Genomic DNA, 62,843 nt, shown 5'->3' on the forward strand with positions numbered 1-62,843 from the left:
GGTACTGTATTTGGTTGCTAGGGAAAAAAATGGCATACACTAGTTATTACCCTCCGAGTCACGAGTCAAACGGTCCAACCCCCGTGTCTCTACGATGTTCTGATGCGGAGATATAAGGCTTTGTTTACTCTGTTGCTAGGGTACTGTATTTGGTTGCTAGGGAAAAAAATGGCAACCCATAATGATTACACTCCGAGTCATGAGTCAAACGGTCCAACCCCCGTGTCTCTACGATGTTCTGATGCGGAGATATAATGCTTTGTTTACTCTGTTGCTAGGGTACTGTATTTGGTTGCTAGGGAAAAAATTGGCATCCCATAATGATTACACTCTGAGTCACGAGTCAAACGGTCCAACCCCCGTGTCTCTACGATGTTCGGATGTCGAGATATAACTGTTTGAATTTTATGTTGCTAGGTAGCTCAAAAGTGGTTGCTAGGGGCGTGGCCTGGGAGTGGCCAATGATGTGCCCAATTGTTACATACCTAGTCACAAGTAAAACGGTCCAACCCCTGTGTCTTTACGATGTTCTGATGCCGAGATATAACTGTTTGAATTTTATGTTGCTAGGGTGCTCAAAAGTGGTTGCTAGGGGCGTGGCTTAATAGCTCTGATACTATCCTGATAGACTGATTGGATGTCTGAATAAAATGAGCCCACCCCCTTGTCTCTACGACATTGTAAAGCGAAGATATCCCATCTGAAACATTTTTACTTCCTTATATGGGCATGTTTCCTGCCCCATTATAAGTCAATGGGGCACTTTTGGGTGCCTCTTACACCCCAGGGGTACAACTTACACCCCAATGTAATGTATGTTCTTACAGAGCCTACCACCCTCTTCAAATAATGTAACCCACATGTTTCTACAAAATCCCAGAGCGGAGCTATGACCCGTCAAAGTTTGGCGCAATGTTAAGTCAATGGGATTTTTCGGGTGGTTTTTCGCCCCCCTTTCGGAAATCCTGCACCCGATCCCTTATAAAAGTCATAGCCACCATCTCCTCAATAATGCGGTCAATTTGAGCCCTCTTTCATGGGACTACGGCAAACCGTGCGGGACGAGTTACGCGCCGAAAAAGTGTGCAGACATAAGAATAATAATAACTAGATAGGTACATTTCCTGAAGAAAATGTGAGTGGTGCTTGCCGTGGCAAATTTCTGGGGACAGTATATGATCATACTTCCAGTCACGAGGAAAACGGTCCAAACCCCGTCTCTCTACGATGTTCTGATGCGGAGATATAAGGCTTTGTTTACTCTGTTGCTAGGGTACTGTATTTGGTTGCTAGGGAAAAAATTGGCATCCCATAATGATTACACGCCGAGTCACGAGTCAAACGGTCCAACCCCCGTGTCTCTACGATGTTCTGATGCGGAGATATAAGGCTTTGTTTACTCTGTTGCTAGGGTACTGTATTTGGTTGCTAGGGAAGAAATTGGCATCCCATAATGATTACACTCTGAGTTACGAGTCAAACGGTCCAACCCCCGTGTCTCTACGATGTTCTGATGCGGAGATATAAGTCTCTGTTTACTCTGTTGCTAAGATACTGTATTTGGTTGCTATGGATAAAAATTGGCATCCCATAGTGATTACACACTGACTCACGAGTCAAACGGTCCAACCCCTGTGTCTCTACGATGTTCTGATGCTGAGATATAAGGCTTTGTGTACTCTGTTGCTAGGGTACTGTATTTGGTTGCTAGGGAAAAAATTGGCATCCCATAGTGATTACATTCTGAGTCACGAGTCAAACGGTCCAACCCCCGTGTCTCTACGATGTTCTGATGCGGAGATATAAGGCTTTGTTTACTCTGTTGCTAGGGTACTGTATTTGGTTGCTAGGGAAAAAATTGGCATCCCATAATGATTTCACTCCGAGTCACGAGTCAAACGGTCCAACCCCCGTGTCTGTACGATGTTCTGATGCGGAGATATAAGGCTTTGTTTACTCTGTTGCTAGGGTACTGTATTTGGTTGCTAGGGAAAAAATTGGCATCCCATAATGATAACACGCCGAGTCACGAGTCAAACGGTCCAACCCCCGTGTCTCTACGATGTTCTGATGCGGAGATATAAGGCTTTGTTTACTCTGTTGCTAGGGAGCTGTATTTGGTTGCTAGGGGAAAAATGGCATCCCATAGTGATTACCCTCCGAGTCACGAGTCAAACGGTCCAACCCCCGTGTCTCTACGATGTTCTGATGCGGAGATATAAGGCTTTGTTTACTCTGTTGCTAGGGTACTGTATTTGGTTGCTAGGGAAAAAATTGGCATCCCATAATGATTACCCTTCGAGTCACGAGTCAAACGGTCCAACCCCCGTGTCTCTACGATGTTCTGATGCGGAGATATAAGGCTTTGTTTACTCTGTTGCTAGGGTGCTCAAATTTGGTTGCTAGGGGCGTGGCTTGGGAGTGGCCAATTATGTGCCCAATTGTTACACCCCTAGTCACAAGTAAAACGGTCCAACCCCTGTGTCTCTACGATGTTCTGATGCCGAGATATAACTGTTTGAATTTTATGTTGCTAGGGTGCTCAAAAGTGGTTGCTAGGGGCGTGGCTTAGTACGTATTTAAGGATCCTGAGAGACTGATTGGATGCCTGAGTAAAATGAGCCCACCCCCATGTCTCTGTGACACTGTGATGCAAAGATATCCATCTAGGCATTTTATAATGGCAGTCTATGGGATAGGTTGCTAGGGTGCCCAAAATGGTTGCTAGGGTAACCTTACACCCCTTTGTGGGGGACGTCCTGACAGAGTCTAGCACCCTCTTCAAATTTAGTAACCCACATGTATCTATGAAATCCTCACTCGGACCTATGACCTGTCAAAATGTTTGCAATGGTAAGTCTATGGGATTTTGCCCCATTGACTTTTCATTGGGCATTTTTGGGCACCTCTTACACCCCAGGGGTACAACTTACACCCCATTGTGATCCATGTTCTTACAGAGCCTACCACCCTCTTCAAATGTTGTAACCCACATGTTTCTACAAAATCCTCGAGCGGAGCTATGACTCGTCAAAGTTGGGCGCAATGTTAAGTCAATGGGATTTTTCGGGTGGTTTTTCGCCCCCCTTTCGGAAATTCTTCACCCGACCGCTTATAAAAGTCATAGCCACCATCTCTTCAATAAACCGGTCGATTTGAGCCCTCTTTCATGGGACTACGGCAAACCGTGCGGGACGAGTTACGCGCCGAAAAAACGTGCAGACATAAGAATAATAATAATAATAATATCCCTGAGCAATAGTAATAGTGATGCTTTGCATAAATGCAAGCACCACTAATAATATCCCTGAGCAATAATAATAGTGATGCCTTGCATAAATGCAAGCACCACTAATAAGTTTAAATAGCATTTCAGTAAGTTGGCTTTCACAAGCCAACTTAACTAGATAATAAAGTTTGAAGACAAACTTTAAGTTGGCTTGAGAAAGCCTAGTCTGAAGGTTTTTGAAGCAAACATAAGCTAGCATGATTTAGCATGAAGTTAGCATGATTTTACATGAAGCATAATTTTAACATGAAGCTAGCATGATAATTTAATATCAAGCTAGCATGATTTAGCATAAAGCTAGCAAAATTTAGCTAGCATGATTTAACATGAAGCTAACAAGATGTAACATGAAGTTAGCATGATGCTAACATGAATAACCATGAAGCTAGAATGATGTTAACATGATGCTTACATGAATTAGCATGAAGCTAGCATGAGGCTAACATGAATTAGCATGATGCTACCATGATGCTAACATGAATTAGCATGAAGCTAGCATGATGCTAATACGAATTAGCATGAAGCTAGCATGGTGCTAACACGAATTAGCATGAAGCTAACATGATGTTAACATGATGCTAACATGAATTAGCATGAAGCTAGCATGAGGCTAACATGAATTAGCATGATGCTACCATGATGATAACATGAATTAGCATGAAGCTAGCATGATGCTAACATGAATTAGCATGAAGCTAGCATGATGCTAACATGAATTAGCATGATGTTAACATGAATTAGCATGAAGCTAGCATGATGCTAATACAAATTAGCATGAAGCTAGCATGACGCTAATACGAATTAGCATGAAGCTAGCATGGTGCTAATACGAATTAGCATGAAGCTAGCATGATATTAACATGATGCTAACATGAATTAGCATGAAGCTAGCATGAGGTTAACATGAATTAGCATGATGCTACCATGATGCTAACATGAATTAGCATAAAGCTAGCATGATGCTAACATGAATTAGCATGAAGCTAGCATGATGCTAATACAAATTAGCATGAAGCTAGCATGACGCAAATACGAATTAGCATGGAGCTAGCATGGTGCTAATACGAATTAGCATGAAGCTAACATGATGTTAACATGATGCTAACATGAATTAGCATGAAGCTAGCATGATGCTAACATGAATTAACATGAAGCTAGCATGATGTTAATACGAATTAGCATGAAGCTAGAATGATGTTAACATGATGCTAACATGAATTAGCATGAAGCTAGCATGATGCTAACATGAATTAGCATGAAGCTAGCATGATGCTAACATGAATTAGCATGAAGCTAGCATAATGCTAACATGAATTAGCATGAAGCTAGCATGATGCTAATACAAATTAGCATGAAGCTAGCATGACGCTAATTCGAATTAGCATGAAGCTAGCATGGTGCTAATACGAATTAACATGAAGCTAGCATGATGTTAACATGATGATAACATGAATTAGCATGAAGCTAGCATGATGCTAACATGACTTAGCATGAGGCTAACATGAATTAGCATGATGCTACCATGATGCTAAAATGAATTAGCATGAAGCTAGCATGATGCTAACATGAATTAGCATGAAGCTAGCATGATGCTAATACAAATTAGCATGAAGCTAGCATGACGCTAATACGAATTAGCATGAAGCTAACATGGTGCTAATACGACTTAGCATGAAGCTAGCATGATGTTAACATGATGCTAACATGAATTAGCATGAAGCTAGCATGATGCTAACATGAATTACCATGAAGCTAGCATGATGCTAACATGAATTAGCATGAAGCTAGCATGATGCTAATACAAATTAGCATGAAGCTAGCATGGTGCTAATACAAATTAGCATGAAGCTAGCATGACGCTAATACGAATTAGCATGAAGCTAGCATGGTGCTAATACGAATTAGCATGAAGCTAGCATGATGCTAACATGAATTAGCATGAAGCTAGCATGATGCTAATACAAATTAGCATGAAGCTAGCATGACGCTAATACGAATTAGCATGAAGCTAGCATGGTGCTAATATGAATTAGCATGAAGCTAGCATGATGTTAACATAATGCTAACATGAATTAGCATGAAGCTAGCATGATGCTAACATTAATTAGCATGAGGCTAACATGAATTAGCATGATGCTACCATGATGCTAACATGAATTAGCATGAAGCTAGCATGATGCTAACATGAATTAGCATGAAGCTAGCATGATGCTAACATGAATTAGCATGATGCTAATACAAATTAGCATGAAGCTAGCATGACGCTAATACGAATTAGCATGAAGCTACCATGGTGCTAATACGAATTAGCATGAAGCTACCATGGTGCTAACATGATGCTAACATGAATTAGCATGAAGCTAGCATGATGCTAACAAGAATTAGCATGAGGCTAACATGAATTAGCATGATGCTACCATGATGCTAACAGGAATTAGCATGAAGCTAGCATGATGCTAACATGAATTAGCATGAAGTTAGCATGAAGCTAGCATGAATTAGCATGAAGTTAGCATGAAGCTAGCATGATGCTAACATGAATTAGCATGAAGCTAGCATGATGCTAACATGAATTAGCATGAAGCTAGCATGATGCTAACATGAATTAGCATGAAGCTAGCATGATGCTAACATGAATTAGCATGAAGTTAGCATGAAGCTAGCATGATGCTAACATGAATTAGCATGAAGCTAACATGATGCTAACATGAATTAGCATGAAGCTAGCATGATGCTAACATGAATTAGCATGAAGCTAGCATGATGCTAACATGAATTAGCATGAAGCTAGCATGATGCTAACATGAATTAGCATGAAGCTAGCATGATGCTAACATGAATTAGCATGAAGCTAGCATGATGCTAACATGAATTAGCATGAAGCTAACATGAATTAGCATGAAGCTAGCATGATGCTAACATGAATTAGCATGAAGCTAGCATGATGCTAACATGAATTAGCATGAAGCTAGCATGATGCTAACATGAATTAGCATGAAGCTAGCATGATGCTAACATGAATTAGCATTAAGCTAACATGAAGCTAGCATGATGCTAACATGAATTAGCATGAAGCTAGCATTATGCTAACATGAATAAGCATGAAGTTAGCAAGATTTATTATGAAATTAGCATAAAGCTAGCATAAAACTAGCATGAAGCTAGTATGACTTAGCTTGAAGCTAGCATGAAGCTAACATGACCAAAAGACCCAACCCCCATGTCTCTATGATGTTCGGATCCAGAGATATAAGGCTTTGTTTATTATGTTGCTAGGGTGCTCATATTTGGTTGCTAGGGGCGTGGCTTAATACCTCAATAAGTATCCTTAGAGACTGATTGGATGCCTGAGTAAAATGAGCCCACCCCCATGTCTCTGTGACACTGTGCTGCAAAGATATCCATATGGGCATTTTATAATGGCAGTCTATGGGAGATGTTGCTAGGGTGCCCAAAAATGGTTGCTAGGGGCGTGGCTTAATTGCTATGGGATGATCCAGAGAGACTGATTGGATGTCTGAGTAAAATGAGCCCACCCCTATGTCTCTATGACACTGTAAAGCAAAGATATTCCATCTGGAACGTTTTTATTCCCTTATATGGGCGTGTTTCCTGCCCCGTTATAAGTCAATGGGGAATTTTGGGGGCCTCCTACACCCCAGGGGTGAAACTTACACCCCAATGTGAGGTATGTTCTCACAGTGCCTGTCAGCCTCCTTAAATATGGTAAGCCACAAGTTTCTACAAATTTCTCACTCGGAGCTATGACCTGTCAAAGTTTGTCGCAATGTTAAGTAAATGGGACTTTTCGGAAGTTTTATGTCCCGTTTTAGGAATTCTGTAAGTCGGATCCCGTCAAAAAGATATAGCACACTTCTTTAGACCAGTCAGAATGTCCGTGGAAAATTTCGTGGATGTAGCTTGAAAGCTGTCAGACGAGTTAGCCGCAGAAATTTTAGTCTCAGAAGAAGAAGAAGAAGAAGAAGAAGAAGAAGAAGAAGAAGAAGAATAATAAGTTTAAATACAATATCAGTATGTTGGCTTTGTCAAGCCAACATAACTAGATAGTAAAGTTTGAAGACAAACTTTAAGTTGGCTTGAGAAAGCCTGGCCTGAAAGTTTAAAACAGCTAACATGATTAAGCATGAAGCAAACATAAGCAAGCATGAGTTAGCATGAAGCTAGCATGATTTTACATGAAGTTAGCATGATTTAACATGACGTTAGCATGATAATTTAACATCAAGCTAGCATGATTTAGCATGAAGCTAGCACAATTTAGCTAGCATGATTTAACATGAAACTAACAAGATGTAACATGAAGTTAGAATGATGTTAACATGATTAGCATGAAGCTAGCATAATGCTAACATGAATTAACATGAAGCTAGCATGATGCTAACATGAATTAGCATGAGGCTAACATGAATTACCATGAGGCTAACATGAATTAGCATGATGCTAGCATGATTTAGCATAAAGCTAGCATGATGCTAACATGAATTAGCATGAAGCTAGCATAATGCTAACATGAATTAGCATGATGCTAACATGAATTAGCATGAAGCTAGCATGATGCTAACATGAATTAGCATGAAGCTAGCATAATGCTAACACGAATTAGCATGAAGCTAGCATGATGCTAACAAGAATTAGCATGAGGCTAACATGAATTATCATGATGCTACCATGATGCTAACATGAATTACCATGAAGCTAGCATGATGCTAACATGAATTAGCATGAAGCTAGCATGATGCTAACATGAATTAGCATGAAGCTAGCATGATGCTAATACAAATTAGCATGAAGCTAGCATGGTGCTAATACAAATTAGCATGAAGCTAGCATGACGCTAATACGAATTAGCATGAAGCTAGCATGGTGCTAATACGAATTAGCATGAAGCTAGCATGATGCTAACATGAATTAGCATGAAGCTAGCATGATGCTAATACAAATTAGCATGAAGCTAGCATGACGCTAATACGAATTAGCATGAAGCTAGCATGGTGCTAATATGAATTAGCATGAAGCTAGCATGATGTTAACATAATGCTAACATGAATTAGCATGAAGCTAGCATGATGCTAACATTAATTAGCATGAGGCTAACATGAATTAGCATGATGCTACCATGATGCTAACATGAATTAGCATGAAGCTAGCATGATGCTAACATGAATTAGCATGAAGCTAGCATGATGCTAACATGAATTAGCATGATGCTAATACAAATTAGCATGAAGCTAGCATGACGCTAATACGAATTAGCATGAAGCTACCATGGTGCTAATACGAATTAGCATGAAGCTACCATGGTGCTAACATGATGCTAACATGAATTAGCATGAAGCTAGCATGATGCTAACAAGAATTAGCATGAGGCTAACATGAATTAGCATGATGCTACCATGATGCTAACAGGAATTAGCATGAAGCTAGCATGATGCTAACATGAATTAGCATGAAGCTAGCATGATGCTAACATGAATTAGCATGATGCTACCATGATGCTAACATGAATTAGCATGAAGCTAGCATGATGCTAACATGAATTAGCATGAAGCTAGCATGATGCTAACATGAATTAGCATGAAGCTAGCATGATGCTAATACAAATTAGCATGAAGCTAACATGACGCTAATACGAATTAGCATGAAGCTAGCATGGTGCTAATACGAATTAGCATGAAGCTAGCATGATGTTAACATGATGCTAACATGAATTAACATGAAGCTAGCATGATGCTAACATGAATTAGCATGAAGCTAGCATGATGCTAATACGAATTAGCATGAAGCTAGAATGATGTTAACATGATGCTAACATGAATTAGCATGAAGCTAGCATGATTCTAACATGAATTAGCATGAAGCTAGCATGATGCTAACATGAATTAACATGAAGCTACCATGATGCTAATACGGATTAGCATGAAGCTAGCATAACGTTAATACGAATTAGCATGAAGCTAGCATGATGCTAATACGAATTAGCATGAAGCTAGCATGATGTTAACATGATGCTAACATGAATTAACATAAAGATAGCATGATGCTAACATGAATTAGCATGAAGCTAGCATGATGCTAACATGAATTAGCATGAAGCTAGCATGATGCTAACACGAATTAGCATGAAGCTAGCATGATGCTAACATGAATTAGCATGAAGCTAGCATGATGATAACATGAATTAGCATGAAGCTAGCATGATGTTAACATGAAATAGCATGAAGCTAGCATGATGCTAACATGAATTAGCATGAAGCTAGCCTGATGCTAACAGGAATTAACATGAAGCTAGCATGATGCTAACATGAATTAACATGAAGCTAGCATGATGCTAACATGAATTAGCATGAAGCTAGCATGATTTAACATGAAGTTAGCAAGATTTATTATGAAATTAGCATAAAGCTAGCATGAAACTAGCATGAAGCAAATATGACTTAGCATGAAGCTAGCATTAAGCTAACATGACCCAAAGACCCAACCCCCATGTCTCTATGATGTTCAGATCCAGAGATATAAGGCTTTGTTTATTATGTTGCTAGGGTGCTCATATTTGGTTGCTAGGGGTGTGGCTTAATACCTCAATAAGAATCCTAAGAGACTGATTGGATGCCTGAGTAAAATGAGCCCACACCCATGTCTCTATGACACTCTGGTGCAAAGATATCCATCTTGGCTTTTTTATAATGGTAGTCTATGGGTGATGTTGCTAGGGTACCCAAAATTGTTGCTAGGGGCGTGGCTTAATAGCTCTGGGACAACCCTGAGAGACTGATTGGATGACTGAGTAAAATGAGCCCACCCCCATGTCTCTACGACACTCTAAAGTGAAGATATTCCATCTGGGACGCTTTTATTCCCTTATATGGGCATGTTTCCTGCCCCATTATAAGTCAATGGGAGATTTTGGGGGCCCCTTACACCCCAGGGGTACAGCTTACACCCCATTGTGATGTATGTTCTTACACAGCCTGTCAGACTCCTTAGATGTGGTAAGTCACAAGTTTCTACAAGTTTCTCACTCGCAGCTATGACCCGTCAAAGTTTGTCTCAATGTTAAGTCAATGGGAATTTTGGGGTCTTTGAGCGCCCCGTTTAGGAATTCGGAAGGTCCCATCAGTTAGAAAAGATATAGCAACTCGAGTCAGATCAGACTGAAGGTCTGACCTGAGTTTGGAGTATGTAGAGTTAAAGCTCTAGGAGGAGTTAGATTTAGAAAATTGTGGATCAGAAGAATAATAATAACTAGATAGAAAAAGTTTGAAGACAAACTTTAAGTTGGCTTGAGAAAGCCTGGCCTGAAAGTTTAAAACAGCTAGCATGATTTAACATGAAGCAAACATAAGCTAGCATGAGTTAGCATGAAGCTAGCATGATAATTTAACATCAAGCTAGCATGATTTAGCATAAAGCTAGCACAATTTAGCTAGCATGATTTAACATGAAGCTAACAAGATGTAACATGAAGTTAGAATGATGCTAACATGATTAGCATGAAGCTAGCATTATGTTAACATGAAGCTAACATGAATTAGCATGAAGCTAACATGATGTTAACATGAATTATCATGAAGCTAGCATGATGCTAACATGAATTAGCATGATGCTAACATGAATTAGCATGAAGCTAACATGAATTAGCATGATGCTAGCATGATGCTAACATGAATTAGCATGAAGCTAGCATGATGCTAACATGAATTAGCATGAAGCTAGCATGATGCTAATACAAATTAGCATGAAGCTAGCATGACGCTAATACGAATTAGCATGAATTAGCATGATGCTAGCATGATGCTAACATGAATTAGCATGAAGCTAGCATGATGCTAACATGAATTAGCATGAAGCTAGCATGATGCTAATACAAATTAGCATGAAGCTAGCATGACGCTAATACGAATTAGCATGAAGCTAGCATAGTGCTAATACGAATTAGCATGAAGCTAGCATGATGCTAATACAAATTAGTATGAAGCTAGCATGACGCTAATACGAATTAGCATGAAGCTAGCATGGTGCTAATACAAATTAGCATGAAGCTAGCATGACGTTAATACGAATTAGCATGAAGCTAGCATGGTGCTAATACGAATTAGCATGAAGCTAGCATGATGCTAACATGAATTAGCATGAAGATAGCATGATGCTAATACAAATTAGCATGAAGCTAGCATGACGCTAATACGAATTAGCATGAAAATAGCATGGTGCTAATACGAATTAGCATGAAGCTAGCATGATGTTAACATGATGCTAGCATGAATTAGCATGAAGCTAACATGATGCTAACATGAATTAGCATGAGGCTAACATGAATTAGCATGATGCTACCATGATGCTAACATAAATTAGCATGAAGCTAGCATGATGCTAACATGAATTAGCATAAAGCTAGCATGATGCTAACATGAATTATCATGAAGCAAGCATGATGCTAATACAAATTAGCATGAAGCTAGCATGACGCTAATACGAATTAGCATGAAGCTAGCATGGTGCTAATACGAATTAGCATGAAGCTAGCATGATGTTAACATGATGCTAACATGAATTAGCATGAAGCTAGCATGATGCTAACATGAATTAGCATGAAGCTAGCATGATGTTAATACGAATTAACATGAAGCTAGCATGGTGCTAATACGAATTAGCATGAAGCTAGCATGATGTTAACATGATGCTAACATGAATTAGCATGAAGCTAGCATGATGCTAACAAGAATTAGCATGAGGCTAACATGAATTAGCATGATGCTACCATGATGCTAACATGAATTAGCATGAAGCTAGCATGATGCTAACATGAATTAGCATGAAGCTAGCATGATGCTAACCTGAATTAGCATGAGGCTAACATGAATTAGCATGATGCTACCATGATGCTAACATGAATTAGCATGAAGCTAGCATGATGCTAACATGAATTAGCATGAAGCTAGCATGATGCTAACATGAATTAGCATGAAGCTAGCATGATGCTAATACAAATTAGCATGAAGCTAGCATGACGCTAATACGAATTAGCATGAAGCTAGCATGGTGCTAATACGAATTAGCATGAAGCTAGCATGATGTTAACATGATGCTAACATGAATTAGCATGAAGCTAGCATGATGCTAACATGAATTAGCATGAAGCTAGCATGATGCTAATACGAATTAACATGAAGCTACCATGATGCTAATACGAATTAGCATGAAGCTAGCATAACGCTAATACGAATTAGCATGAAGCTAGCATGATGCTAATACGAATTAGCATGAAGCTAGCATGATGTTAACATGATGCTAACATGAATTAACATAAAGATAGCATGATGCTAACATGAATTAACATGAAGCTAGCATGATGCTAACATGAATTAGCATGAAGCTAGCATGATGTTAACATGAATTAGCATAAAGCTAGCATGATGATAACATGAATTAGCATGAAGCTAGCATGATGTTAACATGAATTAGCATGAAGCTAGCATGATGCTAACATGAATTAGCATGAAGCTAGCATGATGCTAACATGAATTAACATGAAGCTAGCATGATGCTAACATGAATTAACATGAAGCTAGCATGATGTTAATACGAATTAGCATGAAATTAGCATAAAGCTAACATGAATTAGCATGAAGCTACCATGTTGCTAACATGAACTAGCATGAAGCTAGCATGATTTAACATGAAGTTAGCAAGATTTATTATGAAATTAGCATAAAGCTAGCATGAAACTAGCATGAAGCAAGTATGACTTAGCATGAAGCTAGCATTAAGCTAACATGACCCAAAGACCCAACCCCCATGTCTCTATGATGTTCAGATCCAGAGATATAAGGCTTTGTTTATTATGTTGCTAGGGTGCTCATATTTGGTTGCTAGGGGTGTGGCTTAATACCTCAATAAGAATCCTAAGAGACTGATTGGATGCCTGAGTAAAATGAGCCCACACCCATGTCTCTATGACACTCTGGTGCAAAGATATCCATCTTGGCTTTATATAATGGTAGTCTATGGGAGATGTTGCTAGGGTACCCAAAATTGTTGCTAGGGGCGTGGCTTAATAGCTCTGGGACAACCCTGAGAGACTGATTGGATGACTGAGTAAAATGAGCCCACGCCCATGTCTCTACGACACTCTAAAGTGAAGATATTCCATCTGGGACGCTTTTATTCCCTTATATGGGCATGTTTCCTGCCCCATTATAAGTCAATGGGAGATTTGGGGGGCCCCTTACACCCCAGGGGTACAGCTTACACCCCATTGTGATGTATGTTCTTACACAGCCTGTCAGACTCCTTAGATGTGGTAAGTCACAAGTTTCTACAAGTTTCTCACTCGCAGCTATGACCCGTCAAAGTTTGTCTCAATGTTAAGTCAATGGGAATTTTGGGGTCTTTGAGCGCCCCGTTTAGGAATTCGGAAGGTCCCATCAGTTAGAAAAGATATAGCAACTCGAGTCAGATCAGACTGAAGGTCTGACCTGAGTTTGGAGTATGTAGAGTTAAAGCTCTAGGAGGAGTTAGATTTAGAAAATTGTGGATCAGAAGAATAATAATAACTAGATAGAAAAAGTTTGAAGACAAACTTTAAGTTGGCTTGAGAAAGCCTGGCCTGAAAGTTTAAAACAGCTAGCATGATTTAACATGAAGCAAACATAAGCTAGCATGAGTTAGCATGAAGCTAGCATGATAATTTAACATCAAGCTAGCATGATTTAGCATAAAGCTAGCACAATTTAGCTAGCATGATTTAACATGAAGCTAACAAGATGTAACATGAAGTTAGAATGATGCTAACATGATTAGCATGAAGCTAGCATTATGTTAACATGAAGCTAACATGAATTAGCATGAAGCTAACATGATGTTAACATGAATTATCATGAAGCTAGCATGATGCTAACATGAATTAGCATGATGCTAACATGAATTAGCATGAAGCTAACATGAATTAGCATGATGCTAGCATGATGCTAACATGAATTAGCATGAAGCTAGCATGATGCTAACATGAATTAGCATGAAGCTAGCATGATGCTAATACAAATTAGCATGAAGCTAGCATGACGCTAATACGAATTAGCATGAATTAGCATGATGCTAGCATGATGCTAACATGAATTAGCATGAAGCTAGCATGATGCTAACATGAATTAGCATGAAGCTAGCATGATGCTAATACAAATTAGCATGAAGCTAGCATGACGCTAATACGAATTAGCATGAAGCTAGCATAGTGCTAATACGAATTAGCATGAAGCTAGCATGATGCTAATACAAATTAGTATGAAGCTAGCATGACGCTAATACGAATTAGCATGAAGCTAGCATGGTGCTAATACAAATTAGCATGAAGCTAGCATGACGTTAATACGAATTAGCATGAAGCTAGCATGGTGCTAATACGAATTAGCATGAAGCTAGCATGATGCTAACATGAATTAGCATGAAGATAGCATGATGCTAATACAAATTAGCATGAAGCTAGCATGACGCTAATACGAATTAGCATGAAAATAGCATGGTGCTAATACGAATTAGCATGAAGCTAGCATGATGTTAACATGATGCTAGCATGAATTAGCATGAAGCTAACATGATGCTAACATGAATTAGCATGAGGCTAACATGAATTAGCATGATGCTACCATGATGCTAACATAAATTAGCATGAAGCTAGCATGATGCTAACATGAATTAGCATAAAGCTAGCATGATGCTAACATGAATTATCATGAAGCAAGCATGATGCTAATACAAATTAGCATGAAGCTAGCATGACGCTAATACGAATTAGCATGAAGCTAGCATGGTGCTAATACGAATTAGCATGAAGCTAGCATGATGTTAACATGATGCTAACATGAATTAGCATGAAGCTAGCATGATGCTAACATGAATTAGCATGAAGCTAGCATGATGTTAATACGAATTAACATGAAGCTAGCATGGTGCTAATACGAATTAGCATGAAGCTAGCATGATGTTAACATGATGCTAACATGAATTAGCATGAAGCTAGCATGATGCTAACAAGAATTAGCATGAGGCTAACATGAATTAGCATGATGCTACCATGATGCTAACATGAATTAGCATGAAGCTAGCATGATGCTAACATGAATTAGCATGAAGCTAGCATGATGCTAACCTGAATTAGCATGAGGCTAACATGAATTAGCATGATGCTACCATGATGCTAACATGAATTAGCATGAAGCTAGCATGATGCTAACATGAATTAGCATGAAGCTAGCATGATGCTAACATGAATTAGCATGAAGCTAGCATGATGCTAATACAAATTAGCATGAAGCTAGCATGACGCTAATACGAATTAGCATGAAGCTAGCATGGTGCTAATACGAATTAGCATGAAGCTAGCATGATGTTAACATGATGCTAACATGAATTAGCATGAAGCTAGCATGATGCTAACATGAATTAGCATGAAGCTAGCATGATGCTAATACGAATTAACATGAAGCTACCATGATGCTAATACGAATTAGCATGAAGCTAGCATAACGCTAATACGAATTAGCATGAAGCTAGCATGATGCTAATACGAATTAGCATGAAGCTAGCATGATGTTAACATGATGCTAACATGAATTAACATAAAGATAGCATGATGCTAACATGAATTAACATGAAGCTAGCATGATGCTAACATGAATTAGCATGAAGCTAGCATGATGTTAACATGAATTAGCATAAAGCTAGCATGATGATAACATGAATTAGCATGAAGCTAGCATGATGTTAACATGAATTAGCATGAAGCTAGCATGATGCTAACATGAATTAGCATGAAGCTAGCATGATGCTAACATGAATTAACATGAAGCTAGCATGATGCTAACATGAATTAACATGAAGCTAGCATGATGTTAATACGAATTAGCATGAAATTAGCATAAAGCTAACATGAATTAGCATGAAGCTACCATGTTGCTAACATGAACTAGCATGAAGCTAGCATGATTTAACATGAAGTTAGCAAGATTTATTATGAAATTAGCATAAAGCTAGCATGAAACTAGCATGAAGCAAGTATGACTTAGCATGAAGCTAGCATTAAGCTAACATGACCCAAAGACCCAACCCCCATGTCTCTATGATGTTCAGATCCAGAGATATAAGGCTTTGTTTATTATGTTGCTAGGGTGCTCATATTTGGTTGCTAGGGGTGTGGCTTAATACCTCAATAAGAATCCTAAGAGACTGATTGGATGCCTGAGTAAAATGAGCCCACACCCATGTCTCTATGACACTCTGGTGCAAAGATATCCATCTTGGCTTTATATAATGGTAGTCTATGGGAGATGTTGCTAGGGTACCCAAAATTGTTGCTAGGGGCGTGGCTTAATAGCTCTGGGACAACCCTGAGAGACTGATTGGATGACTGAGTAAAATGAGCCCACGCCCATGTCTCTACGACACTCTAAAGTGAAGATATTCCATCTGGGACGCTTTTATTCCCTTATATGGGCATGTTTCCTGCCCCATTATAAGTCAATGGGAGATTTTGGTGGCCCCTTACACCCCAGGGGTACAGCTTACACCCCATTGTGATGTATGTTCTTACACAGCCTGTCAGACTCCTTTAGATGTGGTAAGTCACAAGTTTCTACAAGTTTCTCACTCGCAGCTATGACCCGTCAAAGTTTGTCTCAATGTTAAGTCAATGGGAATTTTGGGGTCTTTGAGCGCCCCGTTTAGGAATTCGGAAGGTCCCATCAGTTAGAAAAGATATAGCAACTCGAGTCAGATCAGACTGAAGGTCTGACCTGAGTTTGGAGTATGTAGAGTTAAAGCTCTAGGAGGAGTTAGAATTGGAAAATTTTGGATCAGAAGAATAATAATAATAATAATAATAATAATAAGTTTAAATAGCATTTCAATAAGTTGGCTTTCACAAGCCAACTTAACTAGATAGGTACATTTCCTGAAGAAAATGTGAGTGGTGCTTGCCGTGGCAAAATTCTGGGGAACATATATGATTATACTCCAAGCCAAAAGTAAAACGATCAAACTCCCGTGTCTCTACGATGTTCTGATGCGGAGATATAAGGCTTTGTTTACTCTGTTGCTAGGGTACTGTATTTGGTTGCTAGGGAAAAAAATGGCATACACTAGTTATTACCCTCCGAGTCACGAGTCAAACGGTCCAACCCCCGTGTCTCTACGATGTTCTGATGCGGAGATATAAGGCTTTGTTTACTCTGTTGCTAGGGTACTGTATTTGGTTGCTAGGGAAAAAAATGGCAACCCATAATGATTACACTCCGAGTCATGAGTCAAACGGTCCAACCCCCGTGTCTCTACGATGTTCTGATGCGGAGATATAATGCTTTGTTTACTCTGTTGCTAGGGTACTGTATTTGGTTGCTAGGGAAAAAATTGGCATCCCATAATGATTACACTCTGAGTCACGAGTCAATCGGTCCAACCCCCGTGTCTCTACGATGTTCGGATGTCGAGATATAACTGTTTGAATTTTATGTTGCTAGGTAGCTCAAAAGTGGTTGCTAGGGGCGTGGCCTGGGAGTGGCCAGTGATGTGCCCAATTGTTACATACCTAGTCACAAGTAAAACGGTCCAACCCCTGTGTCTCTACGATGTTCTGATGCCGAGATATAACTGTTTGAATTTTATGTTGCTAGGGTGCTCAAAAGTGGTTGCTAGGGGCGTGGCTTAATAGCTCTGATACTATCCTGATAGACTGATTGGATGTCTGAATAAAATGAGCCCACCCCCTTGTCTCTACGACATTGTAAAGCGAAGATATCCCATCTGAAACATTTTTACTTCCTTATATGGGCATGTTTCCTGCCCCATTATAAGTCAATGGGGCACTTTTGGGTGCCTCTTACACCCCAGGGGTACAACTTACACCCCAATGTAATGTATGTTCTTACAGAGCCTACCACCCTCTTCAAATAATGTAACCCACATGTTTCTACAAAATCCCAGAGCGGAGCTATGACCCGTCAAAGTTTGGCGCAATGTTAAGTCAATGGGATTTTTCGGGTGGTTTTTCGCCCCCCTTTCGGAAATCCTGCACCCGATCCCTTATAAAAGTCATAGCCACCATCTCCTCAATAATGCGGTCAATTTGAGCCCTCTTTCATGGGACTACGGCAAACCGTGCGGGACGAGTTACGCGCCGAAAAAGTGTGCAGACATAAGAATAATAATAATAATATCCCTGAGCAATAATAATAGTGATGCCTTGCATAAATGCAAGCACCACTAATAAGTTTAAATAGCATTTCAGTAAGTTGGCTTTCACAAGCCAACTTAACTAGATAATAAAGTTTGAAGACAAACTTTAAGTTGGCTTGAGAAAGCCTAGTCTGAAGGTTTTTGAAGCAAACATAAGCTAGCATGATTTAGCATGAAGTTAGCATGATTTTACATGAAGCATAATTTTAACATGAAGCTAGCATGATAATTTAATATCAAGCTAGCATGATTTAGCATAAAGCTAGCAAAATTTAGCTAGCATGATTTAACATGAAGCTAACAAGATGTAACATGAAGTTAGCATGATGCTAACATGAATTACCATGAAGCTAGAATGATGTTAACATGATGCTTACATGAATTAGCATGAAGCTAGCATGAGGCTAACATGAATTAGCATGATGCTACCATGATGCTAACATGAATTAGCATGAAGCTAGCATGATGCTAATACGAATTAGCATGAAGCTAGCATGGTGCTAACACGAATTAGCATGAAGCTAACATGATGTTAACATGATGCTAACATGAATTAGCATGAAGCTAGCATGAGGCTAACATGAATTAGCATGATGCTACCATGATGATAACATGAATTAGCATGAAGCTAGCATGATGCTAACATGAATTAGCATGAAGCTAGCATGATGCTAACATGAATTAGCATGATGTTAACATGAATTAGCATGAAGCTAGCATGATGCTAATACAAATTAGCATGAAGCTAGCATGACGCTAATACGAATTAGCATGAAGCTAGCATGGTGCTAATACGAATTAGCATGAAGCTAGCATGATATTAACATGATGCTAACATGAATTAGCATGAAGCTAGCATGAGGTTAACATGAATTAGCATGATGCTACCATGATGCTAACATGAATTAGCATAAAGCTAGCATGATGCTAACATGAATTAGCATGAAGCTAGCATGATGCTAATACAAATTAGCATGAAGCTAGCATGACGCAAATACGAATTAGCATGGAGCTAGCATGGTGCTAATACGAATTAGCATGAAGCTAACATGATGTTAACATGATGCTAACATGAATTAGCATGAAGCTAGCATGATGCTAACATGAATTAACATGAAGCTAGCATGATGTTAATACGAATTAGCATGAAGCTAGAATGATGTTAACATGATGCTAACATGAATTAGCATGAAGCTAGCATGATGCTAACATGAATTAGCATGAAGCTAGCATGATGCTAACATGAATTAGCATGAAGCTAGCATAATGCTAACATGAATTAGCATGAAGCTAGCATGATGCTAATACAAATTAGCATGAAGCTAGCATGACGCTAATTCGAATTAGCATGAAGCTAGCATGGTGCTAATACGAATTAACATGAAGCTAGCATGATGTTAACATGATGATAACATGAATTAGCATGAAGCTAGCATGATGCTAACATGACTTAGCATGAGGCTAACATGAATTAGCATGATGCTACCATGATGCTAAAATGAATTAGCATGAAGCTAGCATGATGCTAACATGAATTAGCATGAAGCTAGCATGATGCTAATACAAATTAGCATGAAGCTAGCATGACGCTAATACGAATTAGCATGAAGCTAACATGGTGCTAATACGACTTAGCATGAAGCTAGCATGATGTTAACATGATGCTAACATGAATTAGCATGAAGCTAGCATGATGCTAACATGAATTACCATGAAGCTAGCATGATGCTAATACGAATTAGCATGAAGCTAGAATGATGTTAACATGATGCTAACATGAATTAGCATGAAGCTAGCATGTTGCTAACATGAACTAGCATGAAGCTAGCATGATTTAACATGAAGTTAGCAAGATTTATTATGAAATTAGCATAAAGCTAGCATGAAACTAGCATGAAGCAGGTATGACTTAGCATGAAGCTAACATTAAGCTAACAGGACCCAAAGACCCAACCCCCATGTCTCTATGATGTTCAGATCCAGAGATATAAGGCTTTGTTTATTATGTTGCTAGGGTGCTCATATTTGGTTGCTAGGGGTGTGGCTTAATACTTCAATAAGAATCCTAAGAGACTGATTGGATGCCTGAGTAAAATGAGCCCACACCCATGTCTCTATGACACTCTGGTGCAAAGATATCCATCTGGGCTTTTTATAATGGTAGTCTATGGGAGATGTTGCTAGGGTACCCAAAATTGTTGCTAGGGGCGTGGCTTAATAGCTCTGGGACAACCCTGAGAGACTGATTGGATGACTGAGTAAAATGAGCCCACCCCCATGTCTCTACGACACTCTAAAGTGAAGATATTCCATCTGGGACGCTTTTATTCCCTTATATGGGCATGTTTCCTGCCCCATTATAAGTCAATGGGAGATTTTGGGGGCCCCTTACACCCCAGGGGTACAGCTTACACCCCATTGTGATGTATGTTCTTACACAGCCTGTCAGACTCCTTAGATGTGGTAAGTCACAAGTTTCTAGAAGTTTCTCACTCGCAGCTATGACCCGTCAAAGTTTGTCTCAATGTTAAGTCAATGGGAATTTTGGGGTCTTTGAGCGCCCCGTTTAGGAATTCGGAAGGTCCCATCAGTTAGAAAAGATATAGCAACTCGAGTCAGATCAGACTGAAGGTCTGACCTGAGTTTGGAGTATGTAGAGTTAAAGCTCTAGGAGGAGTTAGAATTGGAAAATTTTGGATCAGAAGAATAATAATAACTAGATAGAAAAGTTCGTCGGAACAAACTTTATGTTGGCTTGAGAAAGCCTAGTCTGAGAGTAGAGTTTGACAACTTAGCATGAAGCTATCATTATTTAAGATAAAGCTAGCATGATTTAACATGAAGCTAGCATGATTTTAACATTAAGCTAGCATGATGCTTACACGATTTAGCATGAAGTTAGCATGAAGCTAGCATAATTTAACATGAGGCTAGCATGATGATAGCATGATTAGCATAAAGCTAGCATGATGCTAGCATGATTAGCATGAAGCAAGCATGATGCTAGCATGGTTAGCATGATGCTAACATCATTAGCATGAAGCTAGCATGATTAGCATGAAGCTAGCATGATTAGCATGAAGCTAGCATGATGTTAGCATGAAGTTAGCATGATGTTAGCATGAAGCTAGCATGAAGTTAGCATGATTAGCATGAAGCTAGCATGATCTTAGCATGATTAGCATGATGCTAGCATGATTAGCATGATGCTAGCATGATTAGCATGATGCTAGCATGATTAGCATGAAGCTAGCATGATGTTAGCATGAAGCTAGCATGATGTTAGCATGAAGCTAGCATGATGTTAGCATGATTAGCATGAAGCTAGTATGATTAGCATGAAGCTAGCATGATATTAGCATGATTAGCATGAAGGGAGCATGAAGTTAGCATGATTAGCTTGAAGCTAGCATGATGTTAACATGATTAGCATGATGCTAGCATGATTAGCATAAAGCTAGCATGATGACAGCATGATTAGCATGAAGCTAGCATGATGCTAGCATGATTAGCATAATGCTAACATGATTAGCATGAAGCAAGCATGATGGTAGCATGGTTAGCATGATGCTAACATGATTAGCATGAAGCTAGCATGATTAGCATGAAGCTAGCATGATTAGCATGAAGCTAGCATGATTAGCATGAAGTTGGCATGATTAGCATGAAGTTAGCATGATGTTAGCATGAAGCTAGCATGATGTTAGCATGATTAGCATGAAGCTAGTAAGATTAGCATGAAGCTAGCATGATACTAGCATGATTAGCATGAAGCTGGCATGAAGTTAGCATGATTAGCATGAAGCTAGCATAATGTTAGCATGAAGCTAGTATGATTAGCATGAAGCTAACATGATGTTAGCATGATTAGCATGAAGCTAGCATGAAGTTTGCATGATTAGCATGAAGTTAACATGATGCTAGCATGATTAACATGAAGCTAGCATGAAGCTAGCATGATTAGCATGAAGCTAGCATGAAGTTTGCATGATTAGCATGAAGTTAGCATGATGCTAGCATGATTAACATGAAGCTAGCATGAAGCTAGCATGATTAGCATGAAGCTAGCATGAAGCTAGCATGATTAGCATGAAGCTAGCATGATTAGCATGAAGCTAGCATGAAGCTAGCATGAAGCTAGCATGATTAGCAGGAAGCTAGCATGAAGCTAACATTTATTGCATTGCTAGGGTACTAAGTTTGGTTGCTAGGGAGAAAATTGGCATCCCATAATGATCACACTTCAAGCCAGAAGTAAAACGGTCCAACCCCCGTGTCTCTATGATGTTCTGAAGCGGAGATATAAGGCTTTGTTTATTCCGTTGCTAGGGTACTAAGTTTGGTTGCTAGGGAGAAAATTGGCATCCCATAATGATTACACTTCAAGCCACAAGTAAAACGGTCCAACCCCTGTGTCTCTACGATGTTCAGATCCAGAGATATAAGGCTTTGTTTATTATGTTGCTAGGGTCTTCATATTTTGTTGCTAGGGGCGTGGCTTAATACCTCAATAAGAATCCCAAGAGACTGATTGGATGCCTGAGTAAAATGAGCCCACCCCTATGTCTCTATGACACTCTAGTGCAAAGATATCCATCTGGGCTTTTTATAATGGTAGTCTATGGGAGATGTTGCTAGGGTACCCAAAATTGTTGCTAGGGGCGTGGCTTAATAGCTCTGGGGTGATCCTAAGAGACTGATTGGATGCTTGAGTAAAATTAGCCCACCCCCATGTCTCTAAGACACTCTAAAGTGAAGATATTCCATCTGGGACGCTTTTATTCCCTTTTATGGGCATGTTTCCTGCCCCATTATAAGTCAATGGGAAATTTTGGGGGCCCCTTACACCCCAGGGGTACAGCTTACACCCCATTGTGAGGTATGTTCTTACACAGCCTGTCAGCCTCCTTAAATGTGGTAAGCCACAAGTTTCTACAAGTTTCTCACTCGCAGCTATGACCCGTCAAAGTTTGTCTCAATGTTAAGTCAATGGAAATTTTGGGGTGTTTCAGCGCCCCGTTTAGGAATTCGGAAGGTCCCATCAGTTAGAAAAGATATAGCAACTCGAGTCAGATCAGACCGAAGGTATGTCCAAAGTTTGATGGCTGTAGCTTGAAAGCTCTAGGACGAGTTAGAGTTAGAAATTTTGTCTCAGAAAACACGGAAGAATAATAATAATAATAACTAGATAGGTACATTTCCTGAAGAAAATGTGAGTGGTGCTTGCCGTGGCAAATTTCTGGGGACAGTATATGATCATACTTCCAGTCACAAGTAAAATGATCCAAACCCTGTTTCTCAATGATCTTCTGATGCGGAGATATAAGGCTTTGTTTATTTGGTTGCTAGGGTAGTGCATTTGGTTGATAGGGAAAAATTTGACTTCCAATAGTGATTACACTCCGGGTCACGAGTCAAACGGTCCAAACCCCATGTCTCTACAATGTTCTGATACGGAGATATAAGGCTTTGTTTACTCTGTTGCTAGGGTACTGTATTTGGTTGCTAGGGAAAAAATTGGCATCCCATAGTGATAACACTCTGAGTCACGAATCAAACGGTCCAACCCCCGTGTCTCTACGATGTTCTGATGCGGAGATATAAGGCTTTGTTTACTCTGTTGCTAGGGTACTGTATTTGGTTGCTAGGGAAAAATTGGCATCCCATAATGATTACACGCCGAGTCACGAGTCAAACGGTCCAACCCCCGTGTCTCTACGATGTTCTGATGCTGAGATATAAGGCTTTGTTTACTCTGTTGCTAGGGTACTGTATTTGGTTGCTAGGGAAAAAATGGCATCCCATAGTGATTACACGCCGAGTCACAAGTCAAACGGTCCAACCCCCGTGTCTCTACGATGTTCTGATGCGGAGATATAAGGCTTTGTTTACTCTGTTGCTAGGGTACTGTATTTGGTTGCTATGGAAAAAAATGGCATCCCATAGTGATTACACGCCGAGTCACGAGTCAAACGGTCCAACCCCCGTGTCTCTACAAAGTTTTGATGCAGAGATATAAGGCTTTGTTTACTCTGTTGCTAGGTTACTGTATTTGGTTGCTAGGGGAAAAAATGGCATCCCATAGTGATTAGACTCTGAGTCATGAGTCAAACGGTCCAACCCCCGTGTCTCTAGGATGTTCTGATGCGGAGATATAAGGTTTTGTTTACTCTGTTGCTAGGGTACTGTATTTGGTTGCTAGGGGAAAAAATGGCATCCCATAGTGATTACACGCCGAGTCACGAGTCAAACGGTCCAACCCCCGTGTCTCTACGATGTTCTGATGCGGAGATATAAGGTTTTGTTTACTCTGTTGCTAGGGTACTGTATTTGGTTGCTAGGGAAAAAAACGGCATCCCATAGTGATTACACGTCGAGTCACGAGTCAAACGGTCCAACCCCCGTGTCTCTACGATGTTCTGATGCGGAGATATAAGGCTTTGTTTACTCTGTTGCTAGGGTACTGTATTTGGTTGCTAGGGAAATAAACGGCATCCACTAGTGATTACACTCCGAGTCACGAGTCAAATGGTCCAACCCCCGTGACTCTACGATGTTCTGATGCGGAGATATAAGGCTTTGTTTACTCTGTTGCTAGGGTGCTGTATTTGGTTGCTAGGGACAAAATTGGCATCCACTAGTGATTACACTCCGAGTCACAAGTCAAACGGTCCAACCCCCGTGTTTCTACGATGTTCTGATGCGGAGATATAAGGCTTTGTTTATTCGGTTGCTAGGGTACTGTATTTGGTTGCTAGGGAAAAAATTGGCATCCACTAGTGATTACACTCCGAGTCACGAGTCAAACGGTCCAACCCCCGTGTTTCTACGATGTTCTGATGCGGAGATATAAGGCTTTGTTTACTCTGTTGCTAGGGTATTGTATTTGGTTGCTAGGGAAATAAACGGCATCCACTAGTGATTACACTCCGAGTCACGAGTCAAATGGTCCAACCCCCGTGTCTCTACGATGTTCTGATGCGGAGATATAAGGCTTTGTTTACTCTGTTGCTAGGGTGCTGTATTTGGTTGCTAGGGAAAAAATTGGCATCCCATAATGATTACAGTCCAAGTGACGAGTCAAACGGTCCAACCCCTGTGTCTCTACGATGTTCTGATGCGGAGATATAACTGTTTAAATTTTATGTTGCTAGGGTGCTCAAAAGTGGTTGCTAGGGGCGTGGCTTAATGCCTATGTAAGAATTCTGAGACTGATTGGATGCCTGAGTAAAATGAGCCCACCCCCATGTCTCTATGACACTGTGGTGCAAAGATATCCATCTAGGCATTTTATAATGGCAGTCTATGGGAGATGTTGCTAGGGTGCCCAAAATGGTTGCTAGGGGCGTGGCTTAATAGCTCTGGGACTATCCTGATAGACTGATTGAATGCCTGAGTAAAATGAGCCCACCCCCTTGTCTCTACGACAATGTAAAGCAAAGATATCCCATCTGGAACTTTTTTATTCCCTTATATGGGCATGTTTCCTGCCACATTATAAGTCAATGGGAAATTTCGGGTGCCTCTTACACCCCAGGGGTACAACTTACACCCCATTGTGATGTATGTTCTTACAGAGTCTACCACCCTCTTCAAGTGTTGTAACCCACATGTTTCTACAAAATCCTCGAGTGGAGCTATGACTGGTCAAAGTTGGGCGCAATGTTAAGTCAATGGGATTTTTCGGGTGGTTTTTCGCCCCCCTTTCGAAAATCCTGCACCCGATCCCTTAAAAAAGATATAGCACACCATTCCTCAATAAACCGGTCAATTTGGGCCCTCTTTTATGGGTCTACGACAAACCGTGTGGGACGAGTTACGCGCCGAAATTTTTGCGACATAAGAATAAAGATATAATAATAATATCCCTGAGGAATAGTAATAGTGATGCCTTGCATAAATGCAAGCACCACTAATAATAAAAAGTTTATGTACAATAACAGTATGTTGGCTTTCTCAAGCCAACATAATAATAAGTTTAAATAGGATTTCAATAAGTTGGCTTTCACAAGCCAACTTAATAAGTATGAGCAATAGTAATAGTGATGCTTTGCATAAATGCAAGCACCACTAACTAGATAGGTACATTTCCTGAAGAAAATGTGAAGTGGTGCTTGCCGTGGCAAAATTCTGGGTAACATATATGATTATACTCCAAGCCAAAAGTAAAACGATCCAACTCCCGTGTCTCTACAATGTTCTGATGCGGAGATATAAGGCTTTGTTTACTCTGTTGCTAGGGTACTATATTTGGTTGCTAGGGAAAAAATTGGCATCCCATAATGATTACACTCCGAGTCACGAGTCAAACGGTCCAACCCCCGTGTCTCTACGATGTTCTGATGCAGAGATATAAGGCTTTGTTTACTCTGTTGCTAGGGTACTGTATTTGGTTGCTAGGGAAAAAATTGGCATCCCATAATGATTACACTCTGAGTCACGAGTCAAACGGTCCAACCCCCGTGTCTCTACGATGTTCTGTTGGAGAGATATAAGGCTTTGTTTATTTGGTTGCTAGGGTACTGTATTTGGTTGCTAGGGAAAAAATTGGCATCCCATAATGATTACACTCCGAGTCACTAGTCAAACGGTCCAACCCCCGTGTCTCTACTATGTTCTGATGCTGAGATATAACTGTTTGAATTTTATGTTGCTAGGGTGCTTAAAAGTGGTTGCTAGGGGCGTGGCTTAATAGCTCTGGGACTATCCTGATAAAGTGATTGGATGTCTGAGTAAAATGAGCCCACCCCCATGTCTCTATGACATTGTAAAGCGAAGATATCCCATCTGGGCATTTTATAATGGCAGTCTATGGGAGATGTTGCTAGGGTGCTCAAAAGTGGTTGCTAGGGGCGTGGCTTAATAGCTCTGAAATGATCCTGAGAGACTGATTGGATGCCCGAGGAAAATGAGCCCACCCACTTATCTCTACGACACTGTAAAGCAAAGATATCCCATCTGGAACTGTTTTATTCCCTTATATGGGCGTGTTCCCTGCCCCATTATAAGTCAATGGGAAATTTCGGGGGCCTCTTACACCCCAGGGATACAACTTACACCCCATTGTGATATATGTTCTTACAGAGCCTACCACCCTCTTCAAATGTTGTAACCCACATGTTTCTACAAAATCCTTGAGCGGAGCTATGACCCGTCAAAGTTGGGCCCAATGTTAAGTCAATGGGATTTTTCGGGTGGTTTTTCGCCCCCCTTTCGGAAATCCTGCACCCGATCCCTTATAAAAGTCATAGCAGACGTGTCCTCAATAAGCCGGTCATTTTGAGCCCTGTTTCATTGGTCTACGACAAACCGTGTGGGACGAGTTACGCGCCGAAAAAGTGTCCAGATATAAGAATAATAAATAAAGATATAAATAATAAGTATGAGCAATTCACCTTATTCCGCCACGCCCCTTTTTAATTCTTCGCTCTTCCGCATTTTGTCAACCGACTTCCGCTGCTAATATGGCACAGTGTATTCGGTGGTTAGTTTGGTGGTTAGAAGATTGTTTGAAGTTCACTATAACTTTAGCGAAATGACAAATATCGCTACTGCTGTAAATGTTTTAAAATAGGAGCACGGTTAAAACTTCATACGACGCTCGGATAGTGTTATATTGTCCCAGCAATCGTCTCGTGGTTAGACGATATGAAGCGGCCGCGGCAAGTAACCTGGCATATTTAATTACATCGTCCTGTCAGGAGTTGATGGTGCAGCATTGAAAATTATTAAAAGTATGTCTACCAATATTTACACAGTGATTTCGTCTTTTTTTAAAGCAAATGTGCACCTTAGCCAGTCCAATAACTATTTCGTTTTTATGTGGTACCATGATAGAATTCATTTGCAAACTTGCCAACACTTATTCCTTCAAATCAGGACACTTAAATTCTTTTAAGTGGAATCTACAAAGCTCACATATGGTTTAAGAAATTCCTTACAGATAATATCTGATCACACTGTAAAGGTTTATATAACTGCATGGCAGGTTACATCTGATCACATAGTAAATGTTTAATATAACTGCATGACATGTAACAGCTGATCACATTGTAAAGGTTTAATATAAATGCACAACATCTGATCACATTGTAAAGGTTTAATATAATTGCACAACATCTGATCACATTGTAAAGGTTTAATATAAATGCACAACATCTGATCACACTGTAAATGTTTAATATCACTGCATGACATCTGATCACATATGAAGGTTTAATGTAACTTTACAACAGGTAAAGCAAGACCACCCTGCAATAAATTAAGACACAGCTTTATTAGAGTCATCAGGAGCTGATCCCAAGTGTTTATCTGGAAGCTGTTGGTGTATGTACTGATAAAGTGCTTGGCGACTGTGTAATGGATGCAATATCAACCCTCTGTAAAGCTAACCCAAAGATGGTTGTTTCTCAGCAGAGATTTATACATTTGTGCCAGCTCAACACATTGAAGCAGTTTCTCGGACAGGGTTTACAGGATTAGGATTTAATTATATTAGGACATTTTAGTTTTTACAAACAAACCCTACAAAAAAACAAGACTGGTGCGCATCTTGTGACAAAACAATGGCACTTATATATGTTGAGGTATGTCAGTAAAAGGTGTTTTTAAATTATTGTAGCTCAAATATGCATTTTAGCCTGGGACCAGGATAAGCCCTGTCTGGGAAACGGAAACTGCACCATTGTTCTCCCATATCAGATGTAGGTTGCTCAGGTTGAGTTGTGATTTTAAAGTGTAGTTGTGGTCAGAGACGGATGGATCCTCCCATTTTGTTTCTGCATCACAGTTTAGGAACATGTTGATTGTATCATCCTCACAGTTGTCCACTGCATCACTACACATCAATGCATCTGTGAAAACAATATAACCATAAACATTTTTATGTTAGTATTTAAAATAAACTTGCATCATGAGAATTAATATATAAATGGCACCCATACTTAAACATAACAGTGTGTAAGAGAGAGATGCAGTAAAAAGAGACAGTAACATTATACACACAACCTTTAACTTCAGTGTTAAATAATACGTTGTTTAATAGGTCATTATCAATATCTGAATGAGAAATGAACTGACATTCTAGCATCTGAAATCTCAGTAACATGTGGGAATCACGTGGGCTACTGTAAGAATGCAATGTACTATCTCGTTGTACTATCGTAAATATAAAAATATAGGTGGACAATTAAAACCATTCAAATAGTTGCATTATATAAACTAACGTTACTGATCTTAAGTGTATTTGTAGAACGGACTTCACAAATCTAACTTTAGGCGAACGAGCACAAAGTTAGCTAAGATAGCTTACCTGAAACTGGCCACCTTTTCAACACCCGGCGTGGTTTAAAGTTACCGGAACATCGTAGTCGAACCATTACTTGGGATAAGGGTGTTCCTCAGTTGGCTTAAAATTGGTAAGAAAGAAACATAAAGGCGCTCGAGTGAGCTTTTTAAGCTTAACGCGTCGCCTTCAGTCACTGCCTCAGCTGCTCATCATCTATGCGGCCGGAAGAACGTTGACAAAATGAGCGAAATGGCTCCGCCATTGTTGTCGTGAAAAATAAGGTGAATAGTAATAGTGATGCCTTGCATAAATGCAAGCACCACTAATAAGTATGAGGAATAGTAATAGTGATGCCTTGCATAAATGCAAGCACCACTAATAATAATAATAAGTTTAAATAGCATTTCAATAAGTTGGCTTTCACAAGCCAACTTAATAATAAGTTTAAATACAATATCAGTATGTTGGCTTTGTCAAGCCAACATAATAATAATAATATCCCTGAGGAATAGTAATAGTGATGCCTTGCATAAATGCAAGCACCACTAATAAGTTTAAATACAATATCAGTATGTTGGCTTTGTCAAGCCAACATAATAATATCCCTGAGGAATAGTAATAGTGATGCCTTGCATAAATGCAAGCACCACTAATAATATCCCTGAGGAATAGTAATAGTGATGCTTTGCATAAATGCAAGCACCACTAATAATAATAATAATAAGCTTAGATCGAAGAACAGTATGTTGGCTTTGTCAAGCCAACATAACTAAACACACCAATCACTTCATGTTCAAGGTTCCTCATTTCATTTGATTGACAGTTATGTAAATTCACTTCATCTGCAGGTGTTTTCATGCTTCATTGAGTCAGGTTTATTTATAAAATGTGAGCTTTCATATTCAAAACAGACAAAATGAGTCAAAAACATAATGATACAATCTGATTTTATTTGATGAATTGTCACACAATCATGAGTGAATGAATAAAGCAGACATAGACTTGTGTTGTTTGTGAAAAGAGATGAGAGAGAGAAACACAGTTAGTCTGTTAGTCTTGATGTGAGACAGAGGAGAGAGTGAGTGGATCTACTGTGAACACTGATCTCTCCTCAATTCTCCAGTGACTTTATCACGCTGGTCTTTCTGTGTGAGCTCACAGCTGACTGAGATCACTGAGCTCCACTCCTGCTCAGAGAGAGTCAGACTGCTGCTCCAGCTGTACAGACCGTCCTTCTCCAGGAGAGCAACACTGCTGTACTGAGACCTGCTGCTGATCCCGTCCACCTTCCAGTTCAGACTCCAGTCTGAGGGGAAGCCCTTGTTGGCCACACACATTAGTGTTGCTGTTTGCTTTGTGGAAATCTCTTCACTGGACGGCGGCAGGACGCTCACTTTAGGGGGACTGTTACCTGACAATCACATCAATAATCATTAACTCACACAAGAAAGATAAAATAACTTCACTCTCTCTGCGTTAAACATTAAGTAAGGAATAATTGACGACGGGCCATTGAATTATAAGAAAATAATGCACACCCGCGGTTTTAATAATTTGAGTCAATTATTCCTCTTATACCACGGTTACCACAAACATTGCTCTGGTGCCTATTTTTTAGACATTTAAAAGGTTAGGTGTGCGGTTTACAGAAAAATAATCAACACCTATGGAACATTTCTCAGCCAATCAGAATAAAACATTCAACAGGCCCGTGGTATAAAGATCATAATAATAAATGAAGTTTAGATCTCCTAAAGAATTTTGAGTTTTTTTAATCATATAGCTGCATTAAATGGCAAATATCACTTTTGTCATGTTCATCTGAAGGCTTTGAATCACTGAAATACTGTTTGTTATGCTGCATTCCAGGCAGGTTTTTGAGCCCGTGAATTATGACTTCAAAACCACGACTTACGACTCTGAACTGGGAGTATGAGTTCCAGGCAGCCTGTAACTCGTGTTTTTACAACCTTCTACCTGTGAAAGTGCAACGGCAGTCAAACCCGTGAACTCGTACTTGATCGATGTACTCCCAGTTCAGAGTCGTGAGTCGTGGTTTTGAAGTCGTGATTTACGGGTTACAGGTTGCCTGTACCGCAGCATTACTTCAATGAAAATATAAATTAAAAAATATAGAGGCTGTTTCATGGACAGGGTTTATATAAATAAAGGATTAGGGCTTAATTAAATAAACACACTTTATACCTCATAATAAACTTTACTGGCATGCACCTTGAGACAAAACAATGGCACTGATATGTTAAGATATTTCAATGAAACTGTTTTCAGTCAAAACAGCTCAAACATACATTTTAGCATGGGACAAAACTTAAACTTTGTCGGGGAAACTGACCCATATTCATTATTGGGAAAGAAAATATTAAGAAAAGTGACAGTGAGTTAAAGTCCTCATAGTTTTTGTGTAATAATGTGTATACATATTATAAATAATATAAATAAATAATATTCAAATAATATTTTTTTAAAGAATAAAAGTTTAGCATGCACTTAAAAATCATTTGTGACATTAAGTCTTGCACCTTATAAGGCTTTTTAACTTGAATGTTAGTCTAAATTAAATTCTAGTAAATATGAAATCAATCACATTACAAACAAACAGCCGAATAATCTGTTTTAAACAACAAACATTTTTTAAACAACTGCAGTCTAAAAAATCTAACTTACTGTTTACCAAATGCTATAACAAAATATTTTTGTAACTCATTTAGTTTTAACTACACAGCGAATATAAATAAAACGGAGCTGCACTTTGTTAACGATAGTGTGAGCATAAAGAAAATAAGACTAAATGTTGAGTTCATATAAATGTAAATATTGAAAATCATTTTGAGTTTGAGAAAATCCACAAACTTCAAGTATCTATATGTACAAATGATTAAACACAAAAAAATATTAGTCAACATTTCTGGGTGCCCTTGTATACACAAAATCTTTCTAATACAAATAAATATGATATAAAGTACTTCCCATCTATTATTTCACACCTGATGTATATATTTAAGAAAACAATGATCTACTGTATTAAAAATATTATTGTATTATTTACTTACTGCCAACATCCAGTCTAGTGCCGCTGCCGAAAGTCCACCACAGTGATACAAACTAATAGAGCGACTGTACAAAAACCTCTACACACTTGACTGAACACAAACTACAGCAGAATATACAACACTAACATCACACAACACACACAAATATTGTCAAAATCTCTGAATGATTTAGGGTTAAGAATGCTAAGCACAAAACTATTATAAAATCTTTTTATGTTTGTTATCAATGTATTTTCTCCAGTTTTCTCTCTGTATCATTTACTTCTCATTTATTTACTTGTGTTGTGTGAACACTGCATACACAGCTTTACAGATAAATGTTGAATATTGCAGAATATTTTGGACATTTTTTTTACTTTTATTCAAAACGTTATATTTATTTAATATTTTATTATTATTAATATTTTCAGCATGCAAGTATACATTGAATAATGATAGTGTAGTAGTCTGTACGAGCAGAAGTTTCCTGTCATCTTCTTCGCATTGTGTTGTCATGCTTCAGTGATGTGTGAGTGTTTATAGTGCTGTGAGTTTAACACTTCATGACTGAGATCAGAACAGAACAGAATCTTCATCATCACACAAACCAAAAGAACAACAATGACTTTCATCATCATCTTCATCTGGACACTCACAGTCTTTACTCAAGGTTTGTGTTGTAACATTTTTATCATCATCATTAATTCATTGAAGAGTGAAATATTTTGTCTTATATTTCATTCTTGTTGTGTCTTTCAGTGTGTAGAGGACAGTACACTGTTACTCAGAGTCCATCAATAACAGTTCAAACAGGACAACAAGTTCAAATAAACTGTAAAGTCAGCAGTGCAGTGTATAATGATATTTACTTAGCCTGGTACTTACAGAAACCTGGAGAAGCTCCTAAACTCCTCATATATGCTGCAACAAGCCTCCAGTCAGGAACTCCATCAAGATTCAGTGGCAGCGGATCAAACACAGATTTCACTTTGACCATCAGTGGAGTTCAGACTGAAGATTCAGGAGATTATTACTGTCATGGTTTACAATATCCTAGCTGGGTGTTGACACAGTGATAAAGAGTGATACAAAAACCTCTTTCAGTCAGACTCACAGTGACTGAACTCAAACACCTGACAGATACTGCAGATGATGATGGTCATAATTTATTTAACTTACAGCTGATTTATTTTGTATTATAGTACATTTAAATAACAACATTACAGATAATTATACATTTAATATGTATATATTTTTTATAGTTATAAATCATATCATTAATTTATCTATCAATTTCTGCTGTGTTAAAGCAGCTTCAACATGGATTAATTTTATTATTATTGTACTACAGTTTAATATTACAATATTTTAATTGATGATAATCACTCATATAAAGAAATGTCAGTAAGTATAATTGACCACATTTGCTTAAACCCTCATAATGGGATTATAATGGGATTTTGGAAATATTGTGATTATACTTCATGTGTAAGATTAAAAATGTAGGAATTATTACTCAGTCACAACCCCCATTTCCGTCCTGTATCATCTGCATTCCTGTGCTCACTGATAGTAATCAAAGACAGCTTCAGATGATCATACAACACAATAACACACAACACTGATCAGAGGAAACACACAAAGTTCATCAGTACTTATGATGATAAATATAATTTTTTTTAACAACCATTCATCCAAACTGCTTCTGCATATTGATGCCACACGGAGTGCAGGAGCTTAAAATTATTTTACCATATGATCAGATTTTAGGTTTAATATCAAACTCATTTATTCTTTATTTGCTTTAAACCCCCCATTAAATAATGAAGCTGTTAAGAGCACAACATACACAGACGTCTTGACATCAAATGATAATATATTAAGAGAGGAAATTAGTTTTCTTTTGTTCTTGTAATTCAGTAGAAAGCAGTACGACAGCAGATCTGATGATCTTTGAATAATTATGACCCAACAGGTGATGTTTGCAATGACAACATTTCTTCAATGAGTTCAGTGTTCATACCAATGACGAGAACAAAACTTCATACTTTATGAATTGTCTAGCACAATCCATTAGGAAACTATTCATTGTTTATGAGAATTATAAAATGGTATGCAAATAACTTCATAACTGACTAATGCCTTCATTTAAGAGAAGTGAAACTGGTTTGTTTCAGTTCAGATGATTTAACAATCAAACAGTGACACTGGGAGTGTGAAGTGAAAATCATATTTACATTGTCAAGCAAAAATCCACCACAACGCCCATATTTATGAAAAGAGCCTTTGAGAGTCTTTGAAACGTTGTCAATTGAAGCAGGGTGTTCATGCCAGGTGCAAGTTTATATGACTTATTTTTGACCCTAAAGAAAAACAGAATATTTGATCTTATTGTCACTTGATGCGGTGGACGCAGTGTTCTTCAACCCTGGTCCTGGAGGACCCCCTTCCAGAAAGTTTTAGATGTAGCCTTATTTAAAACACCTAAACCAACTCATTAGCCTCCTTCCAGAATGTCTCCCTAACAAGCTGATAAGTTAAAACAGGTGTGTTGATTAAGGAGACATCTAAAACATTCTGGAAGGGGGTCCTCCAGGACCAGGGTTGAAGAACACTGCGGTGGAGGATGAATGAAACATTCGATGGATGAATATAATCAACAAATAAACTTTAATTATAAACTGTCAGGACCCGTCTGAAATCATGTGTTTTATTACATCTAGTCTTTGTGTTCGGGGTCCTGGCAGTACCATGTTCTATGTGGGAAATGCGTGGTTTTAGTATTGAATTATTCTGACCACGCATTTCCCGGGTCTGGTCACTTTTTACCCGCTCCCTTACTTGTCATTGATTTCAGCTGTGTCCCTCATTAGTTCTCCCTATTTATTGTCCTTGTGTTTGATGTTCTGTGCGTGTTCATCTTGTTACTATCCTTGTTGTGTTCATAAGTCGTGCATATGTGAGTATTAAGAGTGTTTAGTCTAGTTTGTTATTTGTAGTTTATTGTTGGTTTATGTTTAGTGTTATGTTATGTTAGTTTAGTGTTGCGTTATCCTATCTTGTTTTGCCCCCTCGTGGGTTTTGTTTTCCCTGTTTGTTTAATAAATTATTCATTTTAGTTCTGTCTGCATTTGGGTTCGTTCTTTGTTATAAATCCTTACATAAACCTATAACAGGGTTGCCAACTTTGGTGATTTGTCTGGAGTGAGATTTCTCCCGAAACATGCGCTTGTAGCGGCCTACTGGAAATTTTGGCCGGTGGACACCACAAGCCTCTTAACATCTAAACCTACACCGACTACATTCATTTCCAAATGTTTGATGTTTTTGTTTTGATAAGTTTCTTTGTGTTTCTGGCAAGTTTCTTTTTGTTTTGATAAGTTTCTTTTTGTTAAATGTTACTTTGACTATTTGATTTATTATGTGATTGTTATGACCAGGGCTTTGCCGAAAGAGAGCTGCAAGTTCATCAAGCTCCCCTGAATAAGTATGGTTGATTAACTAAGGTCATAATCTCTGAGGTTAATGCATCCGTGAGGACTATACATGGCATTGTTTGTTTGCATAAAACACGGTGAATAAAACAATGCATGGTGCTTATATTCAGGAAATTACTATATATTGGGCCCTTAGAATGGTCCATCAGCCTCCTGTCTGTCATAAGAATTTTGCTTTGGCTAATATTCACATGTTTATAATCTAGGTCAGGTGTAACAAATAATCATCTTTGAGCTTACCTGCTTTAAGATATAATGCAAGGCTGCATTTTAAACTTCTCACATTTGATTTACTGTCTGTTAATGAAGAAGTAATTTTAGTAAAAGTTGTTCAGGAAATCTAAATTCCATAATAAACCTTAAACTTACTTCAATAGAAGAGCTCAACACTAAGATTTTTTGGCAAAAAAAGCAATTTATTTAAAATTAAATATGGATTAATATGGATCTTTTTTTTTACAAAATTACAGAAGTTACAAGTGAGTTCTTCTTTTGTTTATGACTTCAAAATGGATAGTGTTTATTAGGCAGGCTTTAGACAGAATGCAATAAAATGTTTACATTCGGTTAAGACATAATCAGTTGTTTACCATGATACTCATTAAGACAGCTACATTCACAAATGTTATCTGAATTTGTCCGTTTAAGCCAAAAGACGAACATGGGCTTATTTAAGCGTTGTGCCGCGCACGATGCATCGGATTTACAAGTTCAAGGCTGTGAATCTAATCATTAAACAGCTGTATAATAGTCAGTGTTTAATTACTTACATCTTTCTTGCACTTTCACTCTGAGGAATCGCGCAGCTGTCCTCCTTTGAGTTGCACCTCTGTCTGTGATTTGATTCGTCATTTGGGAGTCAATTTGACGGTTTCTTACTTTCTGGGGCGCAGACCTGTTGGCTTGTGACATCATACGACCGCGAGATCGATTTAAATGCATACTGAGTCATTTACTGTTGAATCGGTCTCGCGGTGCTGAGACGTCACATGCAGATCGGTCTGCGTGGCTGCGCAAGAAGCTAAACGAGTGAAAAAAAAACAGCAGAGAAGAATGTCTATTTAGCGTGAGATTTCTTTTTTGAGCGTGAGAGCGTGAGATTGAGGCTGAATGCGTGAGTCTCACGCCAGATGCGTGAAAGTTGGCAACCCTGCAATAAACAGTAAATCCAAACACACACGTAACATTTGACAACGGACAACAATGTGGAGAACAGACAGCGTATATATAGACATGATAATGATGACTGATGGGAGGTGAGGACAAACACAAACACAGTACAGGTGAGGGAGTGAAGAGGATGATGAGAAAAGTAGTCCAAATAGATAATAAACAAAGAAACATGCAGGCAGACAGACAGACTGGGACTGTAACTGTCAAGGGGTGACTGAAAACGAACCCAAGCCTAGACAGATTGGAAAAACAATGACAACTTTATTATAACAAAACAGAAAAACAAATAAAAAAACACATAAAACAAGATATCAAACACGTTCGCTGACCGCTGTGCTGCCAATCATGCAGCCATTTGTTTAGTCTGTGCATCTTGGAACAAGGCCCTGAATGAGCTGAATTGCAACCTTCATCCTCTGGAAACAATCACTTCAAAGACAAAGAGTGCTCTGAAGGAGATCGAGAAATCAATGGGAATTACTGGGAAAATTAAGGATTTGGGCCAACATTGTGGTTCAAATAAATAAGATAAGGTACATGGATGGCAAGGGTGACCCTCGTGGCTTTAAGGTCTTTCTGGATCACAACAATCTCCCTCTCGGCCTCATCGCATGCTACAGAGGTAATAGACTGCACATTCTTTTCCATATATGTGGAATATTGTCAAGTCATCATGCCACACTAAAGTCATATCTCTGTGGAGGAACATCATGTGGAGGCCTGCATGCTAGCATACTTAAAGACTTCAACTCTACAGCTGGACAAGTTGAAATGCAAGTTCTGGGTTTGCTTGGTAAATTTCTGACTGGACCCTAGATGACCAAATTCTACACTGGTGCAGATGACCAAACTGAGTACATTAAATGTATTAAAATTATCAAAGACACTGTGCAGAACCTGAAAGATCAACTACGCTTACCTGCTGAATTCCTGACTTGCACAACAGACCTCTTTGGAAATCAGTTGAATGCTTCAGACAAAATCCTTGTGAAATTGCATCAACCACCAAAAGACAAAGTCATGTTCACTCAAATGATGGAAAGCTGTCTGAGATTCAGTACTTGAAAAACAGTATCTACTTGGAGAGTGACGGAGAAAGTAAAACAAGAGACAGCCTCGGCAAGATCACATAACATGGATGCTGAAGAGCTGATGGGGATGTTTAGTGCGCTGAAGAAGAAAGCTCCAAATGCTACCATCTGCTACTTGTCCTGTAAAATGTGAGAACGGCAAAACAACACTGTGGACTATTTGGACAGTTTAGACAAGGAAAAACAAGAGCTAGTCATCAGGAAAGCAGTGAAGTTGGGGGTCATACAAAGAAGAAAGAGGAGGAAGAAGCAAGGTGAGCTACAGGAGGAATTGCACAAACGTCAAGCCACAAAAGAAAGGAAGAAAAGTGAACAAGAATGGAAAGTGTTAGAGAAAAACTTTGAAGAATTAAATGTAGACAAGATCGAGGAAGCATTTCTAGAACTCCCAAAAGAAAAAAAAATGAGCTTGATCAAGGAGTTGTTGTGTGGTAGAGGGGTGGGCATTTATATGTCATGCGTGGGATTTGGGTGCCGGCAGGGTAATTTGTTAATGGGAAAACTCAAAACTGAAAAAAAGAAATTGACTGTTGGCCATGAGTGGAGAGGGGTATGAATTTGATGTACATGACACTGATGTGTCCATCTATGCGATAGCAGCAGATGTCATCTTGGATGACTTGGTTGTACAATAGCCTGTTATCAACTCCAGTATATTTGTCATATCGATCATTCATTGCTATGAAAAAATAAGTATGAATGTATATTTGCATTTTAATGGTGTATAAAAATGAATTCATAAAGTTGTCTTTGCTTGTATTGTGGGAATTTTTTATGAATATGAAAGAACGCTTATTAATTAGTTATTTTTAATTGTTTTCGGTGAGGTCTGATGTCCATTCCAATTAAAACAGTAAATGTTCATGATTTCATTTGAAAGAACTATTAAAATTGTACCGTCTGTTAAAATTTCATTGCAAATATTTGATGAAATGAGAAAGTTACAAGAAAAAACATGTGAATAAATAGCTTTCATTGACATCTATATATAAATTTTCCTTTTCATTTCAAATATTAAAATTATCATAACTTTCTCAATCCTCAACAGATTTTTACAATCCATATATCTTTGTAAAGGGAAATGTCTGCTTTGTCTAGTCAAATTTTAAGCTTTGGGGTTTGAAAATTTTGTCATCATACCTATTCACATCATTCCCACAGCTGCTCTGTTGCTGATGACGGCCAAGATTTCTCGTTTCTCAAACTGAGAGCTGCATCCTCGCATTTGCAGGCTGCATACGTCAAAAAGACTGTCTTATTTCAGAAAATTATCAACTATAAAGTTTTCTATTATACTTAATTATTAGTAAATTGTTGTAATATGCGTATGACCTCCGAATGCAATGCCCAGTTAACTGAAATAAACCAGGCTTGGTGACGTATCCAGCCATATGCAACCTCCAGAGGATGCAGCCTTCTGTTTGAGAAACGGCCGATGTTTGGATTTTGGGACAGAGAAAACTGTTTTGAGGGTTCACAAACTGTTCACACTACACAGTACTCACACTACATTTTTTGGGAACTAACAGTACTTGAACTTAAGTATGATTTACTCTTTCCACCCCTGGTGGCCATTCAGCCAGAAAAAGGCAAAAAGAAGAAAAGTTGTCCATTCAAGCAGGGTGCAATTTTGTATTTTCTGACCCTAAAGAAAAGAAGATTTAATCTTAAATTCATCCGTTTTGGCTCATTCAATTAAAGCTCCACTGTGTAGTTTTTTGAGTTAATTCTTAGCAAAAAGCCATGTGTTCTTTCAAAAGTATGTGCTCATTCATGTGTAATTACTACCACAAACTAATCAAAGTATTCTCATAAGTGTAGAATCTGCTATTTAAAATACATACGGGCGAGTCGCTCGACTGGCTGAATCGATGTTGTGCCTCCATCTTTGAAATACATTAGCTGATGAGGGACATTCCTGAAATTCAAGCTCCGCCTTTCCCACTTTCAGACTACACTCACGCTGACAATTATTCTTAGTTAATTGTAAATTGATGTAATATGTTTATGACTTGCGAATGTAATGCTAAGCATGGTTATGCATAACACTTGTTAGTGTAAACGAGCATTTGGTTTAATGTGTTTGAACAGTCACACGCCGTCTCTCCGCCCATTTATGTAATCTGAGGTACTGAGATTTACATCTTTTCCGATCTCTAGCACGAACACACGGTTTACAGCGCTATTTTTAGCCTTTCATTGATAAAACTAACACGGCTGATCTGCGTGTCTTTCGTAGTTTCATTTAACAAGCATGTGATCTCAGTAATCTGGAAAGAAGCGGTCGAAAGTGGACAAAAGAGATGGATTTAAATACCAAGTGTAAACGTGATGTGTCTCTCTCGTCCACTTGTGATCCGATCGATGAAAACACATCTTAAAGTGTAACAGCCCCTTGAATATTTTTCCTTGCGTCGATGAGTGTGTAGCTACATTTATTGTTGCATTTTGTATGTTATTTAAAGCGGACATATCATGAAAATCTGACTTTTTCCACGTTCATCATAAATCTGTGTGCTGTGACGGATCACAGGCAAAGGACATTGCAAATTGTTCATTATTTTTCATTGCTTTTGCTTTGTACTTGAAGCCATGTTAACCTTGGCATAGCACAGCCACCGTACGAGTTAAAACGTGCTCCAAATGGGGGGGCTAGAAAGTAATATTCAGTTGGTTGTCATATAGACTTTCACCGCTAGATGGGAGTAGAAACTACAAAGTGGAGCTTTATGAACTTGACAGGTGGATATTTCAAGAGATAAAGGAAGATTTCTCTGTGAAGTCAGCGGATGTCTGGTATGTTCGGTTGTGGCTAAAGAGCTCATCTTTAATTATCACTATGAGATGCATGCAGTTATACAATAAATACACATAATAAGTCCACCAGACAATTTTGGACGGATACAGAAAATGATACGATGCAGTTGCACCTGGCCATCTACCTGATCAAAAATGAAAGACTCGACAACCTTCTTCATATCCTCCATTCTCCAGTTCTGAAGCTCACGTGCTCATTGCAGACACTTTTGGCAGTGAAGAGAGATCATCATTCTGTCAATGGACAGACAAATGAGTTTCATATAGATGAAAAATGCATAATGGACAAAAAATCTATTACTGAAAGTAAATCACAGTAATACACACAATTAAAATAAATCTCAAAACTTTGTCATGATCATTGTGCACAGATCTGAAATGTTACTCTCTATATCATCATGTTCCAGTCAATCTTTATCTACTTAAAATTATTCTTCTGTTCTTCTATGATCATAATAAACAAAAACTGCAGCTTTACACAAATTGTTTTAAAAATGTGATCTGTTCAATGAATTTTACTCTGTTTACTACATTATATTTATTATTGGCTGTATAATAGTTTAATAGCACAAGTTGCTTAAAATCCTGCCCACTTCTTTGCATTGTGTTGTCATGCTTCAGTGATGTGTGAGTGTTTATAGTGCTGTGAGTTTAACACTTCATGACTGAGATCAGAACAGAACAGAATCTTCATCATCACACAAAACAAAAGAACAACAATGACTTTCATCATCATCTTCATCTGGACACTCACAGTCTTTACTCAAGGTTTGTGTTGTAACATTTTTATCATCATCATTAATTCATTGAAGAGTGAAATATTGATTTGTTTCAGTGTCGTCTTATATTTCATTTTTTGTTGTTTCTTTCAGTGTGTAGAGGACAGTACACTCTTACTCAGAGTCCATCAATAACAGTTCAACCAGGACAACAAGTTCAAATAAACTGTAAAGTTAGCAGTGCAGTGTATAATGGTAATTTTTTAGCCTGGTACTTACAGAAACCTGGAGAAGCTCCTAAACTCCTTATATATGCTGCAACAAGCCATCAGTCAGGAACTCCATCAAGATTCAGTGGCAGCGGATCAAACACAGATTTCACTTTGACCATCAGTGGAGTTCAGACTGAAGATTCAGGAGATTATTACTGTCAGAGTGCTCACTATACCGGCAGTAGCTGGGTGTTGACACAGTGATAAAGAGTGATACAAAAACCTCTGACAGTCAGACTGCACTCATACACCTGACAGATGATGATGCTGATAGTTTATTTCACTTACTATTGATTTATTTTCTATTATAGTATATTTTAATAACAACTTTATAGATAACTATTCATTTAATTGATTATTTATTAATTTATTTTTAATAGTTGTAAATCTTATCATTAATTAATTGCCATTGGTTTTTTAAATGCAACTTCACAATGGGTGATTTTTATAATATTTTTGAATACAGTTTAATTCACAATATTTTAACTGATGATCATCACTCAAATAAAAAGAAACATCAGTCAGTATCATTTAGTCAACAGCTATCGCAGATACTGAAGGAGTCACATGAGAATAACTATCAAACTAAACACATCAAACACTTTATGTTAAAGGTTCTTCATTTCATTTGACTGACAGTTATGTAAATGTACTTCATCTGCAGGTGTTTTCATGCTTCATTGAGTCAGGTTTATTTATAAAATGTGAGCTTTTATATTCAAAACAGACAAAATGAGTCAAAGCCATAAAGATACAATTTGATTTTATTTGATGAATTGTCACACAATCGTGAGTGAATGAATAAAGCAGACATAGACTTGTGTTGTTTGTGAAAAGAGATGTGAGATGAGAGAGATAAAACACAGTTAGTCTGTTAGTCTTGATGTGAGACAGAGGAGAGAGTGAGTGGATCTACTGTGAACACTGATCTCTCCTCAATTCTCCAGTGACTTTATCACGCTGGTCTTTCTGTGTGAGCTCACAGCTGACTGAGATCACTGAGCTCCACTCCTGCTCAGAGAGAGTCAGACTGCTGCTCCAGCTGTACAGACCGTCCTTCTCCAGGAGAGCAACACTGCTGTACTGAGACCTGCTGCTGATCCCGTCCACCTTCCAGTTCAGACTCCAGTCTGAGGGGAAGCCCTTGTTGGCCACACACATCAGTGTTGCTGCTTGCTTTGTGGAAATCTCTTCACTGGACGGCGGCAGGACGCTCACTTTAGGGGGACTGTTGGCTGACAATCACATCAATAATCAATAACTCACACAAGAATCTGTGTTATACATAAAATATCTTGATAATAAATAATAACTATTTGGTTCTCCTGAATAATTTTAAGGTTATTTGATCATATGGCTGAATTATACGGCTAATATCATTTTTCTCTTTTAAAGTGAAAGTTCATATTCACATTATGGCGTTAAGTATTTTATTTCATTGAAATACTGTTTGTCAGGTGGAAAATTATTGGTTATTGTAAAAACAATAATGATAACATTTTATTTTACAGTGCCTTACACATGTAATTCTTACAGTAAATTATGCATAATTACATTCAACTAACCCTAAACCAAACCCCAATCCTGTACTAAGTAAATGTTGTTAATCATTATTACTCAGTACTTAAATGTATAATTACACTGTAACAGTGACACAGTAAAATAAAGTAAAATTGTACAAATAACAGCAGTTATAACATATTTACAGTTTAATTATAATATGTAATATGTAAATAATATAAATATATAAAATCTAAATAATGTAAACATGTTGTACAGAATATAAGTTTGACATGTGCTTCTGTAAACACTTTTTAACTTAAATTTTAGTTGTAGGTGAATATAAATTCATTCATATTACAGATAAAACAACCAACATTTTTTTTTAATTTTATTAAATATACATGAACACATTTATAAACGAGTGCAGTTTAAAAAGTTTACCTTACAGTTTACCATAAACTATTAATAAATATTAATGTTTTTATATTTCAATTTTTTTCCATTTGTTGTTCCCTACACTCTAAAAAATGCTGGGTTGTTTCTGTAAACACATTGTTGGGTTGTTTATGCTGGGTCAAAATTCTGGGTTGTTTGGAGTACTTTAAACACACTGTTGGGTTGCTCATGCTGGGTCAAATGAAATGTAGTGGGTAATTTACAAATGAACACATGGTTGGGTAAATTTGACCCAGCAAATGGTTTATTTTCCTTTCATTGGCTGGCCGTTTCTCAAGGCAGCCTTCACACTGTTCAAAATAGTATCATTTAAATATTACCAAAGGTAGTTTTAAGAGTTTTTTAGGCGACAATGTATGTGTGTAAAGTTCAAAACTTCGATCGGTTTTTGAAGATAGCGTATATTTAAAAATGTGCTCCAACGATGTCGAAGCTTCGAGATTCAGGCAATCACTGGGCGCTCTGCGCTGATGTACCCGCCCAACACAGCCTCACCTCGGCACGTCATTCTGGAAATCACCGCTGGCTGTAATGTCTCTGTAGTGTTTAGAACGGCGGATTTATTTCATTTCGGGTCTCATAAATCTATTATTTGTTCCTTGCCAAGTCCGAATTAAGTTACGTTACTGTAAGGATGCAAGTTCTGCCATTTTTTGTCGAACTTTCTGGAGGACTTCATTTCCTCTGAAGCGAGGTGTACGCCACTCAAAGCGGGCAGTATTTTATGGTAAGTTCATGTCAATTTTTATATTATAAATGTTGTAGTTGTGGTAGGGGCAAGCTCATTGCTATTTTCATTCGCTTTTCCACAGATATGGGTAACGTTATTGTATGTAGGCTATGTTTGATAAAGTGCGTTTCATATTTAATCCAGAACGAGGATCGTAAGTGGTTTCGGAAGCGCGTTGTCACAGTAACACAATTTCAGCGTAGTAGTGCGCTTAGCTATGTGGTGTGAACTAAGGTAATTTATTTTTTATATAAATTGCTTGTTATCAGACATAATCTACTCTCAGTTGACTATTTTGTCAATAATTATATGCGAAGTCTACCGGAAGTTTAAAAGTAGTTCGGATCACAAAAGCCTGTTTATGGCCGTTTCTGCCTGCAGCCTTCGGAGGCCGCATTTGTTAGTGTTTGGAGTCGTATTTGTAAGCTGCATACGTCATTATGACTGTCTTATTATAAAGTTGACTATTATTAACTGTAAACTGTTGTAATATGCTTATGACTTGCGAACGTAATGCTCAGTTAACTTAAATAGACAAGGCTTGATGACGTGTACAGCCTGCATATGCGACCTCCGCAGGCTGCAACCTTCGGATTGAGAAACGGCCTATGTTGTTGCTGAAACGAAACCGTCCCCTTAGCACACTTGTAATTCCGGAGGTAAACATAATATTCACTACAGTTGTGTGCGGAAAGTATGTTGGCACATCTTATAGTTGTCAGAGGAAGCGATTGGGGCACGTTTAATGACAGTGTCTTCTGTTTCTGTCAAAGCCAGGATCATTTTGAAAAACAAACACCTGGTTGGGTTATTTTGACCCAGCAATTGGTTTATTAATTGCCGCACTTTCTGGATTCTTCGCTTCTGACTGGATCACGCTACTCGGACCAGGCGGTATTTCATGGTGAGTTAATGTGAATTTTTACTTATTTTTGTAAGAAGTTGTCGTAGGACAAAGCATATTTCATTGTTCAGAATACATGCTTTGATGTGGGGGAGTGGGGTTAATGTTTTTTATTCTGTGCCAACAGTTGTTATGAGAAACATGCCTCATCGTTAAGTCGTAGTCGAGCTATATCTGCATTCTTTTGAAATATTCAGTAAGTTATACGTTGTAAATTAATCACTAAAATCGTATTCATCTATGAATAATTTAAAATTCGAAAGGGGGATTCGTGTTTCATATTAAATCTAGACGGAGCGCTGTAAATTACCCCTTGCCGTCACACGTTAAATCCTGAGGTAAATTAACAGTCAGAAATATACACTGACGTTCATGTTCACCATAGTTTTGTTTTGTATTTAGTTACAAGGCGAAAACACGTTTCGTATTAAATCCACAAGTATAGCTACTTATTTTAAATCGGGCGGGAAACTAGACTCAATAATAGTGAGTTGTGTGTGGAAAGTATTAGGGGAGTTTGATTGACAGGTGCCTGACCAATCATAACACTGATATTATTTGCCCCCGTTGCAATTCGCCATTTTGGCCGACAATCAAACCACAAAGTAGAGTTACACCGACTGCACGCTGAAGTATGTGATTTTAAAGGGACACTCCACTTCAACCAAAAATTCAACCTAAATGGGCGTGGACGCTGTGAGAAGAAAGGTGATGAGTGGGCAGGGCAACTGATATAGTGTAACAAATATTAAGATTAACTAGGAATAGCAGTAGGCCTATTACAAAAATAATTAAACTGAATATAATATTTTATTTAAACAAAGGTCAAGTAAAACTGTTATAGTTGAAATAAGAGCGTGTTTGAAGATAAGGAAAAGTCCTCAGGACATATAAAAGTCAACATGCCTCCCGAAGCTTTACTGAGCAAATTCAGTTGATGGTTAGTCTAGCCCTGACAGCATCGCTGGGAAAATCATCCAACGTATTTACAGAGTGTGCGTAATGGCGCAGTCACATTTACTTTACTATACAGAACCGTATCCATGTGTGATCCTGAGCCCACTACTACAGCCCGTGACGTTTATGCAATATGGATTTTAAACCCGTAAGACAAAAATATCACAAAAAAAGCTAAAAATTAACTAGTTTTGACCTAATGTTCAAAATTAACAGATACTAACATTGTCTTCTATGATGTGCAACACAACTAACTCTTTAAACATCTAAAAAAGTGTTGGTTAGTGTTTCATGATGCTTTAAACATTTGATTCTTACAGCCTTGAAATCGATTCAGCCGATGTCCGAGTCTGGCGCTACCACTTTTGGCATAACTTGGCACAATTCATTGAATCTGATTAAACCATTTAGCATCGCGCTCAAAAATAAAAATAAGCAGAGTTTCAATATTTTTCCTATTTAAATACTTGACTCTTCTCTAGTTACATCGTGTACTAAGACTGATGGAAAATTTAAAGTTGCTATTTTCTAGGCAGATGGCTAGGAACTATACTCTCATTCTGGAGTAATATTCAAAGAATTTGCTGCCGTAACATGGCTGCATGTTTGCAATGATATAACGCAGTGCCCGAAAATAGTCCCCTGCTATTGAAAGATACTATAGGGACTATTTTCGGCTGCTGTGTAATATCATTGCGCCTCCTGCAGCCACGTTACGGCAACAAAGTCCTTGATTATTACGCCAGTATGAGAGTATAGTTCCTATCCTATTCAATGGATTATGCTAAGCTATGCTAAAAGTGGTAGCGCCGGAGATCGGCTGCTGAATTCCAAAGCATTAAGAATCAAATGTTTAACTCCAGGGGAGCTGGGAAATTAGCATATTTTCAAAAAAAGTGGAGTGTCGCTTTAAATATTCTTTCTTGATTTTTGTTCAATCCACCAACAGAGTTCAGTAGAATCCACTGAATTGACCCCAACAGATCATATCACCATGACAGTGGAACTTTTTTCAGCCTTTGTAAGTATCGACTTTATTTGTATTGGATATTAACTGAATAAAATTTCAGTTCTAATGGACCTAAAAAGACATTGATGATTGTTCTGTTTTTATAGGCAGTTTGTCAGATTTTGGAAAGCACCCCTGAGAGGAAATCCGTATTAAACCGTTAAAGTGCAAGCAATTACCAACAAGCAGAGGAGGCTACTTGTGAGACTCCTTGCATCCCATCTGCTGGAAACCAATGGTGAAACCTGAGTAAGCTACATTTAAATAAGCCTGCAAACATATAGTAGCAAGCAAATGCTTAGAAAACATAAATGACCATTCTCTTTTTTTATAGCGAGTCTTATAGGGGCGTACACACCAAACGCAAATTCAAAGATTTGCGCAAGTAAATTACATACAAAGTCAATGCAAGACACAAACTTGCGCTGGGTGATGCAAATGACGCGAATAGGGCGGTGTGATTGCCGCAAACATGTGCTATTTGTTTCAAACTTATCTGCCACAATATATTCAACTCAAGTGGAAAATGCGCAGGACACAAAGTTAAATCTTGTAAGTAATCGTGAGTAAAGAGCTAGGAGCGCAATGCTTCAAGTGTGGTGTGTACGCAACATTAGTGTTTGAACATGAAAATACCAACATTATTTTTAAGTAAATTCTAAGTAAGATCACACAGGCTTCTGCAATAGCTTACCATATTGCTTACCATATTGCATAAGTTCTTCATCAACTGCTGTTGTCTACATAACAGGCCATCATCAGACACTAAGAAGGCATGTGACAAGGCATTGGTGTATGAATTTCCTTGCCTGAAGGATATACAGGTAAAACTGAAACTTAATATTTATGCTTACACTTTTGGCACGGTTTTTGCGCTGAAATACTGCCAAAAGCATTGCAGGTCTGCAAACAGTGCCGTGCAATCAAACACAGTTTCATGAGCGGCAAATACGAATTAATCACGCATAATCTGTTTCTTTTTGTAAAATAAACCAGTTTTAAGTTTTATGTGTAAGTGACTTGTTGCGTACAGAGGGCAAAACAGTTTTCTCAAAAAACTAGGGGTAGGAATCGATTGGACCCTCATGAATCGATTCAGAATCGATTCTTGACATACTAATTTGCATATCTGTGACGTCATTCCATCACATTTGCTCTCAAAGCCAGGTTAATGTTTGTGCTTTTGCTACTAGTCTCTGAACTGTCATATATGTATATAAGAATGACATTATTTATCCCTTAGTTGCATTAAAGTACAGTATATGTCCTGTTTCTTATGTAAGACATTAAAACCAGTAAAAATAGTAATTAAACGTGACATATTAATTCTATATGTTAACAGGCATTAACTTCCACGAACTGAGTAACGTTAGGCGTCTAATCATCATCATTATACACAGTGATTGGCAGTATTACTGTATTTATATAATGCAGCGCACCCAGCGACTGAATAACAAACTATGTGCATATTTTTACAGAAGTATATGCATGTTAAACAGTCAACGGATGGTTTAGGGCAGGGGTGTCCAATACGTTGATCATAAGTTAGATCGCACATAAAAGACCATTGTCATTATGGTCGTTTAGAGTAATTGTGAAACACGCAGGTCTTTTTGATTTGCTGCGCCTTTCTTCTCAAATGTGGTTTTATAAATCTTATAACAGGCCACTGCAGCTCAGTCGTCTTTAACTTCCAAAATTCACAAGGATGCGCATTCTTGTCCCACGCAGGAGCTGATCCACGCGCACGGTGTGTGTGTGTGTGTGTGTGTGTGTGTGTGTGTGTGTGTGTGTGTGTGTGTGTGTGTGTGTGAGCAAACGAGAGAGAGAGAGAGAGGCAGCGTAGCACTGATTTGTATGCTTCTGATAGTGTTGTAATTTGTTTTTGTTTTTTTCACTAAACCGCATCTCCGCTATTTTACTCAAGATGTTCTCAAGGATTTTTTTGAAACTCCTCATAAAGAATAGAGTAATGGTGACAGCCCTAAATTCAATGTAGAGATATATGCAGTATAGTAAGTCCTACAAGCATTTAAAATGTTCTTTCTCTTCTGCTCTTGTAAGCTCCGCTATGTGCTCTTGCAGTGCTCGCTCTCTTAAGTTGTCCGTGTGCATCACCGCTCCCCCAGTTGAGTTCCGCCTTTTGGTTCTGATAACGTCACATTATTATTTTGTAAACTAACATTTAAGAATCGATTCTTGACATTTGTGAATTGATTCAAAATCAGCCCATGTCCGAATCGCGACTCATCTAAGAATCTATTTTTTTGCCCCACCCCTAGAAATAACCCAACATCTACTGGTCCCTCTGTGCTTACAGTTTTGTCACGATTCTCTCACTCATTTGAGTTTGGAAGTGCGATTGGGAGGGCGGGCTATCAAATAAGGCTCCTGATGACTTTACACAGGGCGAAAGTGTTAACGCTTCTCATTTACTTTAAATGGGTGACGTCATGCATTTGCCGAACTTAATTGTGGATCCACCAACTTTGCATCACTGCTGTTTCTCACGGCAGAAGTTGAACATTTCTCAACTTTTTAAGCGTCATCGTGTGTGTGAGCCAATCAGATCACCTTATGCAAATAACCTAGTGCGAGCCAGCCAATTATGTTTATGCAAGACAAGAGCATGCGTTGCGGCCACTGTGATTGGCTGTTGGCCACGCTTCAGACAAGCCTTCCGTCAAGCTTTGACCCTTTCGCCCCGTGTGAATGCACCTTTATTGTTTCTCTTTTCTTTGTTATTTACAGCAAACTATTTAAATGTTATTGAAACACTGTATTTGCTCAAAATTATTTAGCTGCTAAAGGGGAAACAGCACTGAAGATGCCAACTCTGCTAGCTCCATCCATTTACAGGGGAGGGGGAGAAGTCTTCAGACCTACCACTGTGGAGGCCCAGAGGTCCTTTATTGACATGCAACCTGTAAGTTTTTGCTTTAGTGTTTCTACTTTGAAAAGGGTGGATGTTAGGGCTGTAACAATAAATCACGTGTCCTTTTAAAAAGACCTGTCTAAAATCGATTCTGAATCGCAAGGCTGCGATTCTGTGTTTCATGTGCAGCTTGTGCGTGTACTATGGGGTTTTGGTCAGTAGGAAGTCCTCATCAATCTAAAATCATTTTGAGTCGGAGTCGTTTATAACGTGCATTACAAAATTAATAAAAATATTATTTATTATAAATAAAATACCTGAAACAAAATTAAGAACGGTGATATTATTTATAAATTTCCTGGAATAGGGTTTGTAATGCTACTTCTTCTGTGGCACAATTGGAGTTTCTGCATGAGAGCGCCCTCTGGCTTTGGATGTGGCGGCATTTTACCGTAATTCATTCAAATTCATTCATTGAGAAATCGCGCATTTGCACGATTTATCGTTACAGTCCGTGGATGTTTGTAGTTATTGATATGTTTCGCATAATAGCCTGTAGGGGTGGCACGGTTCACAAAACCCTCGGTTCGGTTCGTATCACGGTTTTATGGTCACGGTTCTCGGTTCTGTACGGTTCTTGTTGTTTTTTTTCTTTTAATTTTTTAACACTCCAGAAATGTATTATCTTATTAATGTATTAATTATCCATAATTTAGAATGCAGTATTAAAAAAGTTATATCATGTAATCATGCACAAACTGAATTTGACTTAGCACATTATTGGGACCATCTCTGAGGAAAGCCAGGTGAGATTTTTATACAGCAAGAGGGAAGACATTGATGATTTCAACATGCTTTACATTTATTTGGCAAAAAAAATAGAATGTGTATTGCCATCTACATGAACTTATGTGCCTTTTTAGCACACAAAGAGAACTTTCATTTATCAAACTGCAAACTTCAGTGTAGCTCTAAGATTTATCACTGAGAGGCTGCTTAAATACTGCAGAGTATATGTGGACGAGAGAGAAACATAAGTTTTACACCTGTAATATTTAAATCCGTCTCTTTTGTCCACTTTTGACCAATTCTGTCCTGATTACTTTGAGGGGCAATTTATGAAATAAGATCGCGCAACTTTCAAAAGCTAGCAAAATGAAACTACGCGGAAATCAGCCGCTTTCGTTTTATCAATGAAAGACTAAAAATAGCGCGGCAGAAGTCAGAAAAGAGGTAAAACATTGTGTTCAGTACCTCAGATCAGATAAATGGTCGGAGAGAAGGTGGTCTCCTGTGGCTGTTCGAACACATTCAGCCCATAGACTGCAGTTCTATCTATTGTTTTATTTCCGCTGTCATCATAGGTAACATGAAATAAAAACTGTTTCCACACACCAAACTTATACGATGCTGGCGCATCCTCCAACCCCGGGCAGACTTCCTTAGTTCCCACTTGCCATTTCTAAACGTAACATGACATGCAGCACTCACTCTCCACACCAGTCACCTCTTCTTTCGCGCGATTCGCGAAAGGGAAACACGCTATCTGAGGTCACATACAGGGCACGAGGCTACATACATTGCACATGCCATGAACCGTCAAACCGTGTGGCGCACACACGCTCCGAACCGAGACAAGCAAACCGAACGGTTCAGATTTTTTTCATGAACCATGCCACCCCTAAAATGATAATAAATCCATGATTTACTCACCCTCAAGCCATCCAAGATGCATATATCTATTTATCGGATGATCACATTTTTATTTTTTATTTTTAGAAAATGTTCTAGCTTTGAGAGTGTACGCACTTTGCAGTCTTTGCTGATGCTCTGTGCCTCCGCATTTGTCTTACGTCACAAATAAAAGTGCGTAGACTACGCTAATACTCTCTCCTGAATGCAGAGGCGTGGTGTTACCAGAAGCTATTTATCTTAGTTTGTAAAGTTTTAAATATGGATATTTCTATCACAAAACCGCATGGATTACCCTCAGAAGGCCTTTGTTTATCCTCATGGAGCCGGATGGATTACTTTTGTAAAGGATGGATGCACAATCTTTATGCTTGAGGTGTTTTAACTAAAATCTTTTAATTGTCTTCTAATTATAGTTTCACTGTAATATTAAGATAATATTACATGTATTGTGATTATATTAATAATCCATAATATCATAATATGAGCAGTGAAATATACTACTTAATTACTAGAACTATTTTAATAAAAAAGTTTGAATGAATGTTTGCAGTTATTTTATTTGTATTTTTTGATACTTTCACAAAAATGCTTGACTTAAATCATCACTAAGTTGTGGTGTGTACTCAACAGGTGGGGACCAACATGGTGGAATATCTGCAAAATCAGAGATGTTGCACGTTTTGTGACTTGGGGACGAGCCAAGAAGGACCTGCCAGACCTTTGCCATTGTTGGAGGCAATGCCTCTGAGACAAACTCTTTGGTGAAGGATGTTGATAAGTTTTTTTTTGTCTTTGATGTTAACTACACAAAGCAATAGGTGTGTTCGACTTCATGCAGCGCTGCGCAGACCGATCGGCGGCTGACTTGAAGCAGTGCATTTTGGTTAGTACTTTTGTCCGACTTCAGCTGGCGCTGCAGGCACGTGACTGTGTCATATGGTTTTTAAGTACCGCGAGAGCGTTTCGAGAGTAGCCAGCTGGCTCAGCCGGTGCAGCTTCTCCAGAGCGGCTGCCCGGAGTTGTGATGACGTAACAGCTTTACTTGATTGGTCGCTTCATTGATGACAACGATCACGTGCGTTTCAAGTTTAATCCAACCTTTAGTTTCACTAATAAACATTATAAATTCATGTTTTAAAACAGGAAAAAAACACTTTAATATCCTAAAATATGTTATATTGTGTCGTGTAATAAAATAAAAATGAAAATAACAAACTCTATTGGTATTTTAATAATATAGGCTTGTTTCCCGTTATTTTCGGGTATACAGTTTAAGCAGCAATTAAAATATTCGATATAAAATGTTTCTGGTTGCAACTTTTTATCAAAAGGTTTGTTTTTATCAAATTCAGCATCTAATTCACTTAATTTGCGATTATAAACAAGGAAACACGGCGCACACGTCACTACGGCAAGCAGCAGGTGTCCGGCTTGACGGCTCCGTCTTCAGTTCCTCCCTCGACTGCAAGCGGCAAACCTCGTCGATCGGTCTGCGCAGCGCCGGATGATCTCGAACACACCTATTGTCTTCCCACCTGGGAGTTTCACCAGGATGCCATTTATCAGATTGATGGACATGAGTCCTCCTCTGTTAACATTTTGAGGACAACATTTAATCACTAATAATTAACTATTTCAGTGCTATGTTTGAAAGATTCGCCCACAATGCAATGCCAACAGGAGTTTACTTACAGGCTGTGAGGTCAAGTGGGAGGAATTATGATAATTTCGGTCTTGTCTACGTCACCAATCCCAGGAAGTAAACTGTTGCCTACAATCTGTGTTTGTTGTAGTCCAAGAAAAGAGATCACTCGCATTATCGTTTACTTTGGGGTTTGTACCTTTTGCATATCGTTAACATGAATTAATACACAATTACACACCAAAGGAAATGTAAAAATGTGAATCGGACCATAGCTGCTCTTTAAAAAAAAAATTGTTTCAGGGCTTCTTGTTTTTAATAACATTTTGATGAATGAAAATGTAAAGTAAATGAAATGCTAATCATCATAGTTTAAATATTAAGAGTTATAAAGTCCGTGGGGATTGTTTGATGTCATATGGGGGTTGTAACTTTTGTATTATACAAATATACAAAAATGTAATTAAAACATTGTATTAAATGTGAAAAAAATTAAATGCAATTTAAATCACATTAACAGGGGCCTCTCAGTTTTGTTTTACAGGGGGTATTTGTTACATTTATTTTATATCTAACAATTTGTCACATTGGAATTTTAAGGTTCAATCTGACATTTTTGTCAAAATTCAGTTATTCACATATTTTTAATCTGTAACAATTTATTTACATTATGTGAAGTTATGTACATTTTTGGGATGTTTTTTAGAAAACAAAAAGGTTCTTTCCAGTAAAACAAATGGAATGAGACAGCAAGAGTGTTAATTTTACCCACTGGTTGTGTCAAATTAAATAACCCAGCACTTGAGTAACATTTAACCCAGCAAGAGTGTTAATTGTACCCACTGGTTGGGTCAAATTAAATAACCCAGCACTTGAGTAACATTTAACCCAGCAAGAGTGTTAATTGTACCCAAATGGTTGGGTCAAATGAACAACCCAGAATTCTGGGTTAAATGGTCTAACCCAGCAGTTGGGTCAAGCCAACCCAGCGCGTGTTCTGTCCAATAGTGACCCAGCAGTTGGGTTATGGTTGGGTTGTTTTTTAACCCAGCAGTTTTTGGAGTGTAGAGTTAAAATCTCATAATCTCATAAAGCTGTACTTTATTAACAAAATATTGAGTCTAAACAGAATAAGATTAGTTGTCGAGGTCCATATAAATATTAACAAATTTTGCAACAATTTTTAGAAACAGTTTGGAAAATTCGACAAACTTTATGAACAGATGAATATTAGTCACACATTACATTATACCAAAACACTACATTTGACAGAATGGCTAAAAATATTTTCAGTTACTCTGGACTAAACAATTTTATTTTATAATTTCCAGCCAATCGGAATCCCACAGATCATGGAATAAACTTGAATAAAGTGAATTACACTCATTGTTTAATACCTGATGTATATATTTAGAAACAGTTATTTACTGTATTAAAATAATTATTGGATTATTTACTTACTGCCAACATCCAGTCTGGTGCCGCTGCCGAATGTGAACCACAGTGATACAAACTAATAGAGCGACTGTACAAAAACCTCTACACACTTGACTGAACACAAACTACAGCAGAATATACAACACAAACAAATATTGTGAAGATCTCTGAATGATTTTTATTTAAATAATAAACAAAAAACTATTTCAAAATCTTTTCATGTTTGTTGCTTGATCATTGTATTTTCTCCAGTTTTTGTGGACACTTTGTAACTCTTAAACCTGCATACGCATGCACTTTACACAAATTAATTTTGCACAACAATGTTTTAATTTTATTCAAAACTTTATTATTTCTTTATTGCTTAACATTTTAGTTTTTATTCAGAATATTTATTGTGTTCAAGTCCATTGATTAATGATAGTGTATATTAGCAGAAGTTTCCTGTCGTCTTCTTTGCATTGTGTTGTCATGCTTCAGTGATGTGTGAGTGTTTATAGTGCTGTGAGTTTAACACTTCATGACTGAGATCAGAACAGAACAGAATCTTCATCATCACACAAACCAAAAGAACAACAATGACTTTCATCATCATCTTCATCTGGACACTCACAGTCTTTACTCAAGGTTTGTGTTGTAACATTTTTACCATCATCATTAATTCATTGAAGAGTGAAATATTGATTTGTTTCAGTGTTGTCTTATATTTCATTCTTGTTGTTTCTTTCAGTGTGTAGAGGACAGTACACTCTTACTCAGAGTCCATTAATAACAGTTCAACCAGGACAACAAGTTCAAATAAACTGTAAAGTTAGCAGTAATGTCTATTTAGATGGCCATGGGCCTCGACTCAGCTGGTACTTACAGAAACCTGAAGAAGCTCCTAAACTCCTCATATATCTTGCAACAAGACTTCAGTCAGGAACTCCATCAAGATTCAGTGGCAGCGGATCAAACACAGATTTCACTTTGACCATCAGTGGAGTTCAGACTGAAGATTCAGGAGATTATTACTGTCAGAGTTTACACATACCTAGTGGCTATGTGTTGACACAGTGATAAAGAGTGATACAAAAACCTCTGACAGTCAGACTCACAGTGACTGAACTCATACACCTGACAGATACTGCAGATGATGATGCTGATAGTTTATTATACTTACAGATGATTTATTTGTACTATAGTATTTAAATAACAACATTATAGATAATTATACATTAATAAGTATAAAATAACAATCATTTTATAGTTATAAATCGTTTCATTCATTTATTGTATATCAATCAATTTCTGCTGTGTTAAAACAGCTTCAACATGGATTAATTTTATTATTATTGTACTACAGTTTAATTCACAATATTTTAATTGATGATAATCACTCATATAGAGAAACGTCAGTAAGTATCATTGACCACATTTGCTTGAACCCTCATAATGTGATTATAATGGGATTTTTGGAAATAATGTGATTATACTTCATGTGTAAGATTAAAAATGTACTCACTAAAAACAGTTGGGTTAAAAATAACCCAATAAATAACCCAATGGTGGGTTACTATAGCACCGACCCATTGTTGGGTTATTTTTAACCCAATGCATTGGGTAGAAAGTTTTACCCAATTAGTTGGGTTATGAAATAACCAATTTGTTGGGTTATTTTTGCAATGGTGTTTTAACTCCATTATTATTATTATTATTATTATTATTTATTACTATTATTTGCTTTATAAATAAATACAAAACTTACAAATACATGTATAATGCTTTATTTTCATTTAGTCATTTGCACCTACATTTAAATGTATAAATACATACATGTATAGAAGCATTAATACATACACACATACATAAATATATACATACATAAATAAACAAAAACATAAGAACAAAACAAATCTACTCAATCTTATCCAACTAAAAACTGCTTAAAAGGATAGTTCACACATTTTGTCATCATTTTCTCCCTCTCATGTTGTTATAAACCTGTATATAAGTCTTTACTTTGATAACCACAAAGGTATATTTCAAAGAATGTTTGAAATCAAACCAATCATGAGCCCCATTCATTTTCATAGTATTCTTTTTTCCTACTATGACAGTCAATGGGGCTCATGATCCGTTTGGTTTCAAACATTACTCAAAATATCTTCCTTTGTGGTCATCAGAACAAAAAAATGTGTACAGGTTTGTAACGACAGGAGAGGAAGAAAATTATGACAATTTTCATCTTTGGGGAACTGTCCCTTTAGGCAGGTGACAGTGTGTTCAGGAAACATCACATGGTACAAAATGTATTGTGTGTTACAGAAACTACTTAACAGTAGTGAAAGGCTTGGGATACTCTGTATAAAATGTAAAAAAAAAATATTAAAGCACAACTGCTGGTCTTGCTACTGGGCCATGCCTCCCCACGATAACAAAGGCTTGTGATTAGTCGAATTCTTCGTCATACCTCCTCCTCCAAATACTGAAGTATGTTTGTTTTCTGACCTTAAGACAGAATTTTCACAATGTAAATATGCACACATAAACAGGATAAAAAAACAATGTCATAAATGATACTTACAATTACATGTTGAAAATTAATAAATGCTTGCTTTGGCTCTTGGTACTTTAGGAAGGCTGAACCATCTTGCTGGCCATTTTGTAAGGTTTTTAATGCAACATCTCCAAGAATGTCTACATTTAAAAAAAGAATAATTAATTAAATCTCAAAGCAAACACATCTGGCACGCTGACTAAATACTGTACTTTGACAGTAGATGGCGCTGAATTGCAAATTCAAACGTTACCGGGGTTACAGTAAACAGTAGTATACGTGCAGGATTAAACAGCGCTTTATCAGGGATTATACTGAAGTAAGACGACAATAAAATGCCATCGAGTCATTTATTAAGACATTTACATTCAGAAGCACATTTATATTACAGCTCTGTGTCTATAACACAGACCGGCTAAAAAAATATTTGGAGCAAAAAACAGCCGGTTGCATCCCTTACAAAAGTTTTTAAAAAAAAAACGGTTTTACTACACTTTAAACCAAAAAAACATTGTCTGTTACAGAAACCATGGTTAAAGCAATACGTCATGAAACTAACGTTAGCTACTAAAAGAAGACATGATTCATTTTCGTAAGGGATCATGCTGTTGGTGCTGTTTAAAATGAACTGCGATGTCTCTCTATGTTTATGATGGCTTAAAAACGCGTTTGGCATCGGTAAGTTAATGAATGGAACAGGTGTAACGGACAAAAACTAGACAACAGCGTTTTTGTACACTTATTGAAACGTGTCTGATAGTTTACTGTGTGTTAGAGCTTAAAGACACTTTGTAGCAAAATAAAACATTACACAGAGATATATATTTTAAAACGTACCTCACGCACTCAGCAGTGGCACCGGTCAACCGTTGAAATTCAAAATGCGTGACGTGAGCCCGATTTGAACCCAACTCTCTGGGTTGTTATGGAAATAACCCAATACAAGCTACGAATAACCCAACAGAACAACCCAATATGTTTAACCCACCTATTGGGTAAAACAAATAACCCAACGGTTTTTAGAGTGTAGGAATTTATTACTCGGTCAAAACCCCCATTTCCGTCCTGTATCATCTGCATTCCTGTGCTCACTGATAGTAATCAAAGACAGCTTCAGATGATCATACAACACAATAACACACAACACTGATCAGAGGAGACACACAAAATTCGTCAGTACTAATGATGATAAATGCAGACAATTTTAATAACCATAATAATCCAAAATGCTTATGCATACTGATGCCACTGGGAGTGCAGGAGTTTAAAATTATTTTACCATATGATCAGATTTTAGGTTTAATATCAAACTAATTTCTGCTTTATTTGCTTCAAAGTCCCCAATAAATAATGAAGCTGTTAAGAGCACAACATACACAGACTCCTTAACTTCAAATGAGAATATAAGAGAGGAAATTATTTTTCCTCACTTGTAATTCAGTAGAAAGCAGTACGACAGCAGATCTGATGATCTTTGAATAATTATGACCCAACAGGTGATGTTTGCAATGACAACATTTCTTCAATGAGTTCAGTGTTCATACCAATGACGAGAACAAAACTTCATACTTTATGAATTGTCCAGCACAATCCATTAGGAAACGATTCAATGTTTATGAGAATTATAAAATGGTATGCAAATAACTTCATAACTGACTAATGCCTTCATTTAAGAGAAGTGAAACTGGTTTGTTTCAGTTCAGATGATTTAACAATCAAACAGTGAGACTGGGAGTGTGAAGTGAAAATCATATTTACATTGTCAAGCAAAAATCCACCACAACGCCCATATTTATGAAAACAGTCTTTGAGAGTTTTTGAGTCTTTGAAAATTGTAAAAAGTTTGAAAAGTTGTCAATTGAAGCAGGGTGTTCATGCCAGGTGCAAGTTTATATGACTTATTTTCAATTTGATCTTATTGTAACTTGATGCGGTGGAGGATGAAGGAAACAACGACGGATGAATATAATCAACAAATAAACTTTAATTATAAACCAATAAACAGTAAATCCAAACAAACACGTAACATTTGACAATGGACAACAATGTGGAGAACAGACAGAGTATATATAGACATGATAATGATGACTGATGGGAGGTGAGGACAAACACAAACACAAACACAGTACATGTGAGGGAGTGAAGAGGATGATGGAAAAAGAAGTCCAAATAGATAATAAACAAAGAAACATGCAGGCAGACAGACAGACTGGGACTGTAACTGTCTAGGGGAACGAACCCAAGCGCAGGCAGATTGAAAAAACAATGACAACTTTATCATAACAAAACTGAAAAACAAATAAAAAACACATAAAACAAGATATCAAACACGCTCACTGACCGCTGTGCTGCCAATCATGCAGCCATTCGTTTAGTCTGTGCATCTTGGAACAAGGCCCTGAATGAGCTGAATTGCAAACTTCATCCTCTGGAAACAATCACTTCAAAGACAAAGAGTGCTCTGAAGGAGATTGAGAAATCAATGGGAATTACTGGGAAAATTAAGGAGAAGACTGCATTTGGGCCAACATTGTGGTTCAAATAAATAAGATAAGGTACATGGATGGCAAGGGTGACCCTCGTGGCTTTAAGGTCTTTCTGGATCACAACAATCTCCCTCTCGGCCTCATACCACGCTACAGAGGTAATAGACTGCACATTCTTTTCCATATATGTGGAATATTGTGAAGTTATCATGCCACACTAAAGTCATATCTCTGTGGAGGAACATCATGTGGAGGCCTGCATGCTAGCATACTTAAAGACTTCAACTCTACAGCTGGACAAGTTGAAATGCAAGTTCTGGGTTTGCTTGGTACATTTCTGACTGGACCCTAGATGACCAAATTCTACACTGGTGCAGATGACCAAACTGAGTACATTATTGAAATGATCAAAGACACTGTGCAGAACCTGAAAGATCAACTATGCTCACCTGCTGAATTCCTAACTTGCACAACAGACCTCTTTGGAAATCAGTTGAATGCTTCAGAGAAAATCCTTGAGAAATTGCAACAACCACCAAAAGACAAAGTCATGTTCACTCAAATGATGGAAAGCTGTCTGAGAGCAATAATTTAAGTACTTAAAAGACAGTATCAACAATACTTTGTTGATATATGGACAGTGACAGAGAAAGTAAAACAAGAGACAGCCTCGGCAAGATCACATAACATGGATTGTGAAGAGCTGATGGGATGTTTAGTGCACTGAAGAAGAAACTTCAAATGCCACCATCTGCTACTTGTCCTGTAAAATGTGAGAACGGCAAAACAACACTGTGGACTATTTGGACAGTTTAGAGAAGGAAAAACAAGAGCTAGTCATCAGGAAAGCAGTGAAGCTGGGGGTCATACAAAGAAGAAAGAGGAGGAAGAAGCAAGGAGAGCTACAGGAGGAATTGAATGAACGTCAAGCCACAAAAGAAAGGAAGAGAAGTGAACAAGAATGGAAAGTGTTAGAGAAAAACTTTGAAGAATTAAATGTAGACAAGATTGAGGAAGCATTTCTAGAACTCCCAAAAGAAAAAAAATTAACTTGATCAAGGAGTTGTTGTGTGGTAGAGGGGTGGGCATTTATATGTCATGCGTGGGATTTGGGTGCCGGCAGAGGCGCACCTTGTCAACAGGCAAGGCAGGCAACTGCTTGGAGCCCCAAGCCACTAGAGGGCCCCCGAGCTTGTTTCTCGGATGGCCAGCTACACCCAGTAGATGAAAGTAGATACTCAACATGACTGCATATCAAAATTCCGATTGGATGGAATGTTGATTGACATTGGCTTAGCCCAGTCAAAATCCAACCCAGGTCGATAACTTGCCAGTTTCGAAAATGAACGTAGCGAATGGGTGACGGTGTATCGTTCAGTAGTGCTGTCGCAGTTGATCCGTACGGATCACGACCCATGGTTCGGCTCGCGTGTGATTCCCAGATTAATACGCAAATTTAAATAGGAAAAGTTTATCATTTGCACGTGTTTCAAAGGCTTGCAAATGCTAACACTCAAGTGATTTTAAACAATTTCGCCGCAAAAAGGCGCTAAATTGAGCAGCCCTCTTACGCACATGTGGTTTAATGTGTCCGATCCAGCTCCAGTCAGGCACATGCCCAAGTGTAAATCTTTTGTGCCCCGGTGTAAATCTTAAGTTTAAATTTTAGCAGTTATAGTGCAATTCTTTACAAAGACGGATCTATATGCAATGTAGTTACCCAATTTACGCTTGTAAAAGTGACGAAGCAGTCGCAATGACCCGTGCACGCACGTATTCATGTCCGCACGCGTCTTTGCGTTCATTCGCGCACAACCGCAATCAAAAGATGCCACACGAGTGAGTTAGCTTATGAAAACATGACGAGACTAAAGGAAGTTTCTAAATAACAATGTTTATCTTATTTTGACTCGATCACTATTGGCTTCTGTAGATGTACATCAGAAATGTTTTGTGCAAAGCAGGGAAAGGGAAGAAGAAAGGAGAGATAATGAGTTTAAAAGGGAGTTAAGACAAACTACATCCTCACCCTGTCAGGTCTCAAACATTATCAAACAAATCTCAGGAAAACCTCTTGTCAAGTCTATAGAATTGCATTGTTGCTGTGAAAATCAACAGATGTATGTGTTATACTGTTCTGTATTTTCAGATATGAAATTAATATTTAGT

The 62,843-nt window shown here is 38.1% G+C and overlaps 2 long non-coding RNA genes and 5 gene segments (V, D, J or C); 4 read left to right on the plus strand and 3 right to left on the minus strand.

Moving 5' to 3' along the window:
- Window positions 1-28,484: 28,484 nt before the first annotated feature.
- LOC141364157 (uncharacterized) lies at window positions 28,485-30,104 on the minus strand. Its single transcript, XR_012369812.1, has 2 exons — window positions 29,847-30,104; window positions 28,485-29,388 (listed from the first exon to the last, which is right to left on the minus strand). It is a non-coding gene; the product is annotated as an uncharacterized lncRNA (long non-coding RNA).
- Window positions 30,105-30,910: 806 nt separating this feature from the next.
- LOC141364421 (Ig kappa-b4 chain C region-like) lies at window positions 30,911-33,388 on the minus strand. The segment is given in 3 exon segments: window positions 30,911-31,233; window positions 32,894-32,945; window positions 33,347-33,388. Coding segments are annotated over 3 exon segments (417 nt in total).
- Window positions 33,389-33,493: 105 nt separating this feature from the next.
- LOC129433340 (Ig kappa chain V region 2717-like) lies at window positions 33,494-33,948 on the plus strand. The segment is given in 2 exon segments: window positions 33,494-33,542; window positions 33,632-33,948. Coding segments are annotated over 2 exon segments (366 nt in total).
- An 8,221-nt stretch (window positions 33,949-42,169) lies between these two features.
- Window positions 42,170-42,645, plus strand: LOC129433370 (Ig kappa chain V region 2717-like). The segment is given in 2 exon segments: window positions 42,170-42,218; window positions 42,323-42,645. Coding segments are annotated over 2 exon segments (372 nt in total).
- A 708-nt stretch (window positions 42,646-43,353) lies between these two features.
- On the minus strand, window positions 43,354-43,964 carry LOC129433530 (Ig kappa-b4 chain C region-like). The segment is given in 2 exon segments: window positions 43,354-43,676; window positions 43,961-43,964. Coding segments are annotated over 2 exon segments (327 nt in total).
- A 774-nt stretch (window positions 43,965-44,738) lies between these two features.
- LOC129430417 (uncharacterized) lies at window positions 44,739-54,915 on the plus strand. 5 transcript variants are annotated; one of them, XR_012369932.1, is made up of 7 exons: window positions 44,739-45,127; window positions 45,904-46,034; window positions 47,941-48,012; window positions 48,108-48,249; window positions 48,752-48,824; window positions 50,802-50,926; window positions 53,201-54,915. It is a non-coding gene; the product is annotated as an uncharacterized lncRNA (long non-coding RNA). The 5 variants fall into 5 exon arrangements; XR_012369933.1 differs by lacking the exon at window positions 44,739-45,127 and adding an exon at window positions 45,188-45,364; XR_012369934.1 differs by lacking the exon at window positions 44,739-45,127 and adding an exon at window positions 45,771-45,789.
- A 1,312-nt stretch (window positions 54,916-56,227) lies between these two features.
- On the plus strand, window positions 56,228-56,708 carry LOC129433537 (Ig kappa chain V-III region PC 2485/PC 4039-like). The segment is given in 2 exon segments: window positions 56,228-56,276; window positions 56,380-56,708. Coding segments are annotated over 2 exon segments (378 nt in total).
- Window positions 56,709-62,843: the final 6,135 nt, after the last annotated feature.

Source organism: Misgurnus anguillicaudatus, chromosome 6 (assembly GCF_027580225.2).
Source record: "Misgurnus anguillicaudatus chromosome 6, ASM2758022v2, whole genome shotgun sequence".
NCBI lineage: Eukaryota > Metazoa > Chordata > Actinopteri > Cypriniformes > Cobitidae > Misgurnus > Misgurnus anguillicaudatus.